At 39.4% G+C, this 72,089-nt stretch overlaps 1 protein-coding gene and 1 long non-coding RNA gene across 3 annotated transcripts; both read left to right on the top strand.

Moving 5' to 3' along the window:
* The first annotated feature begins 7,949 nt into the window (after nt 1-7,949).
* On the top strand, nt 7,950-11,050 carry LOC132636062 (uncharacterized). Of its 2 annotated transcripts, XR_009580962.1 has the most exons (3): nt 7,950-8,165; nt 8,504-8,565; nt 9,933-11,050. It is a non-coding gene; the product is annotated as an uncharacterized LOC132636062 (long non-coding RNA). The 2 variants fall into 2 exon arrangements; XR_009580961.1 differs by having other exon boundaries at nt 7,950-8,565.
* A 47,369-nt stretch (nt 11,051-58,419) lies between these two features.
* Nucleotides 58,420-58,800, top strand: LOC132637524 (uncharacterized). The gene has a single exon (XM_060354601.1). It carries the CDS (start codon nt 58,420-58,422, stop codon nt 58,798-58,800), a length of 381 nt encoding a protein of 126 aa, XP_060210584.1.
* Nucleotides 58,801-72,089: the final 13,289 nt, after the last annotated feature.

The raw sequence follows: 72,089 nt of genomic DNA, 5'->3' as shown, positions 1-72,089 counted from the left end.
TCACTTGAACTTCGGTACCCTTACTCGATTGATGCCTTCCATACCGCAGCACCGGTTGCTGGGACACACCTCACATCCTATCCTAGATTCCCAGATTCCTGATGGTGGCGAATATACCTTCATCACCGTTACTTTTGAACTAAACACTCGGTTATCAGTCTGTTCGGATTTCCACTCACCATCCTTACATAATAATTTACTGCAAAACTGATTGTCGGCTTTCTCTGAATCCCCTAACAGATCTTGCTCCTGTTAAGCCTCGAATGTTATCCATTTTAATCCTTCAGACTGTTAATCGTCTTTCTCACAATTGTTCTTCAAACCATGCCGAATCCATAACCATTCTGAAACAATGCATCCCACTTATCGTCTGTTTACTATATTTCCTTTCCACGCTTCTTCCTGTTAGGTAAACCTGGTTAAATGACCCGATTTTGAAATTTTTTGACCGGGTCTCCTTTACAATTCTTACTATTCAAAATCTGTACGCAACAAATATCAACAATGCCTCACAAAGCATACGGCTATATACCACATTCCAGCCATCCAGAGCTTCCAATTTCAAGTAACAGAACAAATATATAAAGGCTTATTTCTATAACTTTCCATAGCATTACTTACCTCCTTCCGTCGTACGTAAGGCTTATATAAGGAATTCTCATTTTCTATGACTTGGCTCTATCGCACGATCTAAGACAGAAAGAAGGTCAACAATCCCTAGATGCCCTGCAGCCTCCTGTTTATAAATATGGCCGGCTTCATACCCATAAACAAGACTCTACTGGACACGACTTTGCAGGCAACCCCTAGAATGACCTGCTCTGATACCACTTTGTCACACCCTAATCTCGCCAGGGTGTGATGGGCACCCGACCCTTACTTAGGGCCGAGCGAACCCTCTGGCCCTTAGTACACACACAATCGCTTCGGACTTTTAAATCAAATAAAGATGAAATGCATAGTACAACTTTCAGAAATATTCTTTTTCGTTGTCCTCAAATCAAACAAAATCTGTAATCATATGGCATTCATATCATAACACAAAATGACATATCGGCTGATGGAGCCGCTTACAGAACTGACATTCTATACCCACGACTCTGTCTGCAAAGTCTCTGACATTAATCAGAAATCATAGCACATGTACTCTGACTCGGCAGCACTCCAGGAGCAAATGGAACTTGCCAACGCCGCTGGACCATCTTCTATAATGGCTTCTACTCATCTGGGTGTACCTGCGCGGCATGAAACGCAGCCCCCGAACAAAGGGGGGTCAGTACGGAAAATGTACTGAGCATGTAAGGCATGGAATACAGAAAACAGAACCATAATCGAAACAAGCAGTACAAAGGTAAGTACATTATTCAGAATACCAAAATGCTTATTTTCCAACGCAAATCATATATGCCGAAGTCATATGTCAGAAGGAGTACAAAAAGTAAGTAAATCATCTAGAGTGCCAAAATGCTTAGTTTCCAAACACAGACCGTGCGTACCGACATCATATGTCATCATAAACATATACCTATAACCGATCCCTTTGTGATATAATAGTGCCGAGGAATGTACGGCCCGATCCATAAATATAATATATTAGTGCCGAGGAACGTACGGCCCGATCCATAAATATAATATATTATTGCCGAGGAACGTACGACCCGATCCATAACTATATTAATGCGGAACGTGCAGCCCGATCCATAAATATATTATATTGTATTAGTGTCGAGTGTAACATAGTGCGCACAATGACATAACCGACCCGGGGTTCGGCGAACGATATAATAGTAGTACGCACGAGCAGAGTAGTGAGAAACCATAAGCATATAAAACAAATTTCAAGACTCAATGAGTACGTACATAAATCGACACTTGAGGGTCATAAACACGTTTCAAGTCAATCCGAGTTAGTATGAAAAAGTTATGGACGTTTTAGTATAGAACCTTCTACGAACGTTTCAGAATCCATTTTGGAAAATCAAAGCAACAATCATATCAAGTACCTTTCGGATATCGTTATGGATCAAATCAAATAGAGCCTTTGGAACCATATGTACGTATCAAAATATATCAACGACTCAATGGAATAATCGGACGTGCTAGCATTTGAAAATCAAGACTTTAGTCATATTAATTATCTTTCGAATGCCATTCGGAAACATATCAAATAGATCTTCGGACATCATAGATACGCATCAAAACCATGTGAAATAGCTTATGGAAGCCAAGAATATTAGCCATCCTAGTGGCTCTAAGAATAGGAATTTCTTTAAAATCATATACATATCGTCTGTTCGTTTCACAAGGATCATGCCAAAAGAAAGAAAGGGTAAGCCTTACATACCTGCTCCGTGTCCTATTAGCTACGCTTAATTGTCCAAGCTTGCTAGTCTACATTCAAGAAGATTCACATAATCGTTAGATTCATCATCATATACTAGTCTTAGTCCTTCAAATGAATTCATTTATATTCTGCCGAAATTTCGGCAGCATTTCCCCTGTAAATACACCATCCCCGAGAATCTAACTCGGCCAAATCATCAATCAACAATCTGAGAATTCAACTCGGCCAAATTATCAACAACAATACCAACAATCATGCCAACAACATCAACAATCAATTCAAGACGCATTCTAACATTAACAACCTTTGTCATACAATTCAACGACATTTCATTTTTATTCAATTCAATTCACATAATATTCAAACAACCCAATCAACATACTACTTCACCCGAAACCTTCCAAATTCAACAAGAACAATAACAACCTATTTCCTTCTTCCAAATTCAATCACAATAACCCAACTTACAATATTCCAAACACATGTCTCACTTCCAAATTCATGAATTACATTTACAACCTACACATTAGCAATATCATTCCTACAAATATAAGAAACCATACTAATGTCATATTAACTTCTTCAATAATGCACAAACGATTTCAAATTCATTTCAAGCCACCAAACCTTCATTTTACATCATGGAATCCACAACACAACAATCAAACTACTAAATAAAATTATTTCATCTTTTCTACACACCACAACCCTATACAGCCATGAACTCCACACCCATATTTCATGAATTTCATCCATTTCTACATACTACAATATTCACAAATCATCCATAACATATGTAAAAGAAGATTGAACACATACCTTTCTCCACACATCTCTTCACTTGGCTAAAGTTGTGAACTTGCACAATTAAATAATTTTATTGCTCCAACAACCATTCCATGTTAAAGAGGACCTTCCAATTGCTTGGAAACTAGAAGAAATAATTTTTTTGATCAATTTTCCATAGAGCTAATTTTTTGGAGCTATGGCCGAATGACCTTCTTATTTTTGCCTCCAAGTTTCTTGAACTTTCTTGAGTGAAGAAGATGATACATATGACTACTAAGTCATCTATTATATACATATATTATACATCCATGTGGGCCAAGCCCACCCCACCTCATACGGCCACTTGCCCCCCCCCCCCCCCCCCCCCTTTTTTTGTTTTTGTTCAAGACTTATAAGTTTCCATAATTCACTTCTAACCCCAAATTTTTCCTTAATATTTCCATGAGCCACCTTGTGAATTTCCCTTTTTACCCCTAGCCTTTCTTAATATTTCCACATCAATAATGTTCATAAGAAACTTGTATATTAAACAAGATCAAAATATGGCCTTGCCCTTAACTTCTCGCAATTATCTTGAATTATCCGAACGTGCAAAATACGGGCCATAACACATGTAGTGGCAGCTTTGTCGGCTTGCGTATTATAATGATATATAGTGGCAGCCCTATCGGCTTGCGTATTTTGTTACGTTGTGATTAGTTGTGACTCCTCAGGAGACAGATTATCAGGATATGTGACGTTGTGAACTTTTGGGTGTTTGTAAATTCCCATATTGTCTATAGTGTCAGCTTGACTATGTCTAACAGGTACGTATACGAGTGTCCAGCTCGGTCACTAGTCATGGCCCCGGGGCTGGGTCGTGACAATACGGTCCAACATACGGACCGTATAAAACATACTGGTTCTGCCCAGAATGGGACCTCCACTGGACCAAAGATACGGCTAGATATACGGTCCATATAAAAGATATGGACCGTATGTTGGTCCGTAGAATTGAGTCGGGACAGCTTTAAAATTTATATAAGGACTTAGACCTCATTCCATTTATTACATTTTTCACCCAACACTTCAACAACACTCTAGAAGGCTCTCGACACTTATTCCACAAGAACACAAGAGAAATTCATGATCAACTTCATCAAACCAAGTGAATCAAGTGTAAGAAACTTATTAGGGTTCATCCAAGTCAAGAAATTCCATTGGAAGTGAACTAGGGTTTTGGCTCAAGTGAAATATTTCCACTCAAAGCTCATTCCTACACTATCTAAGGTAAGTTTTATGATCATTCCATGTTGTTTAAGAAATTGAGAGGTTGAAAGACTTAGATTATGAAAGGAGATAGGAAATTGGTCATAAAGATGAGAATGATGAGATTTTGAGTAGTAGCTTGGAATGAGTCATAAGTCTTGATATGTTGTGATTATGATTATGTTATAAATGATATTAAGGACGTGGGATAAGCATTATATGTGAGTAAATGTAATAGTGAACTATGACCATAATTATGGAGGGATTGAAGTGAAATTGTGAAATGTGGATAAGGTAGAGTGAATGAAGATTATTGGTTATAATATTGTGAATGTTATTATAGATGTTTGGGAGTTGATATACAATATGGGGAAAGTTGTATAAACAAAGGAAATGCTGCCCAATTTTCTCTAGCTTTAGTTGAGCATGTTCATGTGATCGATTAACTAATGTTAATGCGAACTCTCTTGAAGGTAACAACGTGAGCGTTGAAGGAGAACAAGCAAGCGATAGAATAGCTAAACGAAAAGGTATGTACGGCTAGTCCTTTCTTTCTAAGGCATGACTCCATGGCATGAATTCTCCTATATTTCCATGACTTTCCTACACATCGGAAATTATGAGTCTATGGTTATAAAGAGCTTTTCATAAGATAAATAAAATAGATACGATGTGAGTATGATGATGATGACTATGAGTTGAGCCTAAAAGTTCTAAAGTTCATGATATGCTAATTCCATAAAGTTCTTGCTACGAATACGATATGATGTTTCTACAATCTAATGACCCTATTTACGATCCCTTGAGGTTGCTCGTTGTGTTACACTCACCTTAAAATGTTAGTTCCTTCAAGGTGAGATATGATGAATATAATCACTCCATAACGTAATCGGGGGTTCTTGACCTTATGTCACCCCGATATTGTTATAGATTGTCTATAAGCTCTAATGCACGTCCTATGACAAATGTTCCGGAAAAATTACGAGTCTATGTTCATAGAGGCTTTCATATGAGATAAAGGTAAGAGATATTCCATAAATACGATAATGGTAATGATGAGCCTAAGTTTAGAGATTACAAGCTTATCATACGATTTTTTTTTATGAAGTTCATACTACGAATATAATATGATTTTCATAGATTGTATTTAAATTCTAATGCATGCTCTATGAAAGGTTTATGATAAGTTATGAGATATATGTGATGATATGATTCCACCACGCCTAGATGGCCGGATATGTCACCGCTAGGGCGGGCTGCTTAGGGTTCCACCGTGCCTGAATGGCCGGACATGACCACCACTAGTAGGCTGCGTATGAGTACACCATGCCTAGAGGGCCGAACATGACCACCACTAGTGGGCGGCGTATGATGGTTACCTTGACGCGGGTTAACGATGAGGACATATGTGATATGATAAACGTGATATGATGATATATGTGATTTCATGGTATATGTGATATGATGAAAATGCACTTACTCTTAAAAGTTAAGCAGGTTATATCCTCATCTCATGTCTTATGATTTCTCTATTATGTTCATTTTATTCACGCCTTACATACTCAGTACAATGCTCGTACTGACGTCCTTTTCTTTGGACGCTGTGTTCATGCCCACAGGTAGACAGGGAGGCGACCCAGATTCATAGGAGCCGATTAGCAGACTTTTGAGAGCACTCCATTATTCCGGAGGTGCCATTGATTTACTATTTTGTGTACATATATGTTTTCGGCACGATGGGGTCCTATCCCGTCCATATGTCTAGTACTCTAGTAGAGGCTCGTAGATACGTATGTGTGGGTAGTATGGTCTCACGATGTCCTTATTGTATGTACATTATTTTGATAGCCAAAGGGCTTATGTATATAAAGGTAATTATGTTTCAAATGAAAATGGTTTTCCTACGATTATGAGCATAAGAAATACGATTGTACGTAGAATGAGCAATAAAACGAGTGGTGCTCGGTAGGAAGGCCTGGGTACCCGTCATGGCCCTAGTCGGGTCGTGACAACACATAAACTGCCCGACCATATAGGTACGGTGTGATCATTATTAGCCTGCGTCCGGGGTAATCATCTCATGCCGCCCACTAGTGGTGTCTGCCCGGCCAGCTAGGCACGGTGTAATTATCATCATAGCCACCCACTTATGCCCAGCGGATTGGTGTCTGCCCGGCCAATCAGGCACGGTGTAATCATACATATACATAACATAAAGCATGCATGAGAGCCCAAGTGAAAGTTACGACCCTATCGGAGTGACGTAAGGTCGGTAACCTCCGATTACATTATGGAAAAACCATCATCACTATGTCTCAGCTTGAAGGAACTAATATCATGAGGTGAGATGGCCAACAATGAATAACATCAAGGAAATTATGAATTAAGATCATTAAGCTCATAACAACATCAATTCACAAGCTTTGGAATTTCTAAAAGTAAAATCACCATCATCATCGTTATCATAGAACACATCTTATCTCTTTCTCATAAGAAGCTCTTAAGAATCTTTAACTTTCATCTTTTGGGATGTAAGAAGTTTATGGAAACATAGAGAGGAAATCATAATATAGAAGTCATGCCTCTGAAAGAAAAGGAACTAGCCTTAACATACATTTATGTCTTCTTAATGACCAATCATTCTCCTTCCAAGCTCACAACTCCACATTCACGAGAATTCGTGCTAAATTAGATCATTTAAGACATGCTTAAGTCGAAACTAAAGTGACTAAAAGCTAACGAAAACTGGGCAGCATTTCTTTTGTTTCGACAACTTTCTCAATATAATAAACAACTCCCAAACATCAATAGCGACACCCACAATGCCATAATTAATAGACTTCTTCAAGTTAAACATTTTTCAATTCTCAAAACTCCTTTACAAAGTCATTCATAACCATAATTACAACACAACGCCATATTCATTTACATATAATGCTTCCTCAACATCCTTAGTGTTGACACCCAATTTTGGCCCTCCTTTTTTGTTTAATTAATTTCACTATGCTTCTCAGTCCTGAAAATTCGCCAGAATGAGTTTGGAATATTTTCATCAATTATTACGCTATTTTGTTTTTAGATATATTTCTCTAAAGTTAAGAACATTTTATTTGTTTCTTAAAAATTACTAAACATCATATTTTTATAATTAAAAATTACTAAACATCATTCTTTATATTTAAAATGACTCGAAAATAATGTTGATAATTTTATATCAATATTGGTGTTACATTTTTCCTTTAATCCTACTTATTACCGTATTAATCGTCTTTTACTCTATTTTGTAAACTAAATACGTATATTATGTTAGTTGCATTAGAATTTATATAGGTGTACATTTTGTGGGAATTATTTAGGACAAAGAAGCATGTTTTAATTAATGGATTGAAGTAAGAAGGGATGAGAAAATACCTAAATTATTGGGCCAAATCCTATTCCTATCCTACAAAATCTGTGGCCCAAAAACGTTCAGCCCAATTCCTCACCAAACCAAAACGTTGCCGACCCGACCTAGCCCAACAAACCCTTACAACTAAATCAACTAAGTCCCTAACCCATTATTCAGCAACCAACTACACTAACCAAACAGCCCCCTAACCAAATGCTCCTCTCCTCTCTCTTCAACCTAACCATCACCGCCACCCCTTCCACCCCGTCACGTCCGTCACCTCACCACCACCACACCCATATCCCACAAAATCCGCTACCTACACCCCTCTTCTCCTTTCTCACACTCCATCTCTGAAGCTTGCAGGCTCCATGTGCCATTTCAGCGGATTTCATGGTAAGTCCCATCCCTATTTTCATCATCTCATCTGTTGAAAATATCTCCCAAATTTCCCCCCTTTCCCTTATTTTTGAATTTCGAATTCTTGCTTCTTTGTGGAGCTGTTGAAACCCTCAGTTGTTACCTATAAATTGAAGCCCTTAGTGAGCTATTTGGGGACAAGGTTCAAGTGTTGGAAATCCCTCTTGAATAACCCAAAAAAAAAATCTCATCTATTTTCATCAAGCTTTTCATATAAAAAAAATATTTTTTTTACTCTAAGTTGCTGGTCTCAAAATTCTCTTTTAACTCTAATTTTGTTTTGTCGAATTCTTGGTGGTTCTCGGCTAAACAAGCTCTTCAAGACGATTCGGAGACCCGACGACGAAATTAGCCTCAGTTCGCTGTCACGGAGAAGGTAATCACATTCGTCCTATCTTCGTCTTTAATTTAGTAGAAGTAAAAATGTAGTTTTGTTCAAGTATTTTCTTGTCGTTTATTTGATTTAGTTGGCTGCTGGAATATGTGTTCTCCTCGTTTGTTGTAAATTAACGTGAAACGGCTAATTTCGTCGAATATGTGTTTAACTCCCGTCGCCCCATCACTGCTCGCAAAAAGAGTAATTTTCTTCCTTGCCTTAAATTTATTCAGTTCAATTCGTTTTCGAGTTCCTGTAGGTTAGTTTTGTTCGTTTTAAAATTATTCCGCTTTAGTATGTAATCTTTTGTTCTTTTCTTTAAACTAAGTGTTCTCCTAATCTACAACAGTCCTCTCACTGATTGAGTATAAGGTCTTTGATTCGCTTTTTCTTTTCCTAGAGCCAAAAACTACCTTGCTTGATTAATATTTGGTCTTGAAAAGATGAGTGGGAGACCTTTCTACCAGTTTTAGTTGAAATAATGGTTTGATCCCTGTGCCTACCTGTTGGTGCGTTAAGTTATCCCTTTGTATACCTGCTGATTTTTTTTTTTGTTTGTTAAGTATCCTTACTTTTTCATGTCTTTTGTTCATCAGTTTTTTCCCTGACTTGTTGTTAAGCTGGCTGTAAGGTAAAGGCAAGATTTGGGTGTGGTTTAGCCTGCTCTAATAGTCAGCCATGCATAATGGTTCTAGAAACCTTGTGCGACGTTGGAATGCGGATGGTGGTAACCCCCTATATTGCCTGAATCTTTCAGGCCTGATATTCTAAGTTGCATGAGTGTTATGACCAGCTTATTGAGTTCATATTTCTTGCGATGCTCTGTGTTTATTGAATCCCGTCTTGATGCCTAACCATGATGATCATGGTCAGTGTTAAAGTTCTTTGTATGCCATGTTCTATTTGGTGTCCTTATTCTTTCGAAATTACAATAAGAGAACGAAACTAAGTATTTCTTAAACCTGTAGTAGTCCTTCAATTGGCCTATGTATAGAGCTTGAGTTCATCATTTCCTCCACAAATGTAAATCTTGTTTACTCAGTGTTAGTTTAACTGGAGAGTATACTAAGAAGATTTTAAAAATATATTTCTTAAAGCCAATTAATTTGGGACATGTCTTTTCTTGATTTTCATTTAGTAGATAAGTTTAAAACTGAGAAGTAACCTGTTTTATTGTTTGTAATTTTGGTTGGTGTTCTCAATTGTTGTTAATTGTATCAAGGAGATTAGATTAGTTAGCTGTTTTTTTTAAGATGAAGTCAAATTCTCTCTTTATAATGTAAACATATCAGGTTTCTTTGAGATTAGTTTTAAGTCATATGTGGCCTTTGAATTATTAATTGGGTGATGGTCTGTTGAACTGCCAGATTTCTTGATCATCAGTGTCCAAACCTGCTTCAGTGCTTGCTGTTTATGTTATCTTTGAAACAATGTGACTCGACAAGCTCTCTTCAAGCAAGAAATAAATTCCCAGATTTCAAATTTAAAGAGTCAATCTGCATTTTTGCTGAAAGTTGCTGCCATAAACATGGTATTTCAAGCAAAATTTGAAGGTTAAGTAATTGCTGTGTTTTAGGCCATTTTCACCTCATTTTGGGACTGATTTACTGCCTGCCTTTTGGCCAACTGATTGCTGTGTTTTTTAGGGTGAAAATGCCACATTCTTGAGACATATGGGGGGAAGGATGGCTGCGGCATTTTTGGTCTATCCGCTGCTAAGTAGTGGCTGCTTTGAAATGAAATATGTTGCATTTGAAGTGTTCGGTTGCTGCATTTTAAAAATCCATACTCGCTGTTATATCTGGCAGCTGCGAAGATCATCATTTTACGCCTCCTAGACATTGCTGCTGCACATTGCTGAAATTTATTCTTTGTTAAGCTAATAAGTGGTTTGCTGCGCCTAGTTGATTTTAAATTGTTTTCGGGCAGCTAAGCAGCTGCTACATCACGACTACACATGCTTACTGGAAAGTGTTGCCATGTTCCAAAGGGAGCTATACTACACTTTATAGTTGTTGCTATATGTTTGACGAAATGCTGTTTTTTTTTTTAAATATGACACGAGAAAGCCTTGTCTTACATTTGATTCTTTTATCTAGCTTTCATTAATTAAAGTTATATAGACTTCTTTTTCCATGTTAAGAATTGCTTCTAATCCTTTTCTTTCTTTTGTTTTATTTGCATATGTACGTGGGAGTATACTGGAGTTGTTTGACAACTCCAAATCTGCCCAAGTCATAGGAGCAGGCAGCCAGCAGATTTATTTGCTCGTGTCTAACAATCTTTGCTCGCGTCTAGCCATCCCCGATCTCTCGCGTGTCTTAAGTGTCGACGCCTTCTTTCCTCTCTTCAAAAATTTTATGTCTTTGTATTGATGTGTCGTTTACATATTTTACTTACATTTAGTGAGTTTTGTATTTGCAGTATTTATTTCTTGTTTTGGGCGTGAATTCTCAAGAATGGTTAAGAGGAATAGTTTGCTTAATCCTGTCACGACCCAATCCCGTAGGCCATGACTAGTGCCCGTGCTGGACACTCGTATACGTACCTGTTAGATATAATCAACTGAATCTAAGAACAATATGGAAACTTGCGAAAGGACTCCAAAGGTTCATAACGTCATCATATATATATATATATTTAGATAACCTATCTCCTGAGGAGTCACATCTAATCAAAACATAATATGGTATGCAAGCCGACAAGGCTGCCACTACATGTCAATATGATACGCAAGCCGACAGGGCTGCCATTACATATTAGTATCATATGCAAGCCGACAAGGCTGCCACAACAGACGAACATATCCATAGCACATCGTATAGACACAGTTGAACAAAACTTATACACAACCCATACATATGTCTACAGACAAGGGTCACCAAACCGACTATCTGTACCTGCGGGCATGAAACGCAGCGCCCCCCCCCCCCCCCCCCCCCGAAGAAAGGGGGTCAGTACGGAATATGTACTGAGTATGTAAAGCATGTGATACAGTAAAGAGGATCATAACTGAAATAGAGGTCACAGGAGACAAGTATGACATTCAAAATACCAATACATTTGCCTTATAAGTAAATCATGCATATCAATATCATATATCATACCCGACCCATTATGGGACTCGGTGAATAAAGTCATCCTTAGCGCCATAATCACATCATCATATCATCACATTATCATATCATTATATATATATATATATATATATATATATATATATATATATATATATATATATATATACCGTACCCGGCCCTCTAGTGAGGAATTCGGTGAACAATGCAGTGAAACTGTGCACGAAAACATACCCGGCCCGGGACTAGGTGAAAGACATATTGAGGCATGCACGAGCAGAGTAGTGAGAAACCATATGCAAACTAAGTGATATCTGAGACTCAATAGAATAATCAAAATGAACCATCATTTGATAATCAAGACAATAATCATGTCAAGTACACTTCGAATGTCACTATGGATTATATCAAAATAGAACTTCTAGAATCATGGACACGTATCAAGACATAATGAAATAGCTTCTGGAAATCAAAAACATTAGCCATCCTAGTGGCTCTAAGAATAGGAACTTCTTTGGAATCAGATACACGTTGTCTGTTTGTTTCATAAAGATCATGCCAAAAAGAAAGAAGGGTTAGCTTTACATACCTTTAACACTTATTTAAATGTCCAACGTCTACTTCTCGAGCTCGTAGGTCTAAAATTAAGATAACATAAGCCACAGTTAGATCATCCACATCACTTACTAACCAATCCAAGTACGAATGAAACTTAACGAAATTCGGGCAGCATTTCCCCCGAAAACTTAACAATCCTCGAGATTCCAATTTAGCCAAACATCAATCAAAATACCAACAGCAACAACACCAACAATTTCATATCAAACTAGAATTAAATCCATTCTTAAATCACTTCCAAAACAGACCAATATACATTCGTATACCAATGCTTGTATACACTTCTTTATTTTCGTATATCTATAGTATAACAACAAACACAACAACAACAACAACTACAGCCAATCCCATGATATTGTAGCCCACAAAACAATTCATAACAACCACCAAACAGCCCCAAAATATTGTCACAAAACAGCCACGAAAATCATATAAAAACAGCCCGGTATACGCTTTGTATATAATATCTTCATACACTTTATTCTCCCAAATTCAAGAACAGCAACTTGTCAACAACATCAACAATTATTATACATCATAACTCAGCCAATTCCATCCATTTAATCCAACTAAAACAGCCCCCGATTCATAAATCTCAATAAAACAACAAACAAATTTATAACGCTATTTTCTCCGTTCTAATCCGTTAAAACTCTAAATAAACTTGTTAACAATGAAAAAGGGACCTTAATCTTACCTTAAGTATGCAGCAACCACGTCAACACTCTTCTTCTTGGCTGTTTTTTAGCTCAAATTGAAGGCAACACAACGTACAACACTTTTCTCTTCATGAGCTTCGGGATTCGGGGCTTAGATTTTGATCAAAACTTTGTTTTTCTCTCTAAGGCTTTCCTCCCTCCCTCTCTCTAGAATTTTCTGGGTCATTTTGGTCTGAAAATATGGAGGAGAAGGCTGAAACTTCCCTTAAATAACAAGGGAAATGGGCCTGACCCAGATTGGAATCGGGTTGGGCCCATTTCACTGCCCAGCTTGACCTTTCTGCCTTAAAACGTCCATAACTCTTTATCCTGATATCACATACAGGCCCACGACCTATGGTTGGAAAGGTATTTCAATTATCCAATTTAGGAGTTGTCCCAAATTCCCAAATAATGATGGGGTTATGGCCTCCCGAAGTCAGATCACCCGAAAACGTAACTTAAAAACATCTTTTTGGAGGGCTTACACTTGGATTGGGCTCAAGGGTCCTTCTTGAGTTGTGTTTAACTTCACATATATTGTCCATATAACTTATCATATGTCCTTTATAAAAATCCCATCATGCGGGCCCCACCTCAGCTTACGGTTACGAGGGCTATATATCTTTTAACGTATTATTCCAATCATATTGTACGAATTCCGAATATCATACTCATGCTACTACAGTAGAATTTCATTCTTTATACTTGTGATATTTTCTCCTCCTCGAGCTCACATTAAGCCGTTTGTAGCCTTAGTAACACGAAATTTTCTGGGGTGTAACAAATCCCTTCCTGCTATTAGACTTTACTTAATCAAGTAGGTTTAAGTGTGCTAGATGTGTTAATTTTATAAACAATTGTTAGGTTTTTTAATTGATTTGCTATAGGAGTAAACAATCGCCAGGTTTTTTCTAAAAAATGAGTTTGCAGGAAACACAAAAGATGTTGATATTTACTAAGGTCAAATGGTCTTACATTTTTAAAGTCATCTATTTTTGATAAGCTAAAATGAACGGGCCCAAATTCCGCAAGCTTAATACAAGGAAACCATATTAGGACCCAAGTATAGTGGTCCAAGTATTTTCAAGAATTACAAGGTATATACTCTACTTTATATACAAAAATCCTATTTTACATGTATGTATACTATTCTTACTTTAAATACCTTTTAATCATTTTCTCATCACATGCATACGTATGTACGTTATATTATAAATACTTATCTTTAGTATACATTAAATACAACAATCATATTATACCTCATCTTCTAAAATATACGTACGTACTCTTTTGAAAACAATATATATTCCTAATACATATAATTTTACATCTTGTGTTAATTACTTTCCTTTATTATGGGTGTACCAACATACTATTTTCATACGCGCATATCATACCTGTACTATCTTTTTTTTTTATTATTAATTCCCTTAGTCGTATTTTCATGATATGTACACATATAGTATTATCGTGTCATCATAACTATTTTTTAAGTGTTCACCTAGGATATACTATCACATATGTAGATTATTTTCTTATAAAAATATACATCTCATTGTTCTATATGACACTTACTATTCTCATATAAGATAAATGTCATACATATTTTCCTCATGCACACATTAGCATTAACTACTTCCTTCATATATATGCATTTACTCACATAGTTACAATTACATTAAAACCCCCCTTTTTATACAAATAGTTTTGAGAGAGTAGTCTAATTTTCGCAATTCTTTAAATAGGTGATAATAAATAATTAGATAATCCCCCTCTAGTATTAATTAAGCTAAGTTTAAAGACTGTCCTCGGATAGGCTCTGAGGGATGCTTAACACCTTCCCCTCGGGGTAAATAAAACCCTTACCTAGAATCTCACAGGTTTCAAAGACTAAAAATAGAGTTTACAATTTTTTCCAATTGGTTTCCTAATATTTCCTAAAATTAGGTGGCGACTCTGAAAATTTTCAAAAAACCAGAAAAAATATAGTCATGAGTTGTGAACTAGTTTTAATCCGTTAAAAATAGGGGCATGACACTTGGTATTATTCATAAGAAGACTATACTCGCAGCATTCTAAGAATCATGACTCAAGTTAACTTACTACTCAAAATATCATTATTTCCATAATATTCTTGTTTCTTCTCTCATCCAAGTCTTTCAACCACTCAAATACTTTTAATAACATGGAATAGATGTAAAACTCACCTTTGATCATGTAAGGATGAACTTTGGATGAACATACTTCCCTTGAGAGAAACCCTAACTTCAATACCAAAGAGGATCTTGACATCTACAAACCCTAGTGATCTTCTCCACACTTGATTCTTGTTATTTAATCCTTGATTTCACTTGGATTAGTGTTAATATAGTGGAGAGAACATTCTGGAGCTTTCAAGACTTTTGGAGAAGGTAGGAAATAAAGATTATGAACAAGGGTCATCCATTTATAATTGGAACTAGAAACTTCCAGTGAGACGGTTCGACGAGCGGGTCAATGGCCCATCGACGTGCCGATGGTCCGTCGACCTGTGCCTGCAGATCCAAGGTTGTAAAAACATATTGACGGTGTGTGATGACAGTCCGTTGACATGTCGACAGCCTGTCGACGCTGAATAATGCCTACAAATCTCCCCGATTCAGTTCAGATTGCGTCGATTCGATTCGTTGAACTTTCAATCCTGTAAGTTACCAGGAATACCTGTTGGTACATTTATACACGGGGTAAGACACTTTCTACCCTAAAACTCAGGCATGGGTCTCGATTACTAAGGCATACCTGACTGGGAACCATAAGTTCCACTACGATGAAAATGAGAGGCGTAACAATCACAATAGACAGCGACGTCCTTGCCCTCCACAGGTAAGGCTAGGATCGGGGCTGATGGTCAAAAGAAGCTAGAGCTTTTGAAAGCCCTCCTCACAATCATCCGTCCACTGGAAGGGGACATCCTTTTGAGTCAATCAGGTCAAGAACGAAGCAATGGCAGCAAAACCCTTCACAAAGCGATGGTAATAACTGGCCAAACCACAAAACTATGAATCTCGGTAATAGTAGTGGGCCTCGCCCAACCTTTCACAGCCTCAATCTTCTGTGAATCAACCATAATCCCCTCCTTAGACACCACATGACCCAAGAATGCCACAGATTCTAACTAGAACTCAAACTTAGAAAATTTAGCAAATAAACATTGTTTCTTCAACAACCCAAGGACGGTACGAAGATGGCTCTCATGCTCCACTCTACTCTTGGAATACAACAAGATGTCATCAATAAACACAATAACAAACGAATCAAGTAACGGCCTAAAGATGCCATTCATCAAAGTCATAAATGCAGCCGGGGCATTGGTAAGCCCAAAAGACATCACTAGAAACTCATAGTGGCCATATCTCGTCTGAAATGTTTTCTTCGGAATATCCTCTGCCCTGATCTTCAACTGGTGATAGCCGGAATGCAAATCGATCTTCGATAACACCAAAGCACCTTGAAGTTGGTCAAACAGATCATCAATTCGGGGCATAGGGCAATTGTTCCGAATAGTGACCTTGTTCAACTGTTGGTAATCAATACACATCCTCATGGTCCCATCTTTCTTCTTCACAAATAACACAGGAGCATTCCAAGGGGAGACGCTCGGTCTAATGAACCCTTTGCTCAATAAATCCTGCAATTGTTCTTTAAGCACTCTCAACTCGGCAGGGGCCATCCGATATGGTGGGATCGAAATGGGGCGAGTTCCCGGGTCCACACCAATATAGAAATCAATATTACGATCGGGCGGCATAATCGACAAGTCTGACGGGAATACCTCCGCGAACTCACTTACAATAAGAATAGACTCAAGGGGTGGGGATGCAACAGTCGTATCACGAACATGTGCCAAATATGCTAAACACCCCTTACTTACTAACTTCTTCGCCCGAAGGAAAGAAATAATCTTCTTTGGAGCGGGACTAGGGGTACCTCTCTCCTCAAGCCTAGGAATGCCCGGCATTGCTAAAGTGACTGTCTTGTCATGACAGTCCAAGATCATATGGTAAGGAGAAAGCCAGGACATACCTAATATAATATCAAAGTCCACCATATCAAGAATTATCAAATCTACCCAAGTGTCATACCCTATAAAAGTAACCAAACAAGATCGGTAGACTCGATCAAGAACCACAGAATCTCCGATCAGAGTAGACACATGAACATGTATATCTATGCTATCACATGGAAAATCCCAACCAACGGCATGAAATGAAGATACATACAAATAAATGGATCCAGGATCAAATAACACAGATGCTGCTCTATGACGGACAGAAATGGTACCTAAGTCACAGTATCTGAGGCCGTTGCCTCAGGACTACCAGAAAATGAGTAACAATGGGCTCCACCATTCCTAGTCTGGGATCCCTCTCTCGCACTCTAAGTACCACCTATAGATAGCTGGGACCCATAGCTAGAACCATGGGAAGTGTCGCGGCCTGACTAAGCACTACCTCTATGAGAAGTCCCTCCTCGACCACCGGATTATACAAGAGTCCTCGGCGGCTGATAATCCCGCCTAGGTCAGGGACATCACCTGGAAAAATGCCCAATCTCTCCACAAGAGAAACAGGTAAGAGGAATCGAGTGCTGAAACACGGAAACTGAAGACCCGGATAAAGTAGCCCTGGCTCTTATCGCCTCAACTCTCACTGCACAATCAACAATGGTCTGGAATGAAGCACCCTCGGCCTTCAGCTGGATACAGGATAGCTGGAGAGGACCATCCAACCCGCTAATGAACCACTAGATCCTACCGGACTCAAGAGGTAGGAGTAACAAGCCACATAGAAGAAGGATAGTGCATGGGTAGCAACTGACATGCCCTCCTGACGGAGATCGAGGAAATGACGTTGACGCTTGTCCCTCCGTGGACGTGGCATGTACCTCTCTAGAAACACCCCATAGAACTGCTCACAAGTAAGTGGGCGCACGTACACTGGCCTGCTAGCAAGGTAGTCTCTCCACCATGACCTCGCGGCAACACTAAATCTAAGGGTAACACACCTAACTCCAAGGGTATTCGTGATCCCTGTTGCATGGAGTAGCTTGTGCGTGTTCACGATGAACTCATAGGCATCCTCGTTTGGTGCGCTCGTGAAAATCGGGGGGATCAACCTCATGTACATACTCCATGTTGGCGTGTCGCGAATCCTCACCATCTGTGAGGGAAGAGGTAAGAGTCAGATGCCAATTTGGTCTTTCCAAATACCAATTTGAATAAAGTAGAACAATGGAAAGAAAGAAGGAGAGATTTCCTAAATGTTCCATAGCCTCCCACAGATAAGTACGGAGCTCATCGTACCGATCCACGAAACTCTACTGGACACGCTCTTGCATTAAAGATCGGATAACCTAGGGCTCTCATACCAACTTGTCACGACCCATTTTAGCCTAGGTCATGCGGGCACCTACCTTTCCCACCTCGGTAGGCGAACCCTTAGCTCAACATTCACTATAATAGAAAATAGCGAAAAAAAGTAATATAACATAAGTCTCACAATATAATATAATGTTAACAAGTGCGGAAGTAAATGAAATCCACCCCAGTATCTGGTCTGGTCATACAAGAGCATCGAAATCCAAGTACTAAAGTCTGAATGATAATACATAAGTAGTCTCAAATCATGTCTCTGAATAGAAAGCAAGACATAAGTAATAGAGGAGTCTTTGAGGTCAGCGGACGCCATGCTCAACCTGGAAAACTCAAGTGGAAGCTGAAGAGTCGATCAGCCACGAGTCAGAGAAGTAGATCCGACCTGATACTCTACATTCATAAAAGAATGTAGCAAGTGCAGGTCAGTACAGACAACAGTATTGGTAGGCATCGTCGGCCGACTAAGCATAGTTAACACAATTAACAAAATAAAGCAGATAAGCAAATAAAACAATCAAGCATGATACAATATAATCGCAACCGAATGTCCATCATCACCTATGTAAGTATCTAAACCCCAATATGATAAGTCCAAGTATACCCAATCCAATATGATCACCACAATAGAATCAACACAATCCAATCATCACAACGGAAACATCATAATCCAATCATCACCACACTCGATCAAGTAATAATGCAATGCAGTGCAATAATGGTATGAATACAATGTCGTGCTACGCAAATGAGGTGTACACATGTACTCCAGACGGAAATATCGACGTCTCGGTAGCACAACCCAGTGTGACTCGTAAAGTCTAAGTGCCATCCATCTCGGATCTTTTCCCAACAGACAGACAGGACTCTGGCTAATTACTCACAGAGGGAGTCTCACCGGCACCAGCATGGGGGACCCGTGGAGTCCATGCACTAACAATGATTCCGGGATAACATCAGAATTGGCCAGGCAACAACGATGCCCGAATATAACCATCGGATATTGGCCTCCTCACAGTCACTCAAAAGAGTTTGTCAAATATCAGTTTCACAAATCAACGATTCCGGAATTGAACCTCAGACATCGGCCTTCTCACAATAACTCAAGTAAAAGAGTTTATCAAATATCAATTTCATCTAAACAACGATTTCGAAATGGATCTTCGGACATCGACCTTTTCACAATCACTCAAGTAAAAGAGTTTATCAAATATCAGTTTTGCTCAATCAACGATACCGGATCATCACCGGGTATCGGCCATGGATGAATATGAGAGAATGCATGCAATACATATGCCAATCATCAACACTCATGTTTAATGTCAGAAATACCACAATAAGGTATGCCAACAATGTTTCGCCTCACAACACCATAGTGCGTATGCCAAAATATATCAAGTCAAGTACCAACAGTGGGTACGCCAACATATATCAATAAATTAAGTACCAACAGTGGGTACGCCAACATATATCGAGCACAAATACTAAAAACGGTATGTCCATTCCATCATAATCAGGATAAAAAGCAGAACTTGATATCTATCAACAAAACATGGCATCAAGCCAATACAATTAATCAAATACACAAACGGGGTGGCTAGTCCCAACACACATTAGGGCCCAAACTAACGCAATATCCATCCCAACTTCATACCCGAAGGTTCACATGTTGTCTCTGACCTCATAATCTAAATATGTGATTCACTATACGAAGTCTCATCAAAATAAACCATAACCTACCTGGACTGCCGAACCGCAACACCAACAAGTCACTCTATTGCTTTTCCCTTCCTCTGAAGCTCAGAACCAAAGTAATCTAAGCATAATCGAATTCTATATTAGAAATCATGAAGAATGATACTAAGATTACTATGATATCAACTAGGTCCATTTTAACCCTAGAAATTTGGGAAAGGGGCCCACAAGGGCAAAACGGGAAATTCGTGGGCAAAATACCAAATTAAGTACTAGGAAATCATAACCCAACCATTAATTGTTGATTTAACTAAGGAATTGGTCTAAAGCTGATTTCATGTAAAAAACACCAAATCGGGTATAAACCCAAGTCTCCAAATCCAAAATTTGATGTTAAAAGTTGAAGATACATGATTACTAAGCATAGATTCATCAAATTTAAGCATCAAGATCACAATTTATCATACATGACCCTAAGTGCAAGTCTCCTAAAACCCTCTTCCAAATTCAATCTCTAAGGGAATGTTAAAGGGAAGCGAATAATCTAAAATGATTGTGATTAAGGGAGAGTAAGGGATTAGGCAAGGTTTACCTCCAAGAATTTCTTCAATTTATTTGCAAGAATAGTTTCTCTAAGCTCCAATATCGAGATATAAAATAATGAAGGTCTAAAACTTATTTAAGACAAAGACACATTTAATGAAATATCACTGCCCGTCACCGCCACAGCGGTACAGATTTCGCTGCAGCGGCTGGGGGACCGCCATAGCAGTTTGGCTACCCTTACACATGGCCACCCCAATGGTCATCACACCGCCACAGCGGTGCCACTGGGGCAGTTCTGGAGCCGCCCTTGCGATCACCAGACACCAAATTTCCTCTTTTTTTTTAAGTCCTCAATCGAAATTCTGGGTTATTCCCGAGGTCATTGCTCACAAACCAAACACACAGACCCACACAAAATTACACTGCGAAGCGCTCACGGTTTCAAAATTCCTGACGAAGGCCTCGTTCACCAAGTCAACCCCCGATGCCTAATTTCCATTTCCCATCCGATGTCCCGAAATACATCCAAATGCATTAGGAACCGAACTAAATACCCTTATAGGTTCTAAACAACCATCCGGACCTCTCGGAATTGACAGAATTTTGGAAAAGGTCTGTTTGCCCAAAAGTCAACTTTAGGTCAACCATTTGTCACTTTAAGCCTATATTTTCACCAAAGTTGCCCGAATTCGATCTAGGCACCCCAGGAAGCATATCAGCGGTCCCCTCGGGTTAAAAGCGAGCTAATCAATGCACGGGAATGGGCAAAAATGCCGAAAGAACTATAAGGTCGTTACAATTCCTTAATCCACATAGTATGTTCAACAACCAACAACAATAATAATAAGCTTATATGAGTTTCCTAGACTCATTCTATCAGCCATCGAAAGGCATACCTCAAAATTGTCCAATATACATTTCGTATACCATATTTATACGCTCCTTCTCTTCATGTTAATGTAGAAAAAACACAAGAATATGTAAAAAACATCAACTACTAGCTATTTACAAGAGAATTCCATTCACAGCACATCAACAACTTGATCAAAACAGTCCATAATTCCAACTCACTGCGGTTATCGATTCAATATTCTAGTTTATGTTTAATCTTTCCATTTAACTTGACCAACATCATATTACCCTTAAGAACAAGCAAGAACATAGTATACTGACCCCTTATAGCAGCTCCAAGTCAAAATCCATGCTATATGTAGCTTGGAACAACCCTCAATGACAATACAACACCATACAACTGTTAATCCTCACTTAAGTTAATCTCCAAGGCTAATCTTGTATCAAATCATCAAGTGTTGACCTTGAAAACTTAAGAACTATTAGAGAGGGTCTTGGAGAGTATTTGGGCGAAGTTTGAGGTGGAAATAATGAAGAATGAACCCTGCATCAAATTTAAAACATTCAAAGGGAGGCCACCGCCTCCATTCTGTGGCCAGTTTGAAGGCCCGCAGAATATTTGACACTCCGTCAAATTGGTCCGTCAAATGGACCACCCAAAATGACCTCACTGTAACCATTATATGGTAGAGGGGCTACCATTTGACGGGCCGCATAATATTTGATGGTCAGTCGAATGGCATAGTCAAAATGCCCTTTTTCGACAAACTGGTTTCCTTCGATTCGTTTAGCTCCAATTCCTTTAGGTGCATGCCAAAGACTTCTTAAAAGTCTTCCTTAACCTTATAGGGATCTCATATCCTCTCCAGGCTTATGTTAGTGTTCTTATGAAGCAATCGACGCGAATGTACAAGGTTTAATATATACTGCGCACACTCTTAAATGCTTGTAACTTTAGATGTAACTCCATTCTCGTACTTATGTCGACTAACTCGTGATCAACATGATGCACAAAAGAACGAGGTGTAACACCCGGTGGCCATCACTGGTACCTCATCAACCGTAGCTCTAGCACAAGTCTTCACCATCTGTGAGAGAATAGAAGAAGAAATCAGATACTAATTTGGACTCTCTAGATACCAATGACAACAAAGTAGCATGACAGGAATGAAAGAATGGAGTTTTCCTAGTGTCCAATAGGCTCTCTAAATGAGTACAGATGTCTCTGTACCGATCCGCAAGACTCTACTAGACATGTTCTTGTACTGGTGAGATCGGTGAACCTAGGGCTTTGATACCAACTTGTCACAACCCAATTACCACAGTCGTGATGACACCCACACTAACCCCTTGGTGAGCGTATCATCCCTTTGTACCATTGCTTAATCTAATTATGATTCAAAATAAATAACAAGAACCATTATTAATAAGTCTAAGTCATAACATAAATACTGGAAATGCGAAAAATATTGATTCATAATACATCCCCCAAGAACTGAAGTCACAATACAAGAACGACTATCCAAAATGATGTCTAAGAGTAATACATAAGCCTGAACATATAAAAACACTGTCTAAAGAAATGGGTGATAGTCAACAATAAGATGGACTTCAGGGCTGCCGGTAGGGAGTTACGCACCTTTAGAATCTCGGCAGGAATAGCCTCAAGGCTAGAAGCGGGGTCTCGAAGAGGATCCTGGCTCAAACTATGCACTATGAAAAACTGCAACAACAGTAGTATCAGTACACACACATACCGGTAAGCATCATAGGCCGAATGAGATTAGTTGTTACACCCCGTAGGTTCGTACGTGAAAATTTATAAGTGTTGGACGTTCTAAGTACGGTTACTGGAGTTACCTTCCAGGATATATGAGATTATATGTGCTAACCTTATAGTTACGATGGTTTAAGTTCATATAATAAGCTATGGAAGATTCTGGGATCAAGCAAATCGAAGAAAATAAGTTTGTGAAATTTTTTGAAAAAGTTGAAAGAATTTTGGGTCAACTTTGGAGGGGTATATCTCCTAGTATATTAATAGTTTTAAGGTGTTTCAAAATCCTAAAATGAAGTTCGTAGAGTCTCATTTTCAACGCAACAAACCGCTCGTTGATAGGACATCGGAGTAGAGAATTATGGACGTTACAAGTTCGGCTGACAAAGTAGAAACGCGTGCTAATATAAAAGGGGCTTTCCCCCTATTTTTTCAGCCAAAAATTCCTTCCAAACAATTCCAAAATGCTCTAGAAAGTTCCCTAACTCTCAAACCCAAATTTCAAGCCTAAATCAGCTATAATTCCCGAATTCCGGTTCAGGCAACATATAGTTGCGAGTATAGAATCATATAGCGACGCGTGTGGTTCAATGTTTAGGTGAAAAAAAGTGAAGATATAGCGATATTATCAGGAGCAAGGTATGAACCTCCTATTAGTAATGTTAATTTTGGTTTATTTACGGAGATAAAACTGTCAAATAGTTGTATAATAGTTTTGTTGGTGGAAATATGGGATAAACCCCATATGCGATGTTTATGGATTATTTTGGTGTTGAGAATAGTATGGTTAATGTTGGTATTGATGTTGTTGTTGTTGGTTGCTGAATTACGATTTCGAGCTAGGCATATAAACAGGGGAGATGCTGCCGAAATTTTGGCAGATTCTAGAAAGATTTATTTGAAGGACTAAGACAAACGTATAAAGGTTAGTCTAAAAAATAGTATAAATTTTCTTGAATATAGATTTACGAGCCTGGGAAGACAAGCGTTGAGTAGTTAAAGTTAAGGCGACCAAAAAGGTATGTTAAGGCTCGTCCCTTTCTTTCAAAGGCATGATTCCTATGTTATGATTCCATAAATGTTTCTACAACCTCCTTGTTTTAAAAAGCTAGAAGTTCATGACTCTTAAAGCTTCTTATGACGTTAAATGAAAAATGTTCTATGATGATTGTGACGTTGATGATTCTGTTCTAGAAACTCCGAAGCTATGATTTGAGAGCATTATGAGATTATTGAGTCATTCCATGAATCTCTTGATCTTACTTATTGTTGATGGTATCATCTCATGTCATTCGTTCCTTCGAGGTGAGATATAGAGAAGATAATGATTCTATTTTCAGTGCTACCTAAGTTTATGATTCTCAAGACTCTCGCGATATTCTCGATTTCATCATACGATGGTTAATTCTTCAAGGAATGATATAGTTACGATGGTAATGCTAATGATGATGTTCATTTCATTTATGTATTTTTATGTGTATGTATGTATGTATGTATGTATGCATTGCCACCCACTGATCATCTGGGGAGAACACCGCGCCTATATGGCCGGGCAAGATAATACCGCGCCTATATGGCCGAGCAGGATAACACCGTGCCTTAATGCCCGGGCAAGATGATATATTTATTACCGTGCCTTAATGGCCGGGCAAGATAACACCGAGTCCTGAAAGGGCTGTGTACGGATCTGACAAAAGTATGTATAGTAAATGTATGTGAATGCAAGTGTGTGTATATTATGTATGGATGTGTATGAAACCTTTTTCCTGTAGACGAGTAGTTTACATGATAGAGATCTTAAGAAGAGTACTAGGTATAATTACTTACTTTGTCTTATGTTATCTTCATTATGATATTATACTACTATTCATGCCTTACATACTCAATGCACTGTTCGTACTAACGTCCCTTCTTGTGGACGTTGCGTTCATGCCCGCAGGTGTAGATAGTTCATGCCTTCTTAAGAGTTTTAAGGTGTTTCAAAAGCCTAAAATGAAGTTCGTCGAGTTTAATTTTCAATGCAACAAACCCCTCGTCCATAGGACATCGGAGTAGAGAATTATGAACGTTACAAGTTCGTTTGACAAAGTAGAAACGTGTGCTACAGTAACCTACCTGCTACAGTACCCCCCCGAACTAGAACTAATATAAAAGGGGCTTGCCCCCTCTTTTTTTAGCCAAAATTCCTTCCAAACAATTCCAAAATGCTCTAGAAAGTTCCCCAACTCTCAAACCCAAATTTCAAGCCTAAATCAGCTATAATTCCTGAATTTCCGTTTAGGCAACATATAGTTGCGAGTATAGAATCATATAGCGACGCGTGTGGTTCAAGTTTTAGGTTAAAAAAGTGAAGATATAGCGATGTTATCAGGACAAAGGTATGAAACTCCTATTATTAATGTTAATTTTGGTTTATTTACGGAGATAAAACTGTCAAATAGCCGTATGATAGTTTTGTTGGTGGAAATATGGGATAAACCCCATATGGGATGTGTATGGAATATTTTGGTGTTGAGAATATTATGATTATTGTTGTTGGTTGCTGAATTACGATTTCGGGCTAGGCATATAAACAGGGAAGATGCTGCCGAAATTTTGGCAGATTATAGAAAGATTTATTTGAAGGACTAAGACAAGCGTATAAAGGTTAGTCTAACAATAGTATAAATTTTCTTGAATATAAATTTACGAGCCTGGGAGGACAAGCGTTGAGTAGTTAAAGTTAAGGCGACCAAAAAGGTATGTTAAGGATCGTCCCTTTCTTTCAAAGGCATGATTCCTATGTTATGATTCCATAAATGTTTCTACAACCTCCTTGTTTTCAAAAGCTAGAAGGTCATGATTCTTAAATCTTCTTATGACGTTAAATGAAAAATGTTCTATGATGATTGTGACGATGACGATTCTCTTCTAGAAACTTCGAAGCTATGATTTGAGAGCATTATGAGATTATTGAGCCATTCCATGTACCTCTTGATCTTACTTATTGTTGATGGTCTCATCTCATGTCATTCGTTCCTTCGAGGTGAGATATAGCGAAGATAACGATTCTATTTTCAGTGCTACCTAAGTTTATGATTCTCGAGACTCCCGCGATATTACCGACTTCATCATACGATGGTTAATTCTTCAAGGAATGATATAGTGACGATGGTAATGCTAATGATGACGTTGATTTCATTTATGTATTTTTATGTGTATGTATGCATTGCATCCCACTGATCACCTGGGGAGAACACCGCGCCTATATGGCCGGACAAGATAATACCGCGCCTATATGGCCGAGCAAGATAACACCGTGCCTTAATGGCCGGGCAAGATGCTATATATAATACCGTGCCTTAATGGCCGGGAAAGATAACATCGAGTCCCGAAAGGACCGTGTACGGATATGACAGAAGTATGTATAGTAAATTTATGTGAATGCAAGTGTATGTATATTATGTATGGATGTGTATGAAATGTTTTTCCTGTAGACGAGTAGTTTACATGATAGAGATATTAAGAAGAGTACGAGGTATAATTACTTACTTTGTCTTTGTTATCTTCATTCTGATATCATACAACTATTCATGCCTTACATACTCAGTACACTGTTCGTACTGACGTCCCTTCTTGTGGACGTTGTGTTCATGCCCGCAGGTGTAGATAGACGAGACGAGGATCTTTCATCATAGGCTGCCTTCAGGTACAAGTTTTGATTGGTGAGCTGTTAAACCTTGATAATTTCCCCGCGAACGTACAGTGGATTGGCTAACAAAGGGCATAGCGTATACGATGTTTTAATAAGAAGGGAACGACATTTGACGAACTTAAGTAAGATTCCAAAGGCAATTGCAATAAGAGATAGGTTATGCTCCATAATGACTAATTATAGGTTCTGAAAATGTGGAAAGTTGCAGATTTGCACTTTGGCCAGTTGAACGTAAAATGAAATACGGACCGTAAAGTGGTATACGGCCCGTAAACTGCCATGTCGTATTTCAACCTCCAAAACATCAACTTTCTGTCAAATGCTTGAATGGTTAAAGACGACTTGAAATACGGACCGTAAACTGAAATACGACCCGTAAACTGTTTCGTAAATCACCATGTCTCAGTCTGACTTTCTGGTTCTGTTATGATTAAATACGTCCACGAAATACGGCCCGTAAACTGGAATAAGGACCGTAAACTGAGTTTACGACCACTCTTTTACTTTCGACGACTGTTCATTCCAAATCAGATTTTGGGTTATTAAAAAGGGGACCAAGTTTATTATTTCATTTCCTCACTTCACCTCTTCTCTCTAAAATATCTCTCTACATTTATTCCACAAGAATTCAAGGATTATTAGTGATCAACAACATAAACCAAGTGAATCAAGTGTAAGGAAACCCATTAAAGATCATACAAGTCAAGAAATCTTATTGGAGATGAGCTAGGGTTTTTGCTCAAGTGGAGTATTATCAACCAAGGCTGGTTCCTACGACATCTAAGATAAGATTTATGATATTTCTATGTTGTGTAAGGTATTTGAGAGTTGAAATACTTGGATTGTAGAAAGGTAAAGAAAAATGGGTCATGAACATAGAATAGTGCCATTTTAAGAAATAGCTTAACCTGAGTTACGATTGTTGATGTGTTGTGATGTAAATATGTTATAAATGATGTTGAGAACATGAGATGAGCAATGTTGCTTATTATGCTTCTACATTGATATTGATCATGCTTTACATACTCAGTACATTCTTCGTACTGCCGTCCTTTTGTTTGTGGATGCTGCGTCATGCCCGCAGGTGCACATGGAGACAGACTCGATCCATAGCTACATTCTCAAGGACTACATAGCAGAGCTCCATTTCATTCGGAGCCATAGCTTTTGGGTACTTAATCTTTTGTGTACATAATTATGGGCATAGCGGGGTCCTATCCCGCTTATGTGATATGTTTTACTCTCCTTAGAGGCTCGTAGACATGTGTATATGGTTAGGTATGTCGGGCCTTGTCAGCCTATGTTTTGTATATCATTTTGATAGCCTTTTCGGCTCGTGTACATTGATGAGGCATAGGTGCCAGTGATGATATATAGGCATTGTTGTCTAATGGGACTAGCAAGATGAATGAATAGAAATGTATGTTTAATTATGTGGCTCACCTAGATGAAAGTGTAAGAGTAAGCCAAGGGGTGCCCGTCGCGGCCCTTCTAGTTGGGTCGTGAAAAAATTGGTATCAGAGCAGTTCAGTCCTAGGGGGTGTCTACGAGCCATGTCTAGTCTTGGTTATGGGTGTGTTGCGCGCCACACTTATAAACAAGAATCTGCGGGCATTTTAGGAATAAATGACCTTCTTTCTTCATAAGAATCGTGCGATAGAGCTATGATATAAGAAATTCTTGTTCCTTAATTGTGTGTTGTGTATTTCAGAAATGGCTGTAAAGAGAAAGGCTACAGCAGCCCATTAGGGAAAGACGGTGGCAGAAAAGCGGGCTGAAGGAGCACCGCCACCGGTAGTAGAGGAAAGTGAGTCCCAGAGTGCGGGAGCCTCGGCCCCAGCTCCAGCACCTCCGGCTCCTCCACCGGATGCTTCGGGCCAAGATGTGAAAGAGGCCATACATTTGCTTACTCAGTTAGTTTCTGCTCAGACTCAGTGGCAAATTGCAGGTCAAGGTGATAGGGCTGTTAGTGCAAGGGGCCCGCGACTTCATTACTTTGAACCCTCCAGAATTCTTTGGATCAAAGCTGGAGGAGGACCCTCAGGATTTTGTTGATGGTATGTTGAGGTCGCTTCGACTGATACATGCTTCGAACACCGAATCAGTGGAGTTAGCGTCGTATAGGCTGAGAGATGTCTTGATCCAATGGTACACGATTTGGATGGCTTCACGGGGAGCCAACGCACCTCCCTCGGTATGGCAAGAGTTTGTTGATGCCTTCCTCTGACATTATATGCTTGCAGAAATTGCAGATTTGCTAGAGCCGATAAGTTCTTAAATTTGAGGCAAGGTAGCATGAGTGTTCTAGATTATAGTCTCCGCTTCAATTCTTTGGCTAGGTATGCTTCGGCTATAGTAGCGGACATGGGTGACAGGGTGCACTGATTTGTTAAAGGCCTAGGGCTGCATTTGATGGATAGGTGCTTGACTGCGTCCCTTCAGGACAATATGGATATTGCACGCATTCAGGCTCATGCTCATAACTTAGAAGAAAGTTTACAACAACAAAGAAGTGAACGCGAGCAGGATAGGGGTCATAGCACGAGGGCCAGATCTTCAGGTCCGATGAGTGAGTTCAGAGGTGGGCATAGACAACAAATGTCCAGGCATTTAGGCTATTCTATGATTAGTTCACCTCCACGGTTTTTCGGCCAGAGATTCGATAGATCTATTCGTTCCAAGTCAAGTCAGAGTTATTCGGGGTCTCAGTTTAGAGATGATTCGGGTCAGGCGAGGCCACCCGCACTATGATGTTCCCAGTGTGGGAAGTTGCATTAGGGTCGATGCCGATTGGGTTCAGATGTTTGTTATTCATGTGGTCGACCAAGCCATATCATACGTGATTGCCCCTCAGTTCATGGTAGAGGTAGGACCAAGCCTTCAGGATCGGCAGCCGGGTCTTCAGCATCTGTGCGCCTTATGGGGCCAGGTTCACATGCGCCAGTCGGCTATGGTAGAGGCAGAGGGAGAATTCTCAGTTCTAGCGGTCCTCAGCACCGTGTTTATGCTTTGGCTGGACGCCAGGATCTTGAGTCTTCTCCTGACGAGGTTACAGGTATATTATCGGTATTCTCTCATGATGTGTATGCTTTGATTGATCTGGGTTCCACATTGTCATATGTTACTCCATTTATTGCGGGTCGATTTAGAGTTGAACCGGAGTCGATCAAACCTTTTGAGGTGTCTACACCCGTTGGTGAATCGGTAATAGCTAGCCGTGTATATAGAAATTGTGTAGTTGTGATTTGTGATCGTCGTACCGTGATTGATTTGCATGAGTTAGAAATGGTGGATTTTGATGTTATTATGGGCATGGATTGGTTGGCTTCTTGCTACGCCAACGTTGATTGTAGAATGAAAATGGTTCGTTTCCAATTTCCAAGAGAACCAGTTTTAGAATGGAAAGGAAATTCGGCGTCACTAAAAGGTAGGTTTATTTCCTATCTAAAGGCAAGGAAAATGATCACGAAAGGTTGCATTTACCATCTAGTTCAGGTTCAAGATGTAGAAGATGAATCGCCAACTCTTCAATCAGTTCCTGTAGTAAATGAATTTCCGGATGTGTTCCCGGAAGAGCTTCCAGGCCTTCCTCCAGAGCAGGAGATTGATTTTGCTATTGATGTGTTGCCAGGCACTAAGCCTATATCTATTTCTCCTTATAGAATGGCACCCGCAGAATTGAAAGAGTTGAAGGAGCAGTTGAAAGACTTGCTTGATAAAGGCTTTATTAGGCCTAGTTCATCCCCGTGGGGAGCACCCGTATTGTTTGTCCGAAAGAAAGATGGCTCCTTGAGAATGTGCATTGATTATCGGCAATTGAATAAGGTGACGATTAAGAATAAATATCCTCTCCCGAGGACTGATGACTTATTTGATCAATTGCAAGGCGCCAAATGGTTTTCGAAGATAGATTTGAGATCCGGATATCACCAAGTGAGAGTTAGGGAGAAAGATATCCCTAAGACAGCTTTCAGAACAAGATATGATCATTTTGAGTTTCGGGTAATGTCATTTGGGCTAACTAATGCACCGGCAATGTTTATGGATTTGATGAACAATGTGTTCAGGCCCTTTCTAGATTTATTTGTGATTGTATTCATCGATGATATCTTGGTGTATTCTAGATCCGAGGCAGAACATGCGGATCATTTGCGTACTGTCCTTGGAGTTCTTCGAACTCAAGAGTTGTTTACAAAATTCTCCAACTGTGAGTTTTTGTTGAACTCATTGGCATTTCTGGGGCACATTGTTACCATAGATGGTATTCGAGTGGATAGTCAAACGATTGAGGCTGTGAAGACTTGGCCAAGGCCCACAACTCCTACGGAGGTTCGTAGCTTTCTGGGCTTAGCAGTTTATTACAGGAGATTCGTTGAGAGCTTTTCTTCTATTTCTGCACCACTCACAAAGTTGACCCAGAAATCAGCAAAGTTTCAATGGACAGATGCTTGTGAACGTAGCTTCCAAGAGTTGAAAGGTAGATTGACTCCCGCCCCAGTTTTGACACTTCCAGAGGGATTGGAAGGATATGTTGTTTATTGCAATGCTTCAGGTGTTGGGCTAGGCTGTGTATTGATGCAACATGGTAAGGTGATTGCGTATGCTTCAAGGCAATTGCGGAAACATGAGAGGAATTACCTTACCCATTATCTTGAATTGGCCGCAGTGATTCATGCATTAAAGATATGGAGACATTATTTATATGGTGTCCATGTGGATATTTATACAGATCATAAGAGTCTTCAGTATATCTTCAAGCAGAAAGAGTTGAATTCGCGGCAACGACGATGGTTGGAATTGCTAAAAGACTATGATGTTGATATCCTATATTACCCTGGAAAGGCAAATGTGGTGGCTGATGCTCTTAGCCGCAGATCTATGGCAAGTTTGTGTGATGTACGGCTCGAGAAGAGAGAAATGGCCCGTGAGCTTCAGCAGCTAGCTAGTCTAGGAGTTCGAGTAGTGGACTCAGGTAGCAAGGGAGCTATTATCCAGAATTCAGCAGTCTCGTCGCTAGTAACAGAAGTGAAAGAGCGGCAATACGAAGATTCCATGCTAAGGCATTATAGGATACACTTCCTCGGAGAGAGGAGTCATCATTTGATATTTCAGGAGACGGAGTTCTCCAATGCCGAGGCAGATTATGTGTTCCCGATGTGGCAGGTTTACGCCACCAGGTATTGAAACAAGCTCATTGTTCCCGTTATTCTGTTCACCCCGGAGCGACAAAAATGTATCATGACATTAAGTTTATATATTGGTGGAATGGAATGAAGAAAGATATAGCAGAATTCGTAGCTCAATGTCCCAATTGTCAACAAGTGAAAATCAAGCATCAAAAGCCGGGTGGATTGTTGCAAGCTATAGAAATCCCAACATGGAAGTGGGAAGTAATTAACATGGACTTTATTGCAGGCTTACCCCTTTCTCGACGTAAATATGATTCTATATGGGTGATTGTGGATAAACGCTCTAAGTGAGCTCATTTCTTACCACTCAGAACGACGTATGTGGCAGAAGATTATGCAAGGTTTTATATTAAAGAGATAGTGAGACTCCATGGTGTTCCAGCTTCTATTATCTCTGATAGAGGGACTCAGTTTACAGCAAATTTTTGGAAGTCTTTCCAAAAGGGTTTAGGGACCCAAGTGAGCCTTAGCACGGCATTTCACCCGCAGACCGATGGGCAAGCTGAACGCACCATCTAGACTCGTGAAGATATGTTGCGGGCGTGTATGATAGATTTTGGAGGAAATTGGGACGATCATTTGCCACTCATTGAATTCGCTTACAACAATAGTTATCATTCTAGCATTTAAATGGCACCGTATGAAGCTTTATATGGGCGAAAGTGTAGATCCCCAATTGGGTGGTTCGAGACAGGAGAAACTAAACTGATAGGGCCAGACTTGGTCCAGCAAGCCTTAGAGAAAGTCAAGCTCATACAAGATCGGTTATTAGCAGCTCAAAGTCGTCAGAAGTCCTATGCGGATAATCGTCGAAGGGACTTGGAGTTTCAGGTTGAAGATTGGGTATTCTTGAAAGTGTCGCCAATGAAGGGCGTCACGAGATTTAGCAAAAAGGGGAAGCTTAGTCCCCGGTACATTGGGCCTTACGAGATTGTACGGAAGATAGGCAAAGTGGCCTACGAGCTAGATTTACCTCCGAATTTGGAGTCAGTCCATCCAGTTTTTCATGTTTAGATGCTTCGGAAATGTGTTGGAGATCCTACTAAGATCGTGCCAATAAGCGATGTGCAAGTGACAGAGAAGTTGACTTATGAAGAAGCACCCATTGCCATACTAGATAGGCAAGTATGGAGGCTTAGAAACAAAGAGGTGACCTCAGTTAAGGTTCTATGGAGGAGTAGTAAACGAGAGAAAATGACATGGGAAGCGGAAGAAAGTATACGATCCAGATACCCGCTTTTATTCCAACCCCTAGAAGAGATTCAAGATGAAACACTAACGATATAAGGTATATATACTTACTTTTCATGCTTTTGGTCGTGTGTGGCCATAAATATGTTGATATTGTGATGTAGCCCTGTGAGGCGATGATATTATGGGTTGTTGTGGCAGGTTGGTAGTGCTAATTTACAGGGGAAACTCTGGCAAAATTTTCGCAGGATCTCGAGTGTTTAACATTTGAGAACGAATGTTCCAAAAGGGGGGGGGGGGGGGGGGGGGGGGGGGGGGGAGAATGTTACACCTTGAAAATTTCCCCGCGAACGTACAGTGGATAGACTAACAAAGGGCATAGCGTATATGATGTTTTAATAAGAAGGGAACGACCTTTGGCGACCCTAAGTAAGATTCCAAAGGCAATTGCACTAAGACATAGGTTATGCTCCATAATGACTAATTATAGGTTATGAAAATGTGGAAAGTTGCAGATTTGCACTTTGGCCAGTTCAATGTAAAATTAAATACGGACCGTAAAGGGGTATACGGCGTAAACTGCCATGTCATAGTTCAACCTCCAAAACATCATCTTTCTGTCAAATGCTTGAATGGTTAAAGACGACTTGAAATACGGACCATAAACTGAAATACGGCCCGAAAACTGTGTCCGTAAATCACCATGTCTCAGCCTGACTTTCTGGTTCTGTTATGATTAAATACGTCCACAAAATACGGCCTGTAAACTGAGTTTACGACCACTGTTGTACTTTTGACGACTGTTCATTCCAGATCAGATTTTGGGTTATTAAAAAGGGGACCAAGTTTATTATTTAATTTCCACACTTCACCCCTTCTCTCTAAAACATCTCTCTACATTTATTCCGCAAGAATTCAAGGATTATTAGTGATCAACAACATAAACCAAGTGAATCAAGTGTAAGGAAACCCATTAAAGATCATACAAGTCAAGAAATCTCATTGGAGATGAACTAGGGTTTTTGCTCAAGTGGAGTATTATCAACCAAGGCTGGTTCCAACGACATCTAAGGTAAGATTTATGATATTTCTATGTTGTGTAAGGTATTTGAGAGTTGAAATACTTGGATTGTAGAAGGGTATAGAAAAATGGGTCATGAACATAGAATAGTGCCATTTTGAGAAATAACTTAACTTGAGTTACGATTGTTGATGTGTTGTGATGTAAATATGTTATAAATGATGTTGAGAACATGAGATGAGCAATGTATGAGAATAGACGTAGTCATGCGTTATGGCCATGGATATGGATGATTGAAAGTAAGTCTAGAATATGGATAATGTGGATGAATAATGACTATCGTTATAGTATTGTGAATGTATTATTGACGTTTTAGAGTTGATATACGCTATAGAGGAATGTCGTATAAATAGAGGAGACGTTTCCCGATTTACTCTAGTTTTTGTCATGTCGCTATTGATTCTAACGATAGTATGACTTTAATGAAGGTAGAGACGTGAGCTTCGGAGGAGAACGTGCAAGTGTAGAATAGTTCAACGGAAAGGTATGTAAAGCTAACCCTTCTTTCATAAGGCATGGTTCTTTGACCAAACGTCTAAATCTTCTATAAGACTATGATATGTTTCAAATGATCTGATCTTTCCAGCTTGTAAGCTCACGATTCTTGATACGCCACGATTGTGCTAAGATTCTCGTATGACGAGTAAGCCTATAAAGATAGATGTGATGAACGACGATAATAGTGACAATGATATGAAAGACGACTATGGTGGTAATAGCGATGACGTTAACGATGACGACGATGATAGTAATTATAATAGTAAAGGTGCTTATGAGCTATTATGTATATGTATCTATGTATGACTATTATGGAACCCCGAGCTTATGAGGCCAGGTACGATATGTAAATAAATATGTATATGATTATGTAATGCGCGCACACCTCTGCAGATGGTACGGATAACCCTGATGCCTTGATAGGGCCAGGTAGATGTTACCCTGACGCCTTCATAGGGCCAGATATGTGTAACCTTGAGCCTTGGTTGGCCAAGTATGTATGAAACACCGATCCTGCATGGTCGGGTATGCTATGTAAATGCTATGTATATGATATTATTATGCATATGATATAGATACGAGTGTGAATACAGATATGATATGATACGAATGGGAATAAGGACGTATGTACACAATACGCATTAGAAATGGAAAGTTCCTATGGAAGGCAAGTAAGTGCCTATGACGATGATATTACTATCTCCTATCCTGTGCTATTTTTCATGTTGCTTATTATGCTTCTACATTGATATTGATCATGCTTTACATACTCAGTACATTCTTCGTACTGACGTCCTTTTGTTTGTGGACGCTGCGTCATGCCCGCAGGTGCACAGGGAGACAGACTCGATCCATAGCTACATTCTCAAGGACTACATAGCAGAGCTCCATTTCATTCGGGGCCATAACTTTTGGGTACTTAATCTTTTGTGTACATAATTATGGGCATAGCGGGGTCCTATCCCGCTTATGTGATATGTTTTACTCTCCTTAGAGGCTCGTAGACATGTGTATATGGTTAGGTATGTCGGGCCTTGTCAGCCTATGTTTTGTATATCATTTTGACAGCCTTTTCGGCTCGTGTACATTGATGTGGCATAGGTGCCAGTGATGATATAAAGGCATTGTTGTCTAATGGGACTAGCATGATGAATGAATAGAAATGTATGTTTAATTATGTGGCTTACCTAGATGAAAGTGTAAGAGTAAGCCAAGGGGTGCCCGGGTGGGCTAGCACCGGGTGCTCGTCTCGGCCCCTCTAGTCGGGTCTCCACTTTTTCCTGGAGCATTGCCGAGTCTGAGTTGCATATGTGTTTTTTGTGACAAGAGGGTATGTTGGGGGCCCTGTCCCGACTTATATACTTCAGTCATGTTCGTAGAGGCTTTGCAGACAGTTCCTGTGTACAGCTTAGTCATAGTGTGACAGTAGTAATATCGGCATCATGGGTCTACTGTACATTTACTTATTCATGATATTATGTTCATATTTAGCCTCTTGATCTTATTGTTTCTATTTGAGACACGAACGATGTAAGTTATAAGTTGGTTCGCTTGGTTCCTGTAAGGTGTCGGGTGCCAATCACGCCTTACCAAGGGTGGGGTGTCTCATTAGTTCACGCATACAAAAACACAGAATCAACAAGTCAACAGATAGCCATACAATAACCAACAAGAGGTCCAAATGGCACAAAGTTAAGTCAAACCTAAGTTTAAGCTCCTACACCACAAGTTTGCCAAGTTATCAATAATTCCTCAAGTAACTATAACGTGAACATAGCCAGCAATCTAGTCAATCGATGTATGATATGATAATAAGATATACGATGCAAATGAGATGGATGTCGTGCAATGCAATGACCTATAACTCAAACCTGTACACACATGCTATGGATGAAATCTCAACGTCTCAATAGTCATGACCCGTGAGGGACCCATGAAATCCATGTACCGTCACTTTACCACCTGACTTTACCGCCAGAATATGACCTTACAGCTTTTCGTCTGCATAGACCTCTAATCGATAGCAATATCAATAAAATTTCATCTTTCTTTTCAAACGTTTCCATAAACTTTTTCCATCAACTTAATCCGCAATTCCTTCATCAACTATTTTTACACAACATTTCCATAATTTATGAATGAATGTATGCAAGAATGAGAAATCAATGCAGTTAGTGCCAACGAATATACTATGGAGATCACAACCACTATAAACCAATCAATTCTTGCATAAATCATCAGTAGTCATGTAAAGAATGTATCAATAATGAGTCTTAGTTACTACACATGAGTATAACACATCCCAAAACTCTAAATCACATAATCAAATACACCACATGTCAATCAATGCATAAATAACAGCGACGGGCCCACATAACAGAAAATCATAGCAACCTAATGGGCTATCCATCCCAACTTCATGTCTGAATACCTATCATGCTTTCCCCATCAATACTACGTAATCATATATGGATCGCTAATCAAAGTCTAACTAGAGTAAGCCGTAACCTACCTCGATATCGAGCACGAGCCTCGAACCATAAAACTTGGGCCTTCCCCTTCTGGAGTGCTTTTGAACGCTCGAAATCAAACAATTTCACATTCTACATTAGACTACAAATCCAACGATATAAATATTGCTATACTATGTAAAACCCCAAATAAGCCTAAAGGTAACTGCGGCCTTACAAAGGTAAAATAGGAAATTATAGGTTGGAAAAGGTCAATCCGAAGTTTAATAGGTCTAATTACTCATAAACAACACCAATTAGTTCCCAATTAGCCCGAATTTCATCAATAGAAGAAAACCCCCAATTTAGATAGAAACCTTAATTTCTATAACTTGATTCTTGAAATAAAGAAGGATTCAAGCCTAGAAGCTAATTTCCCGATGATTATATGATAGAAATTAGTAAATAACTCAATAATACTCAAATACGTTAAAAGAGGTTTAAAATCAATAACCTAGGGTTCATAAACCTATCTTTCTCAATGGTTCATCAAACTACAATGAATACCACTCTTAAGCATGATTAAATAATAAGAGAGGGTATAGGAACTTACCCTAAGATTATTTCACCCAACACTCTTCCAAAATCACCCACAATACTCCTTAGGGTAAGGATTTTAGTGAATGGAGTGAATAATACGAAGTTGGGAATAAAAGGAAGTTTTTGTTCAGTGATTTCCTCATCCATGGGCACCTTGCCTACTGGTGCGGACTCACTTAGGAGAAGCGGGCTAAGGTGGTCGTGGGTGAGGAAATCACTGACCCGTAGAAGTAAACCCACTCCCACGGGGCCAGGACATCAGAAAACTAGAAAATTCTAGTTTTTACCAAGTTTAACCCAAAAACCCAACATCCATCCAAGACCTCTCGGATACAAACCAAACATGCAGACACAAGTACAAACATTCTACAAACCCAACTGTGGCTTTGAAATTCCCAACAGAGGTCACCTTGACTCGGTAAACCCTTGAAACACTCATGAGTGCCTCGAGAACTGAACTAATCACCCCACTAAGCCATAAAAGACTCTCCAGACCTCACGAAATTGATGGAATTCCGACAAGGTCCACTTATGAAAATACAACTATTAGTCAATCGCTTTCACTTAAAGGTTCTAATTTTCTCAAGTCTTACTAAAACTCATCTGATAGCTTCAGGAATAGAGTTGATGGGGCAAAAGGGTTAAACGTGCATAATGACTGAATGGGTCATTACAGGAGCTATTACAGGTCTGTAGGTTGTGATTTTTATCACCTTTTGAGCCGGGTGGTTTCCACATAAAAATCGTGTGTCCTTTACTTACCTGAAGTTTATTATTCCACAAAGACGCTAGCATAGAACAGGTATAGTAACGTGTTCCATCCTTAGGTGAAAATTGGTTATGATTGGATAGGAAGTAGGTCGTGCAACCTAACACCCTTCGATTGTCTCAAGTACATTATTTGTCAAATCATCAAAATATTAAGCCTAGGATTATTAAGCCAACAAATACTAAATAATTTTCCACTTTTTGATGATGACAAACACATAGCAACTTCATATATTTTCATTGCTATCTTGTCCAGCTTACTTCTTCATCTGTAGATCTGGAGCAACTTCTTCCCCAATAAGCGTTGCTCCTATGTTGATAATATTCCCCATTACAACCAGCTCCATGCTCTTATACAAGGCTTACTAGACGAGGTTTGTAAGTACACAATAGTTCACCCTAGAGTCCAGCAAGGTTTGTAAGCTCATTGAGTCCCTAAGACTAAATAAGAAGGATTACTTAATATTCTTATTAGGACTAACCTTTCATTCCTTACAACCCTGTTGATAAGTAGGTTGTAGGATTAAGCAAGTATGAGGTCTGCTTAATCTACACAGGACTTACCTTCCCCTCATTACAACTAGGCAGCTACGTTACATAGAATCTGTAATGATGATATGTTGCCCCATGATGTGTTAAGGACTATGTTCTTTATCTTAGGACATTATTTTTTTTTGGCTTTGTCTCTCCACTATTTCCTTCCTTATAACTCCAATATTTTCCTCCCTTATAGCTCATCCAACGTATCACTCCATAATACTTAATGTAATTACTCCTCCATCCTTATCACTCCATTATATTTCCCCCCTGTAACTCCTCATCTAGTGCCTTCTAATAGGATTTTCTTTTCTACATAAGAAACAGTCCCTTTACATTAGTATCTCCTAATTGGAAGCTGGTATATATAGTATATTGGACAATCTTCAGTTATTTATGGTCATGATTTGTCTGGGCCTGATATATTTGAATGTTCTTGGCACATGATATGCAAATTTAAACTGAATCTTCTCCCTTTTGACATCATAAAAAATAATCAAGTACAAAAGCTCTAATAACTTAATCAATTAAACCTGAAGAGAAATATTCGCATGCACCACTTTATGTCGTAACACCTAAAGTAAAGGATTGTTACATATCATTCAATATTGTCAAGATATATATGAATGTCAGGTCGACATTTAGTAGGATTTGTGTTTGTTATAAACTGTGAAGGGATAAGGACCAGATTCTTTCAAGCTCAATTTTTGTAGGTAAGTCCCTATGTAGGCGAGTACATATATCCCCTTTTGGTACTCTTCTCATTCAGTTTTAGTGCCCCCTCTGAATTATTATCGTCCTCTTCTTTTTTAATCCCTACTGAATTTGTTTGAGGTTAACATATTTTTTTTAGTTCCTGACTGAAAACTTCCCTCTTGATAATCCCTTTACACTCTATACACTAACTCTTCTAATATTTCTCCATATTTGGTGACTTCCTCTCCTTTTTCCATTTTCTCAATTCTATCTTTTCCCCTACATCACTACTTGTGTTCTATAGTAACATATATTTCAATTTCTCAGCATATGTGACTTTGGGAGTTTTCTATTGGTGATCATTAGATATACGTTGAGGTATCTACCCACCAATAGATATGGACATGAAAACAAGGAGGGACTTTGCGAACATGGGTGTTTTGGTATAAGGAAACTTCAAGTTGGTTTCTTTTCTAAAGGGAATTTTTATTGGCTGACTGGGATGGATTGACAGTATAGACATATTTAAGCTACATCCAATTAGAAAGGAGGTGTATACCTAATAGTCGTAAGAACCAGGTTCTTTGACTAGTTTCCTCACTATATGTGTTTTTAGTGCTTGATTATCCATGCTATGAGTGTTTCAACCATTCGTCTTTTTAGAGCCAATGGATGAGGACTGCTGTAATCAGTTCGTCTTTAATTTCTACTCCTTAGCTACTTTTCTCATAGAGGTTTGTATTGTTTCTTGCTTCTTCAACATCCTTTCCTTCTTTAGATCTGTTTATGTGGGTTTATTGATTGATTGATTGTCTTGGCATGCATTCTTATTCTTCAGTCAGAGAACCAATTCCTCCATGTGATTTCTCTGGAAGTGTTTGATTACCATAAGTCTTTCTGGTCTTGCTGCTACTGATTCCTTCATTTTTTCTATACATATTGAGATGACTTAATTATTGCCTCCTCATTGCATATCCTTATGTTCTTTGTTTTTATCCGCTCATTCTTTTTCTCTATGCGCTAGGTTCCCTGGTAGCAATTTTTTTGGAAATCAGTTCCTGGTGGCCCCTTGTAAGTTTTTGTCCTTTGTTTGTTCTTCGTTCATGGGAGTGGATGTTGCGTAGTTGATAACTCCTTTTCTTACTTATCCTTACTCCTTAGTCTTACTTTGGGGGGTCTTGTGCTTTTCTCCACAAATAATTGTATCCTCTTTCTATAAGAATTAGGTTTTTTTTTAGTCCCTTAGAAAGGAGATCCTGATTGCTTTTTTGGCCATGTGTTGTGCTAGTGCTGTTTTTCAGCCATTGTTCTCTCAGTGAGGGATCAGTTCCCTTCATTTTTTTGCCTAATATTGTGTAATGACCCGTTTAGTTGTTATTACTTTTTCGATGCTTTTGACCCTTTCCCAAGCTTTATTAGCTCACATTTGACACGAGGGGACCATTGACACGCTTCCCGAGGACTTTGGATATGATTTGGGTAATTTTGTGGGAATTTGAGCTTAAAGCGAAAAAGATTTCACTCAAAGTTGGCTTTTGGGTAAACAAACTTTTTTTGGTAATCCGTCAATTCCGAGAGGTCCGGGTGGTCTTTTAAAACATATGTGCATATTCGGTTCGGTTCGGTTCCAATGCACTGGGGTGCATTTTGGGACTTAGGTTGGGAAGATAGTTTTGAGGTATCGGGGGCTGATTCGGTCAAGGAGACCTCCGTTGGGAATTCTCAGGCCACGAATGCGTTCATAGCGTGTTTTAATGTATATCTGTATATATGGTTTGGGTGTAGATGGTCTCGATTGATAGTTCGAATTTCGGGTTGAGTTGATGAAACTTGACAAGTTTCTGGTGTCTGGTGTCCCACTATAGCGGCACCACGACCGCGGCAGTGGAACTGCTATAGCTCTGACCCTGCCACTATAGCGGCCTTGTGCATTTATTCATGGACCATGCAAGCGGGACCACTGAAGAGTTCGAGTGAGCGCAAAAGTGGGTGACGGGTAGTTGAGTTCATTAAATATATGTTAAAAGCCGTAAGTCTTCATTCAATACCTGTTACACCTTGGACATTTTGTGTTGTTGTGTGGTGAATAGACTAACTCAAGCTTAAGGTGAACATGAAGCCCATATGATCCCAAGAAGGGTATGGGGTGGTTTAAAGGTGTATACTACAAGGTTTTTTGAAGTATAACGAATCGGAGAAATTAAGTTCGTCGAAGGAAGTGAAGTATAAGTTGTGTTTGGGGAGGTTTAGCAATTATCGAGTTGATAATTATTAAGTGATGTTTTGTGGAAGAGCTATATGGCTCCTTGTATAGTTAATGAAGTGCTATATAAGTGCCTAGAAGGTTCCACAAGGATCGGAAGTCAAATGAATCATCGAGAGAAGTTTTCAAAAAACTGTGGGTTATACGACTACTTATACGGACTATATAAGTTATACGGCCCATATATATAGTCCGTATAACCATGGCAGAGAAGGGTGTTTCCATGGTGGGATTATACGGTCCATTATACGGATCATATAAGTTATACAGATCTTACAGTGGTCCGTATAATCGGGTCGGGCCAGCTTTTTAAAATTTTATATATGGACAAGCCTAGTGCATTTAATTCATTTCCAAAATTTCCCCAAGTCTCAAAAGCCCTAGAAATCTTTCTCAAGCTTATTCTCCACAAACCCAAGGGAGATTAGAGATTAAATAGCAAGAATCGAAGGATCCAAGTGTTGGAAGGCTTAATAGGGTTTGTAAAACTCATGATTTTCCTTGGTATTGAAGCTAGGGTTTTCATACAAGTTGGTAACTTGATCCAAAGCTCATCTATATGGTATAAAAGGTTAGTTTCCATGACTATTTCATGCTTTTAAGAATGTTTGGTTGTTGGATAACTTGGATGAGGGAGGATAGTAAAAGAGGAAGTTCAAATGTAAAATTCATGATATTTTGAGTTGAAACTTACATTGGGTTATCATTGTTAGAGTGTTATGATTATAATCTCATTATGAAGGGTAATAACGATGAAAAGAAAGTGTTGTGTACGATTGTGTAAAGGGTTGACGTGAAGTTATTGGTATAGGCCGAATGTGAGAATGAATTGTGAAACTTAATGAAATGTGACTACTTGGTTATGATATTGTGGATGCTATTATAGTTGTTGGGAGTTTTTTTGCTATATGATGGAAGTCAATAAAACAGAGGAAATGCTGCCCAATTTCCTCTAGCTCTTGAATTATTCTAGTATGGACTTAAGAGTGTCTTTAAGACCTAATCTTCGTATGATACTTTTTAATGTAGATCTTGTGATGGTGAAAGGAGAACATTAAATGAGTAAGGCGACGTTAAGTTATGCTAAGGCTACTCCTTCTTCTTTTGGCATGATCCTATGTTATGAGCCAATAAGCGATCAAATGAGCTTCCATATTACTCCACTCTTAGAAGCATTAGGAGTATGTTAGTCTTTGATGATCCTATAGCCCATATGATTATTCCTTCTATTCATGGGTCTTGAGATTTCTTATATTGATGATGTTAGCTCATAAGATGTTCATCGGAGATAGTACGACCATGCGTCACTCCAAGAGTTTTATGTACTCAGTTTATACACACATTGCATTCATAAATTCATATGCATATTGACCCGTGACCATAAGGCGTTATATACGCGTATATTATATGTACATGGGGTATGGGAAAATGGATAGGCGTTATATACATATTACCACCTGATCAGCTGGTGCACCTTGATGATTATATATGGATCGGTTGTACGTTTCTCGACATTATTATATGATATATGGATCGAGCCATACGTTCCTCGGCACTATTATATAATATATATGGATCGAGTTGAACTTCCCTCAGCACTATGACCTATATTTATATACATGAGCATGATTGTCATTGAGAGCATGCAGATTATGCGCCCACATAGGCATTGTCAGTTATACAGAGTCTTGTTCATACAAATTTATGCAAACAGTCAGTTTAGATTTGAGTTCCAGATTTCGTTTATGATTCTCAATCCTATACTTATGTTGCTCTTATGCCTTACATACTCAGTACATTATCTATACTGACTCCCCTATTGCTCGGGGGGCTGCGTTCATGCCCGCAGGTTCAGGTAGACAGAGAGGTGGTCCAGTTCCGTAGGACCTTTGCTCAGTAGTAGTTGGTGCGATCCATTTGATCCAGAGCTGCAATCTATTTTGGTATGCATTCTTTTGGATATTTATATACACATGGGTATTACGGGGCCTTGTCCTGTCCTTTCAACAGTTTTCTATTCCACTAGAGGTATGTAGACAGATGTATGTGTACATTAGATGATGTAGCCTTATCGGTCCCTATTCTTTTGTGTACAGTATATGTAGCGGCCTATTCGGCTTACACTGTTCCTTATCTTGTATGTATGTAAATGTACAGAGTTCATTGTGTCATCCTTGTTATGAGATCAGTCTAAGTCAATTATGGGCCATTAATGTTCAGTACGATTCAGTTATGGGTACAGGGGGTATTTGGTCAGTAGAGGTTAGACACTCGCGTTGTTTGATCAGTAGAGGTCAGACACTCGCGTCACGACTTATCGAGTTTGATCATGGCAATACCACTCCTAAAATAGAGCTATTGGGAGCATTTTAAGGCATTTCTTGGGGGAAACCATTGTGGTATGTCTTTCAATCTTCATTTCTATTTCATATTCCATTAATCATCATAGGAAATCTCGAAATCATGCTAGTTTTATTAAGAACTTGAGGGTTAAAAGAGGGTTTTATGGGTTCTTTTTTCTGGGCTATAAAACGTGGAATTATTGATTGGGTTAGATTCATTAAGAATGGAATTGATGATTAGAAACTATTATTAGATGATCTCGTGCTAATCAATGGATAATTTATGGAATTAACAGTTATGGTTTATACCCGAAATTGGGGATTTTTCCTAGAATCCGAATTTGAGTAATTCATGAATTCTTCTAGCTTATAATTAATGGGAATTAATCACCTAGAGTATTAATTTTATGTTTAGATTTTTAGATCCCTAATTTCCTCTTTTTAGTTCATAAACCCCATTTAATGGGTTGGGATTTGGGTCTTGAATAGAAGTAAGGTTTGAATAATGATTCTACTTCATTCTAATTTCCTAATCCGGATATGACAATAATTTCATTATCACAAGGCACAAAGGAAAGGAAAGACTAAGGTTTGACAGGAGATTGGTGTTCGACTTTCCAGGTAGGTTATGATTTACCTTATGGTGAGACTTCGATTAGCGAAGCGTATGTTTAGATGATATGGTTGGAGAATGTATATAAGCCTTCGGCTATCAAGTTGGGATGGATATTGCCTTAGGATGGGCCCTGTTGTATCATTTGGGGGATAGCCACCTCATTGTCTTATTTCCTATTTGTTCTATGTACTTGTTGGCTCGACGCCACCTTGAGATATTGGATATTGGTGATTAGTTATATATCCTGATTATGATATTGTGGTATATTTTTGTTGTTATTAAGATGAGGATAGTGAATCTGTTATGGCTTGTTGTGTAGTCTTATTGATGATATTACTTGTGCGCCCTTGTGTGGTACTGTTGGGATTAACTTGCTTTATTGATATTACATTTTCATTGTATTCATACTCATTTCCACAAGATATTGATATTGCCTTGATACGGTACTGATGATGGGAAATGAGAAGGACATACAAATGCTTGAGACATATCGATACGAGTTATCTCTGGGCTGTGTGCGGAGTGACCGGTACTCCTCTGAGACATATTGGATATTGAGTCATATCTGGGCTATGTGTGGAGTGACTGATATGGAACACTTATCTTCTGAGACATGTTGGATTTTGAGTCATCTCTGGCTGTGTGCAGAGTAACTAGTGCATGGAATTCACAAGTCCCCCATGGGTTGTGCTGCCGAGATGTGATGTTCCATCTTCAGAGTACATGTGTATGAGCATATGCATTGTATTCACACTTCATACATTATTGCATCAGATTGTATCTCATGGTTATTTGTTTCGTGGATTGTGATTGGATACCTGGTTGGCTGAATTGGTAGTTTATGCTATCATTATAAGATGTTCTCGGATTGTACTCTTTAAACTTGGCACAATTGGGTTTAGATCATAACCTAGTGTCACGACCCAGCCCCGTGGGCCGTGACTGGTGCCCTATTTGGACACCCAAACTGACTTACGTACTAGATCGACATATCAAAGATTTATTCAGACTTAACATACGTTATTTCAAACAGATACTAAGAACAAATGTCATCTTAAGCGGTTGCCCGTACAGAAATATCATATCAAATCCGGTAGGCTGACGGAATACACATCGCCCAGATTTACAAACATATACAAACATGTGCGCCGTTATGACCATAATAGCAAACGGGACCGCTTAAGGCACAAATCACAAACATAATCGAACAAATGTGACCCATGACCCACATATATGTCTACAATCCCACTATTACCATATTCCATTCGAAATATCCACAAATGCGACAAGGTCACAACGTCACATTTTCTTCTTCCAATTTCATCAACAACAACAACAATTCATGTTTTAGCAATTCCATTTCCATAATTACATAAAACTTATAATAAAATCACACAATTTTTCCTACAACAACTTACAATCACTTTTCATGCCAATCTTGAACCATTATTCTTCCATTTACATCACAAGGCCACAACACACAAATTTCATACTAAATAAATTTAATTCATCTTCCTTCACCAAAAGACACCACACGACCACAACACACACACGGCTCACACACCACACACAACATCTCCATTTTTTCCATTCATTTCCATACACTACAATATATATATATATAAGTCTTCCATAACAAAAAAAAGATAGAATTCTTACCTTTCTTCATTTTTTCCACTTGCCAAAAAAGTACTTTCTTGCCTAAAAAATTATACCACGTTGAAGAGGGTCTTGAAATTAGTAGGAATACTAGAAAACTATAATTTTGGATCAAAGATTGATGGCCTCAATTTTTTTTTCTTTCTTTCTCCTTGGGGCCGAAACCCCTCTCTTGTTCTTGCTCTCTCTCTCTCTCTCTTTTTTTTTTGAGTGTTCTAGAATGAGAATGAATGGTCCCTTTTCTTTATTTATTACAAGGCTTTTAAAATTTTATGGGCTTGGGCCCCTTTTTTCCTCCACATGGCCGGCCACCACCTAAATGAATTGGGCCTTTTGTATTATTATTAGTTTTTTCATTTCATTTGAGCCCAATTAATTATGGGTCTTACTTGTAATTCCCGAAACTAATTTCCAAAATTCCCAATTTTGCCCTTGGCCTTCTTCCACATTTCCACATCTGCATTTCACGATCAACACATATATATTAAATAAAATCAAAATATGGCCTTATTTCTTACAAGTCAAAATTATTTCGAATTTTCCGAATATGCAAAAAGTACGGGATATAATATCCTCCCCCCCCTTTAGAACATTCGTCCTCGAATGTTAAATTAGCCTTATAGGTCTTACAAGCATTTCGGGGGAGGTTCTTTATATGGACAGCACATATAAATCATTCATTAATCAATATAACCAGTTACGGAATTTAGATTACCTGTAGGCATAGGAAACAGGTGAGGATACTTCTTCTTCATTTCGTCCTCTGCTTCCCAGGTCATTTCTTCTCTGTTACTGTTTCGCCACAAGACCTTAACAGAAGGTACATCTTTGATGCGCAATCTCCTCACCTGACGATCCAGAATAGCTACCGTCTGTTCTTCATAAGACAATTCCTCCGTTACTTGAATATCTTCTATGGGGAAATATTCTGGAAGGATCACCAATACACTTACGGAGCATTGACACATGGAATACCGGATGTACTGCTCCCAGATCAGATGGTACGTCTAGCTCGTAGGCGACCTCGCCTATTTTTTAAACAATCTGATAAGGCTCAATATATGGCGAACTGAGCTTTCCTTTTCTGCCGAATCTCATTACACCTTTCATAGGTGACACTTTCAGAAATACCCAGTCACTAATATGGAACTCTAACGGTCGACGTCGTTTATCTGCATATGATTTCTGTCGACTCTGGGCTGCTAACAACCGCTCCCGAATGAGCTTCACCTTATCGACTGCTTGTTGAATCATATCGGAGATCTGCATTTTCTGCCATATAAGGCTTCATACGGCGCCATCTAAATGCTGGAATGATAACTATTATTATAAGCGAATTCAATAAGCGGCAAATGATCATCCCGACTACCAGTGAAATCAACTGCAACTTATCATATCCCTCTATTCTTGAAGCTTAAGTCGAGTCCTTCTTGCTCGTTCTCTTTAAATTCACTGTCTTCTAGTAACTAGCTCGTTCTGACCATCTCGCTTAAACTATTTCGCAACTTTCCCTTAATCCCACTTATAACACTTTAGGCATATTATCTCATGTCGTTTCTCTATTTTTGACTCAACTCTTCTATCGCCCCTTTACTCAGATTTGCCCTTAGTTCTCCTATCGTGCATCCTATTGCAATCTTTACACGAGTATGTGTAGATGCTCAAATCAGCCCAGAAAATATCTTAGCGTCATCTCACTAGTCTTTATACTTTACCTTACATTCTTCCTTCATACCTTTCAATAGTATCGGGGCCCAATTATGGCTTTTGCCCTCCGTACTAATTATGTCTCTGTAATTTGCCTCTAACCACCTTACATCTTTCTTTGGCGTATCCAAAATATTGCAACCGCATTGTTGTTACTGAACTCTTACCCTTTTTATCAAGTACTTACTTGGTCTTGTCCTCAGCATACAAGTATTCGTAGGTTGCATAACTATTCTTGTACAATTTGTATAAAGGGTATCTAATCATAGTCATAGTCCTTCCTTTTCCTGGTTCATCCTGTTTTACATATCTTATCGTACTATCACTCACTTGCTGTCTATTTCGCCATACTCTTTTCCCTTCCTCTATTCACCATTTGGTTTTCTCATATCTTGCTATAGGAGAGATTTCCTATCCTTTCTCCTTTGCTACTTATACGTCACAATATCATTAGCCAATAACTCCGTTGTCAACATCTTAACCTCTAATCCGGTATAGCCTTGCTATCCTTTATAATATCTTTTAAGTCACTCGTTACCATTCTCTTATTGTCGTTTTTCAAGCATCCACTTCCTGTTGTCATATTATCCAACACCTCTACCAATAATTCTCTGCACTGTATTCCATACCATCTTGACTTCTATCCGCTTATTGTTGGCCTTCAAATCTCACTAACTTGTTTCTGCATGGAATCTCACTTAAAGTTTGAGAATTCACATTAAACGTGTTGCAGTGTCCATTATTTCCATTTATATTTACTTTACTTTTACCCGCTTCCCCCTTTTTTTTGGGGTTGTACTCATACCATCTCTATGTTTTTTCTTTATAATCTATAACTTGATTATCTTCGTACGAGACCTCAACAAAATCACGAGGCGATGAGAACTCTCGACTATATAGTACCAAATCCTATCTGATGGTTGGTACTCAGGTATTGTAGTTAATGTAGCAATTTATCCGAGGCCACGTTCCATTTATTACGATTAGTAATTAGCTAGTGCTTATAGTCGTTTCAAATTCTCCATTAGGTAGCACTTATATTCTAATGATAAATGTCCCAAACTTTCTTATAACACTATATTTATCCCAACGAATATCGTCTCTTTCTTCTAATAAATTCACAATACATCAGTTGTTTCGCACCCACAATCCTTGTCCTTTAAAGATTTCACTATTCCCGAGGTGAAGTCACATATACGCGGTACTCTTTTATGCCTCATACTCTTTCTCTCTTGTTGTCTATCAAATGCTAACTTCTAACTTACTCGAAATCATATCGAATTTGTCTTTATAGTGGTCTTGTCTTATCATCGTTTCGTCACACTACATCTTTAAGTCCATAATTATATGTTTCCCCTTTTTATTCTATACTCATACTCAATTAATTACGTCTGTCTTGGGTGCTTCCTTTAACATTCCTTTCATTTCTCCAGTCTACGTCCATTTGTGCACGAGGAATCTCATGCTATTCCCGTATCTTTCAGAAAACACAACTTCGACATAAGCCCTTACTCATTTTCAAATCATATCCTGTTTATCTCTTTTTATTCTTATCACACCAGTTATTTCTGGTGTTTGTTCTGTCTTGTTGCTCATCTTCCTTTGGTTCGGTCTTTCACAATTCTGTCGCTTATATAACTCATTTTCTCAACTATACACGTCATAACACATTGCCAAACTGTAATTCCACTCGTTTTCTTCTTATGTTCTTCCTTCTATTAGCCCCTTCTCTTCCGGTGCGCGCTTTCACTTTTATTACCACTTGAATTTTATTCTGAACTTTCCCTGTAGGACCTTGTAAGTTCTTTCTTATTCGTTCTACATCTACTTTACCATTTCATACTAGTTACACCATCTCCTTTAGTTTCTTCCATTCTAGGCTTTATTCATTTCTATAGCAATCCTTATGGTGTTCACAGTACATCCTGTTTGAAATCCATCCTATGACGTAATACTTCTTAATCTTATTCACGATTCTTCTATGTTTTAACTACACTCTGCGGACTAGGTGTACTTGACCCTTCGCCCTTTCTGATCAATCTTATCCTTAATATCTCACAAGCTGTCTTATCAACATCCTCAAGATTTGGTATAGCTCTTCCTCTTCTGTACTTTTATCTCAATCATACTGTTACTCTTTTCTCCTTTCTCTTTTTTTTTTCCTTTTTTTTTTGTAACTCGTCATAATTTATCCCTTCTTATCAGTTCACTCGATACCTCAATAAAATGTTCTGTTACGAGCTGCCACCTCTTCCTAGATCATCTTTAGTATTTCACCAACAACACATGAAATATACGATCCTAGATAGCCCACAAGTTTAATTTTTTTTTCCCACAAATTCCATCTCCAATTTGTCGATGAGAACTGATAAAATGTTACTACGAAGCATTCTCTATCCACCAGCAGAAAAAACTAGAGTCCGACAAGCACCACAGAACTTCTTAGTGCTTGATTCACATAGTTTACCTCCATATTTATTTTTTAGAGTCGTGAGCGAATCATTTAATTCCCAACTGCTTGTCATACGCTTTGTATCCTTCCAATAAGGTGAAACTTAATTGCCGAACATTTTTGCCCTTCAACATAGGCTTTTTCTAAAGCAAAATGTGGTTGGAACGTATTCTGGTCCGTTTAAATGAATTGCGAATTCGCTGCTCATATATGCTTTCTCGAAATAAAATTTCCCAAATAAGGATGATGCTGCTTACGAATGACATGGAGGATATCTCTTAAGCTTTAATCCAACGTAGTAAATTTACCCTATCGGTATCGACTTTTAAGACATATTATGAACTTATATCTCATTCTTCTTTTTATATTTCTGGGAAAATTTGGGCAGAGGTTCCTCTGTACTTCTTACTATCCCAAAACCTGCACGCATGAAATACCAAAAATGCCTCACAGGGCCAACATATATACGTATATATCATACCGTATCATAGCCACACAGGGCTAACAATTTCAAGTAAAAGTATAAAGATGTCGAGATTTACCTCACATGTCCAACTCAAACTGCACCTGTTACACTTTCCTGTTTACCTTATCTTTCATTCTTCAACCATATTTTTCAATCATATCTCGATATTCTTACCTTATCCAACATGCCCCTTTGGCACCGTTGCTTACCTGTGTACAATGCAGCTTCCAATATCATCAGCCAGTCTCTTTTGTCGATACCGTTCTTCAGCTGAAATTAAGGGTTAGTAGAAAGGAATTTCATTTCCTATGGCTGGGCTCTAGCGCACGATCTAAGATCCAAAGAAAGGTAACACCCTAAATGTCCCGTAGCCTCCTGTTTGTAGATGTGGTGCACAACACACCGATAAACAAGACTCTACTAGACACGGCCTGTAGACATTCCGAGGATAAACCGCTCTGATACCACTTCTGTCACGACCCAGCCCCGTGGGCCGCGACTGGTGCCCTATTTGGACGCCCAAACTAACTTACGTACCAGATCGACATATCAAAGATTTCTTGAGACTTAACATACGTTATTTCAAACAGATACTAAGAAAAAATGTCATCTTAAGCGGTTGCCCGTACAGAAATATCATATCAAATCCGGTAGGCTGGCGGAATACACATCGCCCAGATTTACAAACATATACAAACATGTGGGCCGTTATGGCCATAATAGCAAACGAGACCGCTTAAGGCACAAATCACAAACATAATCGAACAAATGTGACCCATGACCCACATATATGTCTACAATCCCACTATCACCATATTCCATTCGAAATCTCCACAAATGCGACAAGGTCACAACGTCACATTTTCTTCTTCCAATTTCATCAACAACAACAACAATTCATGTTTTAGCAATTCCATTTCCATAATTACATAAAACTTACAATAAAATCACACAATTTTTCCTACAATAACTTACAACCAATTTTCAAGCCAATCGTGAACCATTATTCTTCCATTTACATCACAAGGCCACAACACACAAATTTCATAATAAATAAATTTAATTCATCTTCCTTCACCAAAAGACACCACACGACCACAACACACACACGGCTCACACACCACACACAACATCTCCATTTTTTCCATTCATTTCCATACATTACAATATATATATATATATATATATATATATATATATATATATATATATAAGTCTTCCATAACAAAAAAAAGATAGAATTCTTACCTTTCTTCATTTTTTCCACTTGCCAAAAAAGTACTTTCTTGCCTAAAAAATTATACCACGTTGAAGAGGGTCTTGAAATTAGTAGGAATACTAGAAAACTATAATTTTGGATCAAAGATTGATGGCCTCAAAAATTTTTTTCTTTCTTTCTCCTTGGGGCCGAAACCCCTCTCTTGTTCTTGCTCGCTCTTTTTTTTTTTTTTGAGTGTTCTAGAATGAGAATGAATGGTCCCTTTTCTTTATTTATTACAAGGCTTTTAAAATTTTATGAGATTGGGCCCCTTTTTTCCTCCACATGGCCGGCCACCACCTAAATGAATTGGGCCTTTTGTATTATTTTTTTTTCATTTCATTTGAGCCCAATTAATTATGGGTCTTACTTGTAATTCCCGAAACTAATTTCCAAAATTCCCAATTTTTCCCTTGGCCTTCTTCCACATTTCCACATCAGCATTTCACGATCAACACATATATATTAAATAAAATCAAAATATGGCCTTATTTCTTACAAGTCAAAATTATTTCGAATTTTCCGAATATGAAAAAAGTATGGGATATAACACCTAGGCTGGGACTTTCATAGTTGATACTTTGACATTGGTGGCCTGTACTCTATTGTTTATTTTCTTTCTTGCTTTAATGTCTTTATATATGTCAACTAATCCTAGTCGGCCTATGATACCTACTAATACTTGTTGTTTGTACTAACCTACACTTGTTGTATTCTTTTGTGAATGCATAATACGAGGTTGGAGGTGTTTCTACCCCTGCTGTCTGATTATGGAGGTTGTTACCGAGTGTATTCCGGGTGAGCACGAGAACATTTGCTGCCCGAAAACTCTTCTTACTATTTATGTCTTAATTCTATTTTGAGACATCACGCTGAGATTTTATGTATTATTCAGACTTGTTGTAATGGTAGAGCTCTTGTATGACCAGATCAGATACTGGGGTTGGATTCTTATTACTTCTGCATTTTCTTTATATCATTATCATGAGACTTACGTTATTCTATTTTCTTTCGCTTTACTTATGTTTATGATTGCTGTGATAAGGGTTAGCCTACTGAGGTAGGAAAAGTAGGTGCCTGCACGACTTAGTGAAAATGGGTGGTGACAAATTGGTATCAGAACCCTAGGTTACTCGGTCTATAATACAAGAGTGTGTCTAGTAGAGTCTTGTGGATCGGTACGATGAGCTCCGTACTTATCTCCAAGAGTCTATAGGACATTTAGGAACTTCACATTCTTTCATTCTTTTGTGCTACTTTATTTTAATTGGTATCTAAAATAATAAAATTGCTATCTGACTCATATCGCTTCTCTAACATATAGAGAGGACTCGAGCCACGATAGACCGAGATCAGGTGTCGGAGCCCACACCTGCGGCTGACATCAGGGGATGAGCGACAATTAGAGGACGCAGTCGAGCTAGAGGCTGCGGGGCTACCTAGCCAGGGGCAAGGCTCTTGCGGTCAGCCAGCGGCATGCGAAGTCTCTATCTCTAGAGCCCGAGCCTGAGGTTCAGTTGATTCGAGACCAAGCTGTAGGGGAAAATGTGTCTCCTCCACGGGCACACCCGGAGGCCACTTTAGATCAGATAGTATAGGACACTATGGCTCACGTTCTACTTCATTTGGATGCCCAGCAGGCTGCTGCTGGTATTACTTCTTCGGGTGGAGGATCACAGACTAGAGTTGGGGCACAGACCCTCGAGCAAAGGCAGACTCATGCAGCGTACCCTGCTGTATCTGTGGCTCCACAGATGGATGCAGTACCATCCTTGGGAGACGATCTCAACCCATGGCAGGCCTTGTTATGACTTTGACCGCTCATGAGCTAGTAGGGAGGTTCAGGAAGATGGATCCGTCGAGATTCACCGGTACTTCTAAAGAGGATGCATATGAGTTTATATTGGACATGCACGAGATATTGCACAGGATAGGGATTTTTCAAACCCACGAGGTTGATTATGTGTCATACCAGTTTCGCGGAGACGCTAAGACCTGGTGGAGGTACTTAGTTTTATACAGACCATAGGATTCTCCTCCACTTTCTTGGACATAATTTTATCGGGCCTTCCTTGAGAAGTATGTGCTCCGTGCCTTAAGAGAGGCACATAGAGATGAGTTCCTCCACTTGCAGCAGAGGGGATTATGTGCTGATGCTTATGTGACTCGCTTATTGCATTTGGCCAATTATTCAGCACACCTGATTCCTACTAAGCCCGATAGGATTTGATGATTTTTTGGTGGGCTCTTTACTTCTCTTCAGATTCCATGCCTTCAGCTTGAGGCCATGGGTGTTTCCTTCTAGTCCATTTTTAGCATGGGTCATTAGTTGAGGCTGCTAAGGCACGCTCTCTTAGAGGGGTTAGTGAGAAGAGGCAGAGACAGTTTGGGGGTTATAGTGATTCAAGCTAGAAGGGCACCAACCAATCTTTTAGGCAGTATCAGTCCTATTCGGGCCACACTGTGCAGTCATCATTGCAGGCTTCTTCTAGTGGGCCATCTAGGTAGAGAGCTTCTAAGAGATCATTTTCTCGACCAAGAGACATAGTTGATCCAGCTGGGTCTTCAGTTTTTGTTCATCAGGCTTTGTCTTCTAGAGCTTTCTGTACATATGGGGTGCCTGTTCATTTTGCTAGAGAGTGTCCTCGACCCAGACAGGGTTATGAGTCCCAGAAGACCCCGGCATCTTCAGGTAGCTGGGGTGGTGCTTCTCGAAGAGGCTGTGCTCAGTCAGATCGCGGTGGTTTGCAGACTTCTAAAGGTAGGTTCCAGTTCGGACGAGGAGGGTCCCAGAGTTTGAGAGGTGGAACACAATGTGGTCTTGGTGTGGCCCAGGTTTTTTCATTCCTAAGTAGACTCGAGGCGGAGGCCTTAGATGCGGTCATTTTAGGTACTATTTCTTTTCGACATAGAGTAGCTTCTATGTTATTTGATCCTAGATTCACTTATTCATATGTGTCTATATATCATGTTGTTGGTTGGGACTTGTCTTGTGATAGCATAGCCGTACCTATTCATGTGTCTACTCGATATTATTTTAGGTACGACCTGCTTTCTCCTTATCATACGATCTTGGACTGTCATGCAAAGATAGTCACTTTAACCATGCCGGGTATTCCTAGATTTGAGTGGTAGGGTACTCTTAGTCCCGCTCCGAAAAAGATTGATTCGTTTCCCAGGCAAAGAAATTAGTCAACAAGGGGAGTTTAGCTTATCTGGCTCATGTGCATGACACTACTATTACATCTCCGCCCCTTGAGTGCGATCCCATTGTGAGCTAGTTTACGGAGGTCTTCCCGTCGGATCTGCGGGGTATGTCACCCAATTGTGATCTTGACTTTTGTATTAACTTGGAGTCGGGCTCCCGCCTTATTTCTATTCTGCCATATCGGATGGCACCCGCCGTGTTGAGAGAGCTGAAAGAGCAATTGCAAGATTTATTGAGAAAGGGGTTAATTAGGCCGAGTGTCTCCTCTTGGGGCGCTCCTGTGTTGTTCGTAAAGAAGAAAGATGGATCTATGAGGATGTCCATCATTTATCGTGCTGAACAAGGTTACTATTCGTAACAAGCATCCTATGCCTCGTATCAATGATTTATTTGAATAGCTTCAGGGTGCTTCAGTGTTCTCGAAGATTGACTTGCGTTCAGGCTACCATTAGCTGAAGATCAGGGCTGAGGATATTCTGAAGACAGCTTTTCGGATGAGATATAGGAATTATGTGTTTTTGGTTATGTCATTTGGGCTTACCAATGCCCCAGCTGCATTCATGACTTTGATGAATGGCATCTTTAGGCCATTTCTTGACTCATTTGTGATTGTGTTTCTTGATGATATCTTAGTGTATTCCAAGAGTAGAGAGGAGCATGAGGGCCATTTTCTCACAGTGCTTGGGTTGTTGAAAAAGAATAGTTTGTCTGCTAAGTTTTCGAAGTGTGAGTTTTGGTTAGAGCCTGTGGCTTTCTTGGGCCACGTTATGTCTAAGCACGGGATCATGGTGGATCCTAAGAAGATTGAGGTTGTGAGGGATTGGGTGAGGCCCACTACTGTAATCGAGATCCGTAGTTTTATCGGTTTGGCCAGTTACTACCATCGATTTGTGAATGGTTTCACTACTATTGCTTCGTCATTGACTAGATTGACCCATAAGGACGTTGCCTTCCAGTAGTCCGATGATTGTAAGGAGAACTTTCAAAAACTCAAGACCCTTTTAGCTTCAACCCCTGTTCTAGCATTACTCGTGGAGAGTAAGGATTTCTCAGTCTATTGTGATGGATCTCGTGTGGGTTTAGGTGCTGTTTTGAAGTAGGAGGGTAGTGTCATAGCCTCTGCTTCCCGTCAGTTGAAGATCCATGAGAGGAATTACCCTACCCATGATTTGGAGTTGCTATCTACGATCTTCGCTGAGAAGATCTGGAGGCATTACTTGTGTGGCGTCCATTGTGAGGGTTTCATCGATCACCGTAGCCTTCAGCATGTGTTTACCCAGGGAGATCTTAATTCCAAGCAGCACCGATAGATGGAGCTCCTGAAGGACTATGACATCTCTATTCTTTATCATCCAGGGAAAGCCAATATTGTTGCTGATGCCGTGCGTTACAAGGACATGAGTATGGGGATTTTAGCCCATTTGGTTGTTTCCGAGCGTCCGTTGGCCATGGAGGTGCAGACTCTGGCCAACAGTTTTGTTCGTCTTGATATTTCGGTCCCAGGAAAAGTCTTAGCTTGTGTTGAGGCGAAATATCCTTGTTAGAGCAGATCAAGACTCATCAGTTTGAGGATGCTCAGTTGAGCAAGATTCGAGATAGGATTCTTAGGGGTGAGGCCAAGGAGGCGATGGTTGATTTTCAGGGTACTTTAAGGATTAAGCGCGTGTGTGTTCCTCGTGTTGGTGACTTGATTCATTTGATTTGGACTGAGGCCCATAGCTCTCAATATTCTATTCATCCGGGGGAGACTAAGATATATCGTGATTTGAGGTAGCATTACTGGTGGCATCGCAAGAAGAGGGATATAGCTGATTTTGTGGCTAAGTGTGGGAATTGTCAGCAAGTTAAGTATGAGCACCAACGACCCGGTGGTGTACTTCAGAGGTTACCCATTCCCGTGTGGGAGTGGGACAGGATTGCCATGGATTTTGTTATGGGTCTTCTGAAGACCCTGGGTAAGTTTGACTCAATTTGGGTGATAGATGATCGGGTGGCTAAGTCCGCTCATTTCATTCATGTTCACGTTTTTTATACCCTAAAGAAGTTAGCCAAGTTATACATTTGTTACATTATAATATTGCATGGGGTTCCCATTTCTATCATATCTGATCGGGGTACTATCTTCACTTCCCATTTCTGGAGCACTTTTCAGGCTGAGTTGGGTACCTGAGTGGATCTTAGTACAACTTTCCACCCTCAGACTGATGGGCAGTCCGAGCGGACTATTCAGGTGGTCGAGGATATGTTAAGGGCTTGTATTATGGACTTTAGTAGTCATTGAGACCAGTTCTTACCATTGGCAGAGTTTGCGTATAACAACAGTTATCAGTCGAGTATCGAAATGACACCTTTTGAGGCTTTATATGGTAGGAGGTGTAGTTCTCCGGTTGGTTGGTTTGATGCATTTGAGGTTCGACCTTGGGGTACAGATCTGTTGAGACAGTCTCTTAAGAAGGTGAAGGTCATCTAGGCCAAACTCTTGGCAGCTCAGAGACGTCAGAAGATGTATGCGAATTGGAAGGTCCGAGATTTAGAGTTCACTGTAGGTGATCAAGTTCTGTTGAAGATTTATCCTATGAAGGTTGTTATGAGATTTGGGAAGAGAGGTAAGTTGAGTTCAAGGTATATTGGTCCATTCGAGATCCTTGAGCGTGTGGGTGATACTGCTTGTGAGTTAGCCTTGCCACCAGGCATGGAAGGCGTTTATCCAGTTTTCCATGTGTCTATGCTGAAGAAGTATCATGCCGATGGTACTTATATTGTTTGTTGGGACACGGTATTGCTTGATGAGAACCTGACGTACGAGGAGGAGCTTATTATGATCTTGGATAAGAAGGTTCGAAAGTTGAGGTCTAAGGAGATAGCTTCTGTGAAGATGCAATAGAAGCATCGTCCTATTGAGGAGGCTACTTGGGCGACTGAGGCCGACATGCACAGCCGATATCCTCAGTTATTTTCCGATTTAGGTACTTTATCGTTCGCTTTCCCTTATCGCTTGAGGACGAGCGATTGATCAATTAGTATCTGATGTAGCAACCCGTTTGGACGTTATTACTTTTTTGATGCTTTTGAACCTTTCTCGAGCTTTGTTAGCTCACATTTGACCCGAGGGGATTGAAACGCTTCATGAGGTCTTTGGAAATTATTTCAGTGATTTTGTGGGAATTTGAGCTTAAAGCGAAAAAGAGTTGACTCAATGTTGACTTTTGGGTAAACGGACCTTTTTTGGGAATCTGTCAATTTCGAGAGGTTTGGATTGTCTTTTAGAACTGATGTGTATATTCAATTTGGTTTCCAATGCACTTGGGTGCATTTTGGAACTTGGGTTGGGAAGCTAGTTTCGAGGTATCGGGGGTTGACTCGATCAACGAGACCTCTGTTGGGAATTCTGAGGTCACGAGTGCGTTCGAGCGTGTTTTTATGTATGTCTGCATATATAGTTTGTCATCATATGCTGTTACACCTCGAAAAATTTCATGTCGTTGCCTAGTGAATAGGCTAATGTAGGGTAAAGAGTATACGATGTTTCTATAAGTAAGAAAGGTTATTTAACGATTTTGATTAAGATTCCAAAGACGCTGGAAGTAAGAGAAGAAAGTTCGTTAAAGAATGTTGAGCACAAGTTGTATTTTGAAGAAGGATGTGTAAATTATCGAGTTAATGTCGACTTGATGATGTCTTAAAGAAGAGTTATAACGCTTCTTAGATTGGTAATGAAGTGTTAAACAAGGGTCAAGAAGGTTCCATAAGGATTGGAGATCAAACGAATGACGGAAACAATTTCTGAGAAATGGCGTTATACGTCCGCTTATACGGTCCATATAACATTATACGGTCTATAAAAGGGTCCGTATAACACCTAACTGGAAGATGTTTTCCCTGGTGGTGAACCACAGACACTTATACGGACCATATAATGTTATACGGACCGTATAAGTGGTCCGTATAATACCCGACGGGCTGAACAAGTTGCAAGTATAAATACATGTTCCCACTCTTATTTTCTCATTCTTTCCACTTCTCCATCTCTCTCAAGATTTCTAGAGGGTTCTACATATTTCATCTTCAAGAATACAAAGGAAATCAAAGTTTCATATCATAAGTTGAAGTGAATCAAGTGCAAGAAGCTCACTAGGGTTCAATCCAAGGCAAGAAATCCCTTTGGAAGTGGAACTAGGGTTTCCCTCAAGTGGAGTATTACTATCCAAAACTCATTCCTACTCAACCAAAGGTAAGTTTTACTATCATTCGATGTTGTTTAAAGTATTGAGAGGTTGAAAGACTTGGATTATGGAAGGAAGTAGAAAATGGGTTACAAACATGAGAATTGTGATATTGTTGAATAGTAGATTAATATGAATCACGATTCTTGATATGTTGTGATTATAATTATGTTATGAATGATGTTAAGAACATAGGGGAAGAGGATGAAGGCAATTTTGTATTATGATCATGATTATGGATGACCTTGAGAGGGAGTTGTAGGAGTCGGATAATGATGAACTTGACAAAAGTTATTGATTAAGATATTATGAATGTTATGATTGATGATTGGGAGTTGATTTATGATATAGAGAAAGTTGTATAAACAAAGGAGATGCTGCCCAATTTTATGTAGCTTTAGTTCAAGCGTGTTTACGTTATCGATTATCTAATATTAGTATGAACTCTCTTGAAGGTAGGAACGTGAATATTGAAGAGGAACGTTCAAGTGATAGAGTAGCTAAACGAAAGTGTATGTGAGGCTAGTCCCTTCCTTTCTAAGGAATGAATCTTATGACATGATTTTTGTTATACCCCGTATTTTGTACATTCGGATATCTCAAGATAATCGCGACAAGTTAAGGGCAAGGTTATATTTTGATCTCGTTTACTACACAAGTTGTTTATGAATATTATTGGTGTGGAAATATTAAGGAAGGTTAAGGAAAAATTTGGAATTGGAAAAATTTTATTTTTCATGAACCACAACAAGCCAAGTTGGCCGTGTGGTGGTGTGTGTGGGTCCCACCCTTTTATGAGCTATGTAATTATATATATGGATTAAAGCTTACATAGCAAGACACAATTAATTCATCCTTGTTTTAAGAAGTTTCAAGAAAAAGGGAGAAGGGCCATGTGTCTACTTGATATTGGAAGGAACTATATATATATATATATATATATATATATATATATATATATATATATATATATATATATATATGAATAAGGGAGAAAAATCTAGACATTTTCATCTTTATTCATAACTTAGCAAACCTTGAAAAAAGAAGAGAGGGGTGTTCGGCCATGGTTGGCCGAACTTGAAGCCATGGAGAAGTTGATCCAAAAATTATTTTCGTCTAGCTTTTGTACCAAATGGAGCGTCCTTAAAAACATGGAGTGGTTGTTGGAGCAAGCAAACCATTTATTTGTGCAAGCATACACCCCTAGCCAAGTGAAGAGATGTGTGGAGAAAGGTATGTGTTTAATCTTCTTTTACATGTGTTATGGGTGATTTGTGAATATTGTAGTATGTAGAAATGGATGAAATTCATGAAATATGGGTGTGGAGGTCATGGCCGAATAGGGTTGTGTTGTGTAGAAAAGATTAAATGATTTTATTTAGTAGTTTGATTGTTGTGTTGTGGATTCCATGATGTAAAATGAAGGTTTGGCGGCTTGAAATGAATTTGTAATCGTTTGTGGATTGTTGAAGAAGTTAATGTGACATTAGTGTGGTTTCTTATATTTGTAAGAATAAATTTGTTAGTGCATGGGTTGTTGATATAATTCATGAATTTGGAAGCGAGACATGTATTTGGAAGATTGTAAGTTTGGTTGTTGTGATTGAATTTGAAGGAAGGAAATGTGTCGCTATTGTTTTTGTGGAATTTGGAAGGTTTCGGGTGAAGTAGTATGTTGATTGGGTTGTTTTGAATATTATGAGAATTGTTTGAAGTATTCTTGAACCATGTTAGAATGATTTCGGATTAATACTTGAATGTGGGATCATTGGTGTTAACTTGACTATATGTGATTGAATTGAATATAAATGAAATACCGTTGAATTGTGTGATGAAGGTTGCTAATGTTAGAATATATTTTGGATTGATTGTTGAAGTTGTTAGTATGATTGTTGGTATTGTTGCGGATAATTTTCCCGAGTTGAATTCTCGGATTGTCATTGATAAATTAGCCGAGTTAAATTCTCGGGGATGGTGTATTTACAGGGGAAATGCTGCCGAAATTTCGGTAGAGTATAAATGAATTCATTTGAAAGACTAAGACAAGTATATGTCGATGAATCTAATGATTATGTCAATTCTCTTGAATGTAGACTAGCAAGTTTGGACGAATAAGCGTAGCTAATAGGACGTGGAACAGGTATGTAAGGCTTACCCTTTCTTTCTTTTGGCATGATCTTTGTGAAACCAACATGACAAAGTATATGTATGATTTCAAAGAAATTCCTATTCTTAGAGCCACTAGGATGGCTAATGTTCTTGATTTTCGAAGAACTATTTTGCTATGTCTTGATACAAGTGTGTGGTTCCAAAAGTTCTATGTTGATTTGATTCATAGCGATATTCAAAAGGTACTTGATATGATTATTGCTTTGATTTTCCAAAAATAGCTTCTGAAACGTTCATGGAAGGTTCTGTACTTCAAACGTTCGTAACTTTCTTATACTAAGTCGGATTGACCCGAAACTTGTTTCTGAGCCTTCAGGTGTCGGTAAGTATACTTGTCCATCGAGTCTTCCATAATATATTCGGAGGTTACCGACCTTACGTCCCTCCGATAGAGGCATAACATTCTTTGAGCTCTCCTGCATGCTGCTTACATGATATATGTATATGATATATGTATACGCTACATGAACATGATATATGTATATGTTTATGGGGTAAGGGGAAAGGTGAGGCGCTATAGACGCATTGCCACCTGATCAGTTAGTATCGGAGCCGGTGGTGGGGCAAACCCAGTGGTGGGGCAAACCCAATGGTAGGGCAAACCCAGTGGTGGGGCAAACCTCAGCAAGAACGCTGAGTCCCAAAGGGGGTGAGTGTAAGGCTTGCCTTAGGCGAATCCCACATCAGAAAAATCCCACATTGGTTCAGGCAAATCCCACATCGGTTAATATCGTCTCGGACGCGGGATATATGTGGCTAAATGGATCGGAGCCGACGCCTCGGCAATATGATATGTTCTATTTTACATATATATGAAAAAGAAATGTTTTCAAAGAAAGTAAAATATGATATGTATATATATGGATCGGGCTGCACGTTTCGCAGCACTAAGCATGCATGGTACCCGCCTAAAAGGCATTCAGATGTACAGGTTACTCTTTTACCCCATGATGTGCTCTATATCTCCATTCTGTTATTATTCATAATTACATCTCTTACTATGTTACTATTCATGCCTTACATACTCAGTACATTGGTCGTACTGACCCCCCTTTATTCGGGGGCTGCGTTTCATGCCGTGCAGGTACACCCAGATGAGTAGAAGACATTATAGAAGATGTTCCAGCGAAGTTGGCAAGCTCCATTTGCCCCTGGAGAGTTGTCGGGTCAGAGTATTATGCTATGATGTCTTGTTCGAAGTTAGAGACTTTGCAGACAGAGTCGTGGGTATAGAATGTCGGTATTGTAAGTGGCTCCACCAGCCGATGTGTTATTTTGTTTCATGTTACAAGTTTCATGTGACGATATAATTTATTTTAATTGAGTACGATGAAAATAAAGATTTTGAAAGCTTTACTATGTATTTCATTATATTTGATTTAAGAGTTCAAGGAGACTATGTGTGTAATAAGAGTCAGCGGGTTCGCCCGGCTCCGAGTATGGGGTCGGGTGCCCATCACACCCTAGTAAGATCGGGGTGTGACAATTTTCCCTTATTCTCCATGACCTTCTTACATTCCGGGAATTATGAGTCTATGTTCATGAAGAGCCTCATATGAGATAAAGATAAGAGATACGTTATGAATATGATAATGATGATGATGAGCTTAAGTCTAAAGATTCTAAAGTTCATGATATGATGCTTCTACAAAGATAATGACCCTAATTATGATTAATTGATGTTGCTCTTTGTGCTGCACTCACCTTATATGCTAATTCCTTCAAGGTGAGGCAGAATGCTTATCAAACTCCATAATGGAATCGGGGGATTCATGACCTTATGTCACCCCGATAAAGTATAGTTATCTTTGAGTTCCTATGCCTGCATCATGATGAGTACATGATGATGATATTACACCGTGCCTATATGGCCGGGCAGACACCGCTAAGGCGCGCAGCGTATACACCGTGTCTAAATGGCATGGGTAGACACCACTAGTGGGCAGTATGAGATGGTTACCCCGGACGCGAGAGGCTTGGATGCGGGCTAATGATTATCACACCGTACCAATATGGTCGGGCAGCATATATATGTATATGCATAGATGACATGATGATTTTTATGAAGTAAGTTAGCATGCATTATTTCCTTCTTAAGTGACAGTCAGTTACAGGTTGTTCTCCATTTGATGTCTCCTTATTTATTGATATGTCGTTATTGCTTATGCCTTACATACTCAGTACAATGTTCGTACTAACGTCCTTTTCTTTGGACGCTGTGTTCATGCCCACAGGTAGAAAGGGAGGCCACCCAGATTCATAGGAGCGGACCATCATATTTACGAGAGCACTCCATTATTCCGGAGGTGCTATTTGATTTATTATTTTGTGTACATATTTGGGCACGGCGGGGTCCTATCCCGTCCTTATGTCAAGTACTCTAGTAGAGGCTCGTAGATACGTATGTGTGGGTGATATGGTCTCATGATTTCCCTCATTGTATATATATATATATATATATATATTGATAGCCGAAAGGCTTATGTATATAAAAGAAGATATGCTTGAAATTGAAAAATGGTTTTCCTTATGATTAGATGTGTGAGGACAATAAATGTATGTAGGATAAGTTTGATGAGTATTAGAATTAGTGGTGCTCGGTAGTTAGCTCCGGGTACCCGTCATGGCCCCTCGTCGGGTCGTGACATATGCTCTCAGTGATAGTCAGAATTTTGGGTTGAGTTGATGAAACTTGAGAAGTTTCTAGTGTCTGGTGTCCCGCTATAGTGGCACCACAACCGCGGTAGTGGTACCATTATAGCAGTGACCCTGCCATTAAAGCGGCCTTGTGTATTTGGGCATCGACCATGGAAGCAATCATGGGACGGCGGAAGCGGGACTGCTGAAGCGTTCGAGTAAGCGCGGAAGCGGGTGACGGGCAGTTGAGTTCATTAATTGTGTGTTAAAATCCCTAAGTCTTTCATTCAATACCACTTCGAAAATAGACCTATTGGTAGCATTATAAGGCAATTCTTGGGGGAAAATCATTGTGGTAAGTCCTTCTATCTTCATTGCTATTCCATATTCCATTAATCATCATAGCAAATCTCTAAATCATGCTAGTTTCATTAAGAACTTGAGGGTTAAAAGAGGGTTTTATGGGTTCTTTGTTCTAGGCTATAAAACCTTGAATTATTGATTGGGTTAGCTTCTCAAGCATGGAATTGATTATTAGAAACTATTGTTGCTTGATTCCTTCCTAATTAATGGATAATTTATGGAATTGGGAGTTACGGTTTATACCCAAAATTAGGGTTTTTGCCTAGATTCCGAATTTGAGTAATTCATGAGTTCTTCTAGCCTATAATTGATGGGAATTAATCACCTAGAGTATTAATTTCATGTTGAGACTTGTAGATCCCTGATTTCCTCTTTCTAGTTCATAAACCCCATTCCATGGGTTGGGATTTGGGCTTGAATAGAAGTAAGGTCTGAATAATGATTCTTCCTGATTCTAATTTCCTAATCTGGATATGACTAGACTTTTATTATCACGAGGGACAAAGGAAGGGCAAGCCTAAGGTTTAACTGTTTGAGATTTACTCTTCGGCTTTACAAGTAGGTTGCGGTTGACCTTATGGTGAGACTTCGATTAGCGAAGCGTATGTTTAGATTATATAGTCGGAGAATGCATCTAAGCCTTCATGTATTAAGTTGGGATGGATATTGCCTTAGGTTGGGCCCTGTTATATGATTTGGGGGCTAACCACCCCGTTGGTTTGTTGTCCTATTTGTTCTATGTACTTGTTGGCTCATCGCCACGTTCAGATATTGGATATTGGTGATTAGTTATATATCCTAATTATGATATTGTTGTACCTTACTTTGTTGTTATTGAGATGAGGATAGTGAATCTGTTGTGGCTTATTGTGTAGTCTTATTGATGATATTACTTGTGTGCCCATGTGTGGTACTGTTGGGATTGACTTGGTTTATTGATATTATATTTGCATTGTATTCATACTCATTTCCATGAGATATTGATATTGCCTTGATACAGTACTGATGATGGGAAATGAGAAGGAAATACAGATGCTTGAGACATATTAATATAAGTCATCTTTGGGTTGTGTGCGGAGTGACCGGTATTCCTCTAAGACATATTGGGTATTGAGTCATCTCTGGGCTATGTGCGGATTGACTGATATGGAACACTTAGGTTCTGAGACATGTTGGACATTGAGTCATCTCTGGGTTGTGTGCAGAGTGACTGGTGTATGGACTTCGTGGGTCCTCTATGGGTTGTGCTGCCAAGATATGATGTTCCATCTTTGGAGTACATGTGTACGAGCATATGCATTGCATTCTGTTACACTTTGGAAATTTCTTGTCGTTTGCATTATGAGTAAACTAAATCAAGCATAAAGTTGACGTAAGGCCCTTACAAGGTTAAGGAGGAATTTGGTAACTCTAAGTGTGTAGCCTAAGGTTTTGGAGTCATATGAATCGACGGAAGCAAGTTTGTTGAAGAAATTAGAATTTGAGTCATGTTTCTGGAAGATTTTGTATCATTAGAGTTATAAATTGCTTTGAATTACCTTGAGAGGGGGATATAGGGCCCCTTAGATGGTTAATGAAGTTTTATACAAGTGCCAACAAGGTTCTATAAGGATTGGAGGTCAAACGAATCGAAAAGAACGCATTTTCGCGAAAACCGGAGTTTGTGGACAAATATGCGGCCGCAAATTGAGTTTGCTGTGCAGCATATTGGACGCAAACTCACCTAAATTGCTTGCCTCACTTTCCAACCTCCTCCCTAAGGAGAGGAGGGGAGATGGGGCTGAATATCCAATATGCTGAGCCGTATCTACACCGCAAAGTGATACCAGGGAGCGATTTTGACACCTTTTTAAATCCCAAAAGATCCCATTTTCATAACAACCTCCCACACTCATTTCCACACACTTCTAGAGAGTTCTTAAGAGTTCTTGAAGGTTTCATAACATTCCAAAGCCTTACATACCATCAAGGGAGAAGATCAAACATCAAAACCTCAAGATAATCCATGGAAAGTGATTGTTCTTGTTTCTCTTCAAAGTTGTGATGAACTTAATCTTGGAGGGAGTTGAGTAAGGTGAAGATCCTCTATTATAAGTTATGTTCTTCCTACTATTTACATGATTGATTTTGTGTAAAGATTTAGTAACCCTTGGAAAGGAAAAGAATTAAAGTGGAGAAGTCATAAAGCGGAGAAGTGAAGTTGATAACTATGAGATGAACTTGAAAGGGGATTTTGGATAAATTTGAGATTTAATTGAATATAATTTCTTGATGGTGATATTGTGGATTTTATTATTGTGGTTTGGGAGTTGATTTGTATTTTGGTGGAAGTTGAAAAAATAGGGGAAGGGATGCCCAATTTTCGCTAGCTCGTAAACTACATTAATTTAACTTAAGAGTGTTTTCAAGACTTAACCTTAGTATGAATCCTCTTGAATGTAGATTTTGCGGGCTTTGGAGGAGAGCATTAAGTAGTTAAGAAGACGTAAAGGTATGTTAAGGCTAACCCTTATTTCTAAAGGCATAGTTTCCTTATTGCGAACCTATACGTGATATCCACAATATTCCCATTCCTATAAATGCTAGAAGCTCATAATTCTCGAGATTCTCACGATATTGTTGACAATGTTCTTTGTGATGGTAATGATAACGATTATGATGATTATTTCAATTCTAGAGATGCCCTCTAAGATATTCACAATATTCCTATTCCTATAAATGCAAGAAACTTACAATTCTCGAGATTCTCATGATATTGCTGACAATGTTCTTTGTGATGGTAATGATAACGATTATGATGATGATTTCAATTCTAGAGATGCCAAGTAAGATATTCACAAAGTCTTATTCCTGGAAATGCTAGTAGTTTATGAATTTCAATATTCTTGAGATATTATTGGTACAAGCTCTTCATAGTGATGATGGTGATTCAATAATAGAAATTGGGGGTTTACCGACTTTATGTCACCCAGATAGTGTTAAACCTCGGAAAATTTCCCGTTGGTATGCAAGTAAATGAACTAATGATGTGTGCGAGGAGTGCGTGTGTATAATGTTTCATGGGAAATGTATGTAAAGGGATGTGGATGATTAGAATGAAAAGTCGAGAAATGAGAAAATTGAAAGTTGGCAAAACTGCCCAGTGGTCGTATAGTGCAAAATACGGACCGTAAAGTGCAATACGGTCCGTAAACTTGACGTCGTAAACTGGTATGTCCAACTTCAACTTTCTGCCAGCTGAGGAAATGGCTAAAATACGACCAGGTGGACGGACCGTAAAGTGATTTACGGCCCGTAAACCATGGTCGTAAATCACCATGCATGCAGGCCAAAGTTTCTGGTTCTGCTTAAGCTTAAAAACGACCACGAGGGACGGTCCGTAAACTGAAATACAGACCGTAAACCTCCATGGACGAACATTGTTCACCCAGCACAGATTTTTCAATTCATTAAATATGAGGATCAAGACTTGTCTTATTTCAATTACAACATTACACCACATCTCTCTAGAACTTCTCTCTACATTTATTATATGAGTTTCCAAGGATTATAAGTCATCCATAACATTAAGACAAGTGAATCAAGGATAAGGGAGTCATCAAGGATCATCCAAGTCAAGAAATCCAAATGGAGAAAAACTAGGGTTTTGCTCAAAGAAGAGTATTATCAACCAAAGCTTGTTCCTACAACTTCTAAGGTAAGATTCATGATTTTTACAAGATGGTTGAGGTATTGAAGAATTAAAATACATGGATTGTAGAAAATGTGGTCAACTAGGTCATGAATGATGAATAGTGACATTTTGAGAAATAGTTTGAATTGAGTTATGAATGTTGTTGTGTTGTGATATGAATGTGTCATAAATGGTATTAAGATCATGAACTAAACACTTTAGACGAATGGACGAAGATGGCTGTTATAATCATGAATGTGGGTGAATTAGAGGCAAATTGAGGAATCTAGATAATGTGGTTAATGTGAATGACTAATGGCCATTGTTATGACATTAGTGAAGGTATAAACGCTAGCATTGGAAGGGAACGTGCAAGTGTGGAATAGTTCGACGGAAAGGTATGTAAGGCTAACCCTTCTTTCATAAGGCATGGTTCTTGGCCAAATTCCTAAATTCCTCTATATGAGAATGTTGTCTCCACATGGTTGGCATTCCGAGCTCAAAAGCTCACGACCCTTGATATATACTATGATTTTACTATGTTCCTCGCTTGACGAGTAAGTCCATAATGTAGATGTAACGATAGTGATGAGGATAGAAATGATGATGAGAGTAAAATGAGATTAAAGATGCTTACGAGCTATGATGTATGTATATGTGCCTATGAAGGGCTATAATGATACCCCGAGCTTATAACGCCGGGTAGGATATATATATATATATATGTATATGATTATGTATAAAGTATGTATACGATTACGTAACGCGCGCACACCTCTGCAGAGGGTACGGATAACCCTGATGCCTTGGTAGGGCCAGGTATGTATGACCTTGAGCCTTGGTTGTCCAAGTATGTATAAGACACCGATCCCATGAGGTCGGGTATGCTATGTAAATGCTATGTATATGAAATGACTATGTATATAATATGAATATGAATGTGAAAAGACTATGTATAGGAATACGAATAAGGACATGTATACGAATATGAGCACAAGTATGGTACGAGTATTATTATGGGATACGAACGACGGTGTATGCAAGTAAGCGACATGATGATGATATTACTGTCTCCCCTCCTATGCTATCTTCATATGATATCTATTATGCTTCTATATTGATGTTGATCATGCTTTACATACTCAGTACATTCTTCGTACTGACGTCCTTTTGTTTGTGGACGCTGCGTCATGCCCGCAGGTGCGCAGGGAGACAGATTTGATCCTTAGCTGCTTATTCGGAGATTTCATAGAGAGCTCCATTTCCTTCGGAGCCATATCTTTTGGGTACTCAATCTTTTGTGTATATAATTATGGGCATAGCGGGGTCCTGTCCCGCTAATGTGATATGTTATACTCTTAGAGGCTCGTAGACATGTGTGTGTGTGGGTAGATGTGTTTGGCCTTGTCGGCCTATGTTTTGTATATCATTTTGTCGGCCACGTTGGCCCATGTATATTGATGTGGCATGAATGCCTATGATGATATAAATGTGCGGTTGTCCATATGGGACTAGTTGACGAATGAATGGAAATGCATATATGATTATGTGGATCACCTAGATGTAAGTATAAGAGTAAGCTAAGAAGGTGCTCAGGTGGGTTAGCACCGGGTGCTCGTCGCAGCCCCGAGTCGGGTCGTGACAAAAGTGGTATCAGAGCAGTTCAGTCCTAGGATGTGTCTACGAGCCGTGTCTAGTAGAGTCTTTGTTATGGGTGTTTTGCACGCCACACTTATAAATGAGAAGCTGCGGACATCTTAGGAATATATGACCTTCTTTCTTCATAAGGATCGTGCGATAGAGCTTTGATGTAAAAAATTCTTTTTCCTAAATCGTGTGTTGTGTATTTCAGAGATGCCTAAAAAGAAAAAGGCTACAGAAGCCCAAAAGGGCAAGACGGTGGCAGAATCTCAGTCCTCCCAGACAGTGCCTATTACTGAGGAGCATGTGGGAGCCTCAGCCCCAGCTCCAGCTCCTCCATCGAATGCTTCGGGCCAAGACGTAAGAGAGGCCATTAATTTGTTGACTCAGTTGGTTGCGGCCCAGACTCAGAGGCCAAGCGCAGGGCAAGGTGACAGGACTGTTAGTGCAAGGGCCCGTGACTTCATTGCTTTAAAACCCCCGAAATTCTTTGGGTCGAAACTGGAGGAGGATCCCCAGGACTTTATTGATGGTATGCTAAGGACGCTCCGGTTGATACATGCTTCAGACACTGAATCGGTGGAGCTAGCGTCATACAGATTGAGGGATGTCTCAATCCAGTCATACACGGTTTGGATGGCTTCGCGGGGAGCCAATGCACCTCCGCCGGTATGGCAAGAGTTTGTCGATGCTTTTCTCCGTCACTACATGCCTCCAGAAGTTCGGCGAGCTAGGGCCGATAAATTCTTGAATCTGAGGCAAGGTAGCATGAGTGCTATAGAGTATAGTCTCCGCTTCAATTCCTTGGCTAGGTATGCTTTGGCCATGGTAGCGGATATGGGCGATCGGGTGCACCGGTTTGTGAAAGGCCTAGGGCCACACTTGATGGATAAATGTTTGACTGCGTCCCTTCAGGTTGGCATGGATATTGCACGCATTCAGGCACATGCTCAGGAATTAGAGGAACACCTACAGCAGCGGAGAAATGAACGTGAGTAGGATAGGGGCCATAACAAGAGGGCCAGACCTTCGGGTTCGAGGAGCGAGTCCAGGGGCGGACACAGACAACAGTTTCCCAGCCATTCAGGCTATTCTATGACCAGTACACCTCCACAGTTCACGGGGCAGAGATTTGACAGATCTACTCGTTCCGAGCCGAGTCAGGGTTATTCGGGGTCTCAGTTTAGAGGTGATTCAGGCCAGCCAAGGCCACCCGTACCACGATGTTCTCAGTGTGGAAAGTTGCATTGCGGTCAGTGCCGATCAGGTTCAGACGCTTGCTATTCATGTGGTCGGCCAGGCCATATTATTCGTGATTGCCCCTCAGTGAAGGGTAGAGGTAGGACCCAGCCATCAGGGTCGGTAGCCGGATCTTCGGCATCTATACGCCCTACGGGGCCAGGTTCACATGCGCCAGTCGACCATGGTAGGGGTAGGGGCAGAGCTCCCAGTACTAGCGGTTCT

The sequence above is a fragment of the Lycium barbarum genome, chromosome 4 (assembly GCF_019175385.1).
Source record: "Lycium barbarum isolate Lr01 chromosome 4, ASM1917538v2, whole genome shotgun sequence".
Classification (NCBI taxonomy): domain Eukaryota; kingdom Viridiplantae; phylum Streptophyta; class Magnoliopsida; order Solanales; family Solanaceae; genus Lycium; species Lycium barbarum.
The sequence above is the reverse complement of the archived record's forward strand: the minus strand, read 5'-3'. Positions and strand labels throughout refer to the sequence as shown.

Excerpts from the sequence above, each read along its gene's own strand:
- LOC132637524 (XM_060354601.1), top strand. The coding sequence starts at position 58,420 with ATGTATGCGAATTGGAAGGTCCGAGATTTAGAGTTCACTGTAGGTGAT.